Here is a 55,454-nt window from a genome sequence, read left to right on the forward strand (position 1 = left end):
TATCCAGTGAGGGATTCCGCACGGTTTTACTATGCGGACCTTACTTTTCTGATCAAATTTCGATGATTCGAGTCGCTCAAAATGATCAGTAAGTGATTTGAAGGGTACCCGCGATAAATCGGCAAAAAAAATGACCGGGAAGGGCTTGATCGGAGCAGTTTTCATTGAATGGTCTAATAAAAAAACTACTCAAATCAAGTCGGTTCCGCTCAGTTTTTTTGCTGATTTCTCTCAGTTATCCTTAAAATCACGTTCTGCACATTTTGAGCGGCTCAGATCATTGAAATTTGCTCGAAAAATGAGAGGTTCGCACGGTAAAACCTTAAGGGATCCATCACTGGATAATTTGTGATTTTATATATATATTACAAGTTCATTGCTGTTATAAATATGTAAAGAAAAAAGAAAAATTACTTAAAAGACTCTGTAAAATTTCGAGGGAGGTACTACAAATATTTAAGCGATTCTAGACTTCTCTCTCTTCACCCACAAGTCATGTCTAGCTCCTAATTTAAGATGAAGTATGCATATATGGCTAACATTCACAACAATCTCCAATTAATTAAAAGGCATTTCTCTCTTGTAAAAATAAAACTTATAAATCTTCAACCTTGTTCGAAGTATTCGCACGCCAGAGATAAGCTTTGTCCGACTTAATTTTTTTGAAAACTTTTTGCAAATTTTAGCTGCAAGAGAAAGGAATTCATTGCCGATGAAAAAAACAGAGGAAGGAATTCAGATCTTCTGTACCCATATTTCTTTTTACCTCTACTCCTGGATATTTCCGGCTAATAGATCGATCAAGTTAACTAGAACTTTTCTATTGCTTTTAATTTTTATGTGATTTAACGACAAAAAACACACTGGAACATGGGTATACTGAAGGTTTGAGGGGAGGAGGAAGAGGAGTTTGAGGCTAATGGAATTCAATTATTCAAATCAATGGTAGTGGTCCAGAGTAGGTGGATCACCCAATTATGGATGGGTGATAGGTGAGGTCGATTGTGATTGGTTGAAGCAGCCTTACCACACACCGTGCAATTCACAGCAAGAATGACCAAAACTATAATTCTGTGGTACCTTGGATCTGTAGTTGAGGGGTTTAATTGTTGCTTCTTTTAGATTCATTTCTTCCCTTTAGTGGCAATGTAATCATATGTGAGAGTGAGAAACCAAAAAAGGGTTCAAAAAGCAGTGCCTCTTGATTTGCTTGGTTGGCACTACTACTTAATTTTCTTTTCATAACTCATATGTCCGGACTAGATTATGTGACTAATTTTAGGGTTCAATTCCACCGCCCATTAATAGGTAAATCAATTAAATTCGGAGCAAATGTCCCGTATAAATTGACCCGAAAGAAGTTGATAGAATGCAAAAAGTTTCGATTTATTTTAACCAGGGACACTATACTATTTAACTTTCAAATAGATGCTTCCTCTATGTGAAGGGGGAAAATATGGAGTAGATGCTTCTTTTCTTGCTTTTCAATATTGATTTGACTCATTATATGATGCATGTAAGATGTCACATGAACAAGATTTACATAATCACTGTCTGTGGGTGAAGTAAAATGTTTTGTCATGATTGTTTTCGTATGTGCTCACATTTTTACCATAGGAAGAAAATTCTGAATTGGGAAAATTTTGGATCACTTCGAACTTTGAATTACGACTCAAATTGCGTATTGAGTTATGAGTTAGCGCGTAATATTTATACACCTGTCTTTGGGTAGTGATTTTTCACATTCTCCGTTTTCATAACCACACTTCATTTTTTTGTCTTTTTGTGATGTGAATTTATAATTTTGTCCTTTCAAGGTGAAGGAGTATGCAAATGAAAAGATAAAATTTTAAATTCACATCAGAAGAGGACAAAAAATAAGTGCGATTATAAAAAAAGGAGAAGGTAAAAATCAATTACTCCACTTTATATATATATATATATACTAACAGATTTCATTTTGTTCAATTGAACGAGCGTGTTCTTGTTGTGACTCAATCAGCATCTAATTGCACTTGATGTGCACTTTTTAAAGGTCTGCATCACATATTGACCCCTTAAGAATTGTCATCATCATGAGGTGACCCTATTTAATTTTTTATTAATTACAATCAGAATCCAGATTATATGGTCTGAAAAATCAGTGGAGTACCTTTGAAATGATTTATTAGGAGCAGTATGGTACTTAATTTTTGAGTGAATTCCCCAATTAAGGAAATCAAATTTTGAATTGGGTCGATGTGACTGCTGAACAAGAACAAGGGTTAAATCTCAGTGAGATTATCTCACCATACAGCTAGAATGCTAGATTATAAACGATCCAAAAAGTCTACTAAACAAAACTTTAAAACATGATTTCGGATCTAATTGCGTACAAAGCCGTTCGATGCATGTAGACCTATATGCATCGAACGATTCCGAACGCAGTTGTATCTAAAATTGTGTTAGCAGCATTGTTTGGTTAAGTTAATACTCCATATGGGATAGTTTATGGTCAATAAGTACTTTTAAAGAGAGCTAATCACCGATCCCGGTAATTAAGTTTGAGGTTATGTTTTCTTCAAGAGATAAAAGGCCTTGTTCGTTTTCATACTTTACTTTGTTTTATTTTTATTTTCTAATCATTATCCTATATCTTTCTTCAATTATTATCTTATTTTTTTAATTATTAATTTCATTTCTCTCTCTATCTTTCTCCACTCATTACCTCTCTCTCCAATCATTACCACCTCTCTTTCCAACCATTACCCTATTTCTCTTTCCACCCACTATCAAAATTAAAATACTCAAAGTTACCAAACAAACAAGGCCTTTGAGATTTTCATTTAAGTTTTGGACTAATGACATGCTTTTTGACAATTTTTTGGGTCAAATTTCACATGCCATGCTTAAGAATGAAGTTAGTCATTATTACAAGAACATTACTCATGCTTCACTTCGATACTTTACATGCACATAGCCCAGGAATATTTCATGATAGTGTCTCTCATTCTTTCTTTCTTTCTTTTTTTTCTCTCTTTTTGACTTGACTGTCAAGGTGTTAGGGTCAATTTACGTGTATTTTGACTAATTTCCTTTCTAGTCTGATCAAATACAGACCTTCCACGCCTGGACTAGGGGTTTCGCACAAAATTCCTTTTTGTGGTCTGACCTTCAGAATCGAAATCTGATCAATTGTATTGGGAGCATACCCACCACCTAACTAGACTAACCCTTGGGTTGTCTCTCGTTCCAATGCCCAGTGATGAGGCACAAACAATAAGCAAATTAAAGATTTCCGAAAATCCTATGGGAACCGGCGAGAAGTTCACAAATGGTGCACAATTGGTGCGTGGGGTCCATTTTCACGTCCGACATAAATAATCCGAACTGTTTATTACTCCAATTTTAAAGTATTTTTTCGAGTGGCCCAGTAAAAAATCAATCCAATTGAATAACTACAAGTGCTTCTTGTATTCTGAATAAAAAAAAATTGGTGTATTCTGAATGAAAAATTAGTATTGGTACATTAGATTAAGCACTTGTAATTATCCAACTAGGCTAATTTTTCTTAGGACCGTTCAAATTTTTTTAAAAAAATTAATGAACAATTTGGATCATTTGTGTGTGACGCAAAAATGGGCCACGTGCGCCAATCTATGTGCCATCGGTTCATTTTAGTCGGTACCCGTATCTATGTTGAGAGAATATTTTTGTTTGTTTCTAAAATTCCCTTAAATTTGCATAATAGATAATAATTTCTTTATTTTTCTTGTGGATGTGAATATTAATTCATCAAAATTTGACGCAAAATTTATAAAAGTTATAATAAAAGAACAAAATGAATAGGTTATATGCCAAACCCTGTCAAACTAGTAGGATCATTTTATCTCACACTTGACCTCTCAGAGGTAGTATACCTCTTGCACAGTCATGACCTTATTTAGTAATTGATTTTGACACTTTCTTTTATGACAAATGCACTCTTTCTTTCTTTCCTGTCTACAAGGGTGAAAGACCATACAAAAGAAAAGTTAATTTTGTGAACAAACTTATTTTTCAAATAATTAAGCACTTAAGAAATAAGAACTTTGATAGAACGGGACCTTATAAAAGGGAAAAAAAAGAAAAGAAAAAGATAGTGTGATTATAAAAAAAGGGAAGTGTGAAAATCGTTGCCTTTATCCATTTTTAATTTCATTTTGTTGCCCCCCACACAAATAGAAATCCAGATTGATAGCTAGAACAACTTCTTTCTTATTAATTTAGCACTCGTTGGTCCATTTATTGACCAGGTAGGACTTTATTTTTCTACTCATTTTGGCCAACAACAAAATTGTCAACTTTCATTTGCCCTCCGTATCCTCACAGCCCATACCATTGGTATATTGTTTCTTTTTAGTATGTTAGATCATCTCGAATCCACGACATCATCCTCATGAATCAAACCCAACGAAAAAGCCAAGTACTACTACGTTGACTATTGGAGGTTCAATTACTATATATTAATATGTGAAACGTTTCGCAACCAATTTAAGTGGACGGTTGGGTTGCTGGAATAATCATCATGTGCGTAAGCTGATCTGAAAGTTATAAAAAAAAATCTGCACTCTTATAATAACACATGAGCAGATTGTCAAAAAAGAAATAAAATGGTTCTGGTATGAAGACCACACTGTAATCCCTGCGAAAGAAAACGCTTCACAAACCCTTTGTCAGATTTGTTGGTGTTTAGGCAATAAATTCTAGCAACAGTTCAATAAATTCCAGTTTTTATGTCCAGTCTACTGTCTAGTTTTGGGATTTTGTGGGCCCATTCCGGGCCCACAACAATGATCGAAATCGTTCATTTTGTAGAGCTTGTTGTTCATGTTAAAAATTAACTTGATTGAATATCGATGAGTACATGATCGAAACAGATTTTGCACAAGAAAAGTAGGATAAAAAAATAATTCGAAACCTAGAATTTATATTTTTTTCCTTGTGCAAAAATCTGTTTTGATCATGTACTGATCAATGTTCAATCAAGCTAATTTTTAACAAGAACGACAAACTCGACGAGTTCTACAAAATGAACGATTTCGATCATTGTTGTGGGCCTGAGATATCAAATTGGACAATAGACTGGACCAAAAAAAAACTGGAAGGGAGCTAGTGTCCGTAATAAACGGGTAGCTCCTCTTTGGTACTGAACATGGACGGGAGAATTCAGTTTTACTCATTTGTGGCCATTTTTGCACTTTAATGATCGGAATCGTCCAAGTTTTAGACTCATTCGTCCAAGTTTTAGACTCATTGAGGCCGCCAACCATTTTAGAATTCATGCTGATTAAAATCAAATAACGCGTGAAGGTTATGGATATACTCCTATCTTGATATAAGTGATTTTAATCCAACGTGATAAATAGTCTCTTTCAAGAAAGATGTGACCTGTATTTATATTTATCGATATTCGTGCAATATGATATTTTGATACAAGTGAGCATTTCTTTGATATTTTAAATATATGAATAATCCCGGTCATCAAAGTGGACCTGATAATGATCCACAATGACAAACCGGTCATTCCAATTGTTTTTTTGGGCAAGAGATCTAGGCCTAGGGTCTCTTTCTCCTTCATCAAAACATTATACATTTATAATACATTTTCTAAATCTCAAGCCATTATACATTTCCCTCGGTCTTATTACTAATTTTTTGTTCTTTTCTAAAAGTGATGCTAATTGATGCTTAAAAAAAAAAAGTGATGCTAATTTTTAGATTAAAAACAAAATATTTTCATCTTTTTCAATCTTTTCCCACTACTTTGCATTACTAATCAAGATCGTTAAACATTGAAAATATTTAAACAATAAAAAACTAATTTTATTTTTGGAGAAAATAAGGCAACTTTAAAATAAAAAAACGAAAAAATTACAGAACCAACTATGTACTCCATTACTTCTTGCTCTTCGAGATTGGTTCTTCAGTGATTGAATTACAGACAATACAAATATAAAGAGAAAATATGCATTTTTAACAATTTCCAATACACTTACACATTTTTTGTACACTTTTTACATATTTTAACACACTTTTTAAATATTAATGACAGTCCACCGGACTATTTTTAGCATTTTCTAATTATAAGAAAATAGAAGAAGTTCTAAAAAATCTCTATTGTTCCGATCAATGAATTCTTTCTCCAACCCAACCCAAACCCCACCGCCAACCACTACATTAAAAAACCGGACCACCGTAGCACATTCGTCCCATATTCTCTATTCTATTAATACTCGTCCAAATCTTCTTCTTAAAAAACAGGGACTATTGCACCCCACCCGTTCGACTCAATTGCCCACCCAGCCACCAAATACTTCTTCCGTGCTTCAGGAGCACACCTCCGAATTCTCTCTCTCTCTCTCTCTCTCTCTCTCTCTCTCTCTCATTAGCCATGTCTTCATGTCTCTCTGCTTCTTCTCTTCTGCCGGCCTAAAGCTTCCTCATACATACATTTTTTAATAGACATGTCTGAATGAGTTGTAGTGGTGGTTTTGTGTTGATCGCTCCTAGACTACTGTAAAGCCGGTCATGGGTTTGTCGTGATCTGCGCGTTTCCTTTTCCTTCTGCCGTTATTGTTGTTGGGTTTGGTCTAAGTGGCATCAAATTCGACTTTTATTTTATCTCGGGCACTTTTAGCTGTAAAGATCCTCCCTCTCTTTCTCTGCCAATTAAACTAACCCGTACCATATGACCTGAGATTGAATAAGTGAACTGGGTTCACAAAAAAAAAAGTACTGGGTATCCAAGGGTGGTTCGGTTCGTTGGCATGACTTCTTCCCTTATTCTTTTAGCGTTTTTAGAGTCTGGGTAGTTGATGTTTTCGACTGAATTGGACTCTGTTAAATAGAGAGGAGGGGGGTTTCTGTTCTTGGTTCAGTCATGGCTCCTGCTGGGAGGATGTCTGTTTTCTTCCGTGAGGGTAACGACTGGTACTCTCTCTCTCTCTCTCTCTCTCTCTCTCTCTCTCTCTCGATTTTTATCATAGGTTCACGTTTTGGTCATGTTCCCTGTTAGCTAAACTCTCACAATAAATGTTTGGAGTTAAATTGCAATAAAATCTGTTTTGAATCGTACTTTAACATTTAAGGACTCAGCAACATAAAAGAAGAGAATTGTGTTAATTGACTCGGCTAAATTGCATTTCCAGTATCCTCTTGTCCAATCAGCAAAGGTTCCAGTGAAATTCAATCCCCACAAGTTTCGTATGGAACCCACCTGAAATCTTGGCTATGGATTGGACTGGAATCTGTTTGAAATGGCAAGGAACCTTTTTGAAAGAAATATGATTTTTATTGGGGGTGATCAATTTGGCGGAGCAATTGCTTCGATTCAATAATGAATTATTGATGTGAATCTCTTATGGGTATTGGGTATGACAGGTTCTGCAATGCAGGTTTGCCAAGCGACATCACGGTAATTGTAGACGGAGTGAACTTCCATCTGCACAAGGTAATGCCTGCCTATTCTCTTCTAAAATTTGGAATGGGTATTAAGGGTCCCTTTGATTAGGAAGAGAAATGGGATTGAAAAAGAAAATGATAAGTGACTTAAGTGAAAGAAAGGCAAATGATTTTCTTGTTTGTAGAATTTGACAAAGAAGAAATATCTGTTGCATTAAATTATTTTCTTGTTTGTAGCATTTGACAAAGAATAAGTTTTTGCATGATAAGTGTTGAAGAATGTTCATGAAAATCACAGAAGGTATAGGTATTTGACTAAGGTAACCTATGTTTTCAGGCTAAACAACTTGTTCGTGAAGAGGATAAATTTACGATTCAAATTGTAGATATGTTCACGAGAAAGTCTGAACTCTTGTGTTTTTTTTAGTGGGAAAGAGGAAGACAATTACAGAACTTTGCATGCATAAGTATGTTGTATAGGAATTTTTAATTTCTTGCACTTCTATCATTTTCTTTCTAATCAAACGACTACACATATGAGTATTTTTAGGCTTTCTATCACTTTTGACCATTTTCTTGCTAATGAAACCCTAAGGAAGTATCTATCTTATGCGTTAGCGCTTAGCTCTTCTTTGATGCTTTTCTGCTTTTGTCACCAGCTATAGCTTCATGCTGTTATATCTTCTTTGTGCGGGTTGTCTCGAGTTCAACCCGAATTATGATTATAACCTGATCATGAACTGTAACACATGATTAAGTAGAGTTCCAATCTGGTTAATTACATTTGATGTATCTGTACGGTTCGATATGCTGCATTTTCCTTTATATAATGTGTTTTCTAGGGTTTTTGTGTGTGTGTGTGTGTGTGTGTGAGAGAGAGAGAGAGAGAGAGAGAGAGAGAGAGAGAGAGAGAGAGTTATAGATATCACTGGCTTGTTGAATTCTCCTCGTCCATAGTGACATTATTCTTCTGATTGGTGCTGGGGACAGTAGGCTTTAAAAAGAACAATGTTAATGAATTTGTGTTCTTGTGTGATTCATCACCAATTTTCTCAAAAGACAGACAAACGCAGGATTTCAAGAACTGATGTTGAACTCATTGTCCATAGGTACCATGCCTGCAAGGTCGTTATTGCTAATGCATTTGGCAGTCTTTCCATATCATGCTAAATCATTAGAAGTTGACTTGTTTCTGCTGAAACCTGATAATGACTGATAGATGGAATGTTGTTTGGTTCTGGTAAATGACAAGGCTGTCGTGCATAAGTTGTGCTTGTAATGCAGTGAATGCAGACCAGTGGAACCAGTGGTCATTTGGTCCTCATTGGAAAAAGGGTAAACTGTACTGAGAGGTTATCTCCACCATCTTCAAAATGTACAGATATTAAGATTATGGTTTGTCTCTGACGTATGGAGCTTCGAGGGTTTGCGTGAGCTATCCATGTGCTCAACTTTTACGAAACGCAAACTGGTGTTTGTTTACTAGTGGTCATATAATAAGTTTTGTGTTCAAAATTTAGAACCTCTCTTCAATCCTGTTCTTTGTTACTTTTAGAAATATGTTACTGTATATTGCTTCGCTTGCTAGGCCCGGCCTTGAGTGTTTCGAGGCCCTAGGCGGTATTTTAAAAGGGGGCCTCTAATATGTTAGTATATTAATTTGTTGGTCAATAAAAGTAGTAAAAGTGCTGTGGTTCAATGGCATGTAATTGTGCGTTGCCACTTTGGTACCTTTAGATGCTGAGTTCGAGACTCTGAGCTGTCATTTTGAAACAATATTTTTCGAAGACTTCACTTGCCAAAGCCACTGGTGTTAAAAAAAGTTGTTCACGCCGAGAATATTTTGAAACAATATTTTTCGTAGACTTCACTTACCAAAGCCACTAGTGTTAAAAAAAGTTGTTCACGCCGAGAATCGAACTGGCGACCTTATGCTCACTGTGCACGCCTAACCACTGTGCCATAATAGCCTACTTCTAATTTTTTTCACGTACATTATATTTAATACATTCTACGATTTCGGGCCCAAAACGGGAGGCCCTAGGCGGTCGCCTGGTGGGCCTATGCCTAGGGCAGGCCCTGTCGCTTGCTGAAATTTTCTGTGGTTGGCAGTGATAATAGCTCTATTGTTGCTATCCATTTCATTATTACATATACTTCTTTTCCTTCTCTGTGCTGTCACTAGTAACTCTGTCTTTCAAAGATTAAAAAAAAAGAATATAATTCTCTGTCGTTGCTTTATCTTTTGAGTAAAATTATTCGGGGGAGTTATATAGACTTTTAGTTGATATTATTCATGTAGTTGTTGCAAAATTTTTAGATCTTCATGTTTTGCATGCTATGATTCTTATTTGTTTTTTGGGATCGGGTAAGGCCGATGCACTTTTTCTCACCAGACTCTAATCAGATATACACTAATGCATGTCTCTCCAGTTTCCTCTTATATCAAAATGCGGGAAGATAGCGAAAATAGTGGAGGAATCTCAAAGTGTCCAGGAGGGGACTTTCACAACAACACTAGAAGGATTCCTTGGTGGTCCTGACACTTTCTTGCTTGCTGCTAAATTCTGCTACGGCGTCAAGGTGGAATTTACAGCTAGAAACATCATAATGGTATATTGTGTAGCTGACTATCTTGAAATGACTGATGAGTATGGAGAAGATAACTTACGTTCTATGTCTGAAAGTTTCTTTCATAACAATGTGCTCCGGAGTTGGAAAGATTGTATTATGGCGCTTCAAAGTTCTGAACCAGTCGGAAAAAAAGCTGATGAGCTCCAAATCATAAGCAAATGCTTAAATTCTCTATCTATGATGGTTTGTACAGATCCTAGTCTATTTGGGTGGCCTATGATGATGTATGGTAGCTTACAGAGCCCCGGGGGTAGTATTCTGTGGAATGGAATAAACACTGGTGCCAGAATCCGAAGCTCAGAATCCAACTGGTGGTTTGAAGATGTATCCTATCTCAGTGTCTTTTTATTTGAGAGACTTATTTGGACTATGGAAAAAAGGGGTATAAGACCTGAAAATTTGGCGGGTGCTATTATGTATTATGCGAAAAAGTACCTTCCTGGTATGGGGAGATGGCAAGGCGGACAAAGTACCCATACTAGAACAGTAGCAAGTCTCAACTTGACACCTGTTGTTGTAGATCAGAGAGTACTTTTGGAAAGCATTGTAAAGCTGCTCCCAGAAAAGAAGGGGAAATCCTTTTGCCGTTTCCTACTTGGGCTTCTTCGTGTTGCGTTGATATTAGGTGTTAATGACTTATGCCAGGACTCTCTGGAGAGAAGAATAGGGGTGCAACTGGATTTCGCCTCCCTTGATTCTCTGCTGATACCTAGTTATTCGGATTCTGATACTTTGTATAATACCGACTGTGTTGAGCGGATTATTCATCATTTTACAAGTTCAGAACCAAAACCAAGTTTGTTCTCTCCATTATCATGTGATCTGGAAGATTCACCGTCATCTGGACCAATAAAGATAGTTGCGAGGTTGATAGATGGTTACATGGCTGAAGTTGCTTCTGATGTGAACTTGAAACCTGGAAAGATGCGCGCTCTTGCGGAGGCCCTTCCAGAGTCTTCTAGATCTTTGAATGATGGTCTATACAGAGCACTCGACATATATTTCAAGGTTAGAATCAATTCACTGGCTTTGAATCCTGCATAAACTAGGTTGTGTTCAGATTTTTACATTTTCTTTTTCATTTAGGCAGTTGCATTATGGTTATTGTTTGTGTCATGCATTTTGTTTTTTTACAACTTAGATTTTAGAATGTGTTGAGCCTGAAAAGAAATAAAAAATATATATTCTTCTTGTTCCGGTGGACCCTCTAATTGCTGCCCATACTTGATCTTATTTCCTTGAATTGTTTGGTATGACGGAACAGAAGATGTCAGGTTGATTGTACCGAGTTGAAGTGATTAACATATTCTGAGAAGTAGACTCACTCAGAAGATGACCGAGGTCAGTTAACTAAGCTTACCCGTGTCTGCTATAGTTGCATCACAGAGTCTCCAACAAAGTTTTATTCAATTCAACAGATTCTGAGAAGTAGACTCGCCTCAGGAGCTTGCTGAGTTCAGCTCACTAAGCTTCCTCATATGGGCTATAGTTGGTGATCAAAGAGTTTCCAAACAAATCTCTGATGAAAAAGGTCTGTGGTCCTTAAGAACCTTGACGTTGATTATGTTCCAATATGACAGCCTAAGCAGCCAGTTTTTTTCCCACGTCTTTGACTTCTGTTGGCCTCTATTTAGATGGGCACACGACACGCTTTGGACACGTGTCAGACATGCTAAATAGGGGTTCAATCCATTCCTTATATTTCGTTTAGTCGGGCAAGCTGGGGTCTCACTACGGCACGTGTGGGGACACCCTAGGGACACATTAGGAGGTCAGAATACAATCGTAAAAAGTAAGGGCAGGGTCAAACTGCCATGGTTTTTTTGTTTATGGATAAAATTCAATGGCTATTGTTTTTTCATTAAACTTGTTTAATAAAAATAATGTTTTTGTTTATCTTTGACTTGTGAAGAAATTACATGTTATTACTCCCTTAGTCCCAATTTAAATGTCCCCTATGGTTTTTTGTGCACTTTTAAACTCTAAAAAAAAAATATTTCTACATATTATTTTTTAAATTTTCTTACACCAAATTAAATTACTCATTGAGCATGTCCTTAGCCTAATTTTTTGAAAAATAACTTGTCAGTTGTACCGAATGGGTTGGTCCGTATCCCGTTTCCGTATTTGTGCTTCTTAGGTTCACCTTCACATTTTTTAGTGTCGTGCTGGTGGCCTTTTGTTGGTTTTCATGAGTCATCCTTGTTGTACCTTACACGTATTAGCATTTGAGAATGCATACATTTGTGGGACATTTTGACGAAACCTTTTAGCGACAAGTTTGTTGTTGGGTTCGATTTTTACGAGAACTACTGCCATTGTACAGGCACACCCTTGGCTCCCAGATAAAGAGAAGGAGCAACTGTGCAACATCATAGACTTCCAAAAGCTCTCTATTGACGCTTGTGCACATGCATCTCAAAATGAAAGGTTGCCACTTAGAGTCATTCTTCAAGTCCTTTTCTTTGAGCAATTGCAACTGAGAGCAGCTCTAGCAGGTTGCCTTCACGTTTTAGACCCTGAGAGCGCTCCTGCGGGTCTCACAAACATCCCAACTGACATACCAGGTCAGATCATACAAAGAGACGGATGGGTGTCTGTGGTGCGCCAGAACCGTGTTTTGAAGGTGGACCTGGAGACAATGAAGTCTAGAGTTGGAGAACTTGAAGAAGATTTAAGTAAAATGAAGCAAGAGATGAGACGGGTGACTAAGTCACATAGTTCCCTAAGTTCTCCCCGTTTTGTTGGTCGGAGGACAGGATGCAAGCTCGTTCCACGATCATCTGATGCTCAGGAAGACATCGTTGAAATCATGCCGCCTACCCCAAGAGTGTCAGTTGAGCCAGCACGGACTTCCGGTGCTTCTAGACATCGGAAAACCTTCTCTTTGACTTGAGCTACTTACATGGACGCAGTATTGGTATGTGTATCTATTTGATTTATATGATTGCGTCCTGGTATGTGTTTCAATTGGATTTACATATGATTTTCCAGGTCGAGTTGAACATCCACCTATCAATCATATTTTGCAGTTCAAAGTTTAGCATGAGCTGTGCATAGAACTTGTATATTATGCATGAAAAACCCTAAGACACTGAGCACAGGTATAGTAGAAGATAGAAATAAATAAACTACAACATATGAAATATTTCGGCGCATCACAGTGTCCTTGAGAGGAATCAGAGATTACTTAGACACGTACAACATCTGACACCAGTACGTAAGTTCATGCAGTGTACCTTTTATTTCTAGGCTGAAATCAGTAGAGCATTTCGTGCTTAATACTGTATGAGGTTTTATGTATAGCTCTATGGTAAAGTCAATTACAAAGTAAGATTGCTAGGTGATCGTCCGACTAAACAAATATTCAAATTTCATACCTTTACCTCAGTATCGAGTGTCCGAAGCATGTGCTTATACATTTAAAGTACTCCATGCAACATAAGGTTGGATTGCTGTGACAAAAAATAAGAAACTAAAATTTTGCTTCGATGTATCAGGACTAGAATCGCTTCATAAAGGCTGGCATCGAAAGGAGTCTCTCCCACCTGATTATTTTTTTGGTTGACATTTCTGGAGATCCCCCAATACGAAAGTGGAAAGGAAAATGATGCGCCGTTCAACGTTTTGAGAAGCACAGAATGGTGGGGGTAATGCTATCCCGCCGGAGGGGAGCAAGGAAGGATACAGGTCTGTGCAGCTATGCTTAGAGCCTTGACAGAGTAAATGCAATTGTACAAGGACCTTCAATTTTACAAAAGAAAACTCATTGTTTTTTTGTGATGTATTTATCTTTTGGGGGGTTATTATACATGTACAGCACTTTGAAACAACTGGTTAGGTTGTTGAAAAGTGGTAAGATATAGAGGTCATTGGTTGCAGCATGAGACTTTTGTTGTACAATATATATTTTTGAATGCTATTGTCACTCAAAGATGCTTCTCTGCATTATTTGCAAGTTGAAAGCATATAAAACCCCGGGTCGAGTCGGAACACGACAATAAGTAAAGGACTTTTAGGGCTTGTTTGATAACCTAAATTCAACACTTAATATTGAATCAATTAAGTAATAAGTGATTCAGTAGGTTTGATAACCACATTTTACATTACTTAACAAATTAAATACCACTTAAACTATAGGGTAAAAAGTTGAAAAAAATTAAGTAGCTTTGAGCTACTTAATTCTGGCTGAATTTTTGTGTACTTACATTCAATCATCATACTACCACCACAACCACTCCCACCAACACCACTAGCTCCATCACTCCACCACCACCTCCACCATTACACCACCACCACCACTCCTCCATCACCACCAGCTCCACCACCAACTCCACCACTACACCACCACCACAACTCCTCCACCACCACATCACCACCACCAGCTCCACCTCTCCACCACCACCACCACTCCACCACCACCACATCACCACCACCAACTCCACAACTCTACCACCACCACCACCACCACTTCCACCACCACCGCTCCTACCACCACGTCACCACCTCCACCACTCTACCACCATCACCACCACCGCCACTCCACCACCACTACCATCACTACACCACCACCACCACTCCCGTGTACCATTCCACCACACCACTCCACCACATCCACTACCAGCACTACACCACCACTCTACCACCTCCACCACTCCACCGCCGCTTCACCACCACCAGTCCACCACCTCCACCACTCCTCCACCTCCACCTCCACCACTCCACCACCACTTCACCACCACCATTCCACCACCTCCACCACTCCTCCACCATTACCATAAGTATACTGTGACTGCTAGTAAATTAAGAGATAATTTGAACAAAATTAATTCAACATTTTTTTAATTCAGTGTTTAATATATTTGTCAAACAGCTTTTCAGCTTAAAAATTTCAGCATTTAGCTTTCAATACTTAATTTTTCAGCTTTCAGTTTTAGTTTTCAGTTTTATCAAACAGCTTACTCTTCGACTCTCATTTGAAGTTTCAGACGTCCAAAAGGGACAAAAGAATAGGGACGGAGGGAGTAGTTGATATCGGACTTAAAGCTCTTGCAATGCAGAGTCATTTTAACATCCTAAATAACACCTGTGAAATTATAACCAACTCCTGGGTAAGCGAATCAAAATTGATTCAAAAATATAAAAAAGTTCGTTGGTGCAATTTGAATAAACTTCAGTGGCGGGTTAATCTGGGCAGTCTCAAGTGTGCACCACCCGGATTCGGGGATACTGCTGAGCAAATGCAGAGCAATTAATCCGGCCGTTTATCTCAGCACGGACGGCTTGGATCGAATTTGAACAAATACAGATCTGAATTGTTCATTGTCCGATTAAGATCCGAGCTATTGTTTGTCGAGATAAGTGACCGAGGGTGTTGCTTAGCAACATCCCATTGAGCACCACCTCCAAACATGCATCCAAAGAGCCCAGGAATGCAATTTCATTTGTGAATGTTTTAGAGCAAATAGCAACAAAAATATATAAAACTAGGGTTTTCACTATTTTATTCGAGATTTATGATTAACAAATTGTCCTTGATTTATTGGCCAAACTTAGGAAACTTTATTATGGGCTAATCTTATTTTCGAAAACGGGTATTTTTTTCTATTAGGGCCGATAAACTAATCAAGTTACTCCAGTTGTTTGAGCTTTATTCCTTAAAAACTGGGTCAAAATCGGTTTGCTACATATAACAAATCAAGCTTGAACAATTTTTGAAGCTTGTTAAGTTTTTAAATCAAGTTCGAACAAGTTACTCTTGAAGGCTCATTCTCCTTACAATGCATCAAAACTTTAAACTACTCGAGATTGACTCATGTTCGACTCGATTAAAATTCATTCGATATTGGCTAGTCTCATTAACAAACAAAGCTCAAATGCACTACAATTTTTAAGTGGGGCGGCTGTGACTGGTGTGACCGCGCTAGTTTTCCCAAGGTTTGGATTGCGCAGACGGATGCAATTGTGGCTCGGCTGTAGGGCTGTTCCTCGGTTATAAAAAAAAAAAAATTAAACCTTGAACCTTGTGTAACGTACTGGGGTTTTTTTTTTGCCTTTAAAAAAAAAAAACTTCCATTTTTTACCTGGTCCTAAGATCCATTAAACATATAACCCGGTATGTCCGTTGATGAAACTTTGACCCGCTCCGAAATTCCTAGTCCAGTCGCCTCAGACTATTATCCCAGTCAGTCTCCTCAGGCTATTATCCCAGTCAGTCTCGCTTGACAGTTTCAGACAAAAAAACCCTAGATTATACTCCGAAATGCAAGAGAAGAAGGGAGGAGACATGGCCACCACCAAATCTCCCAAAAAAACAAACCTCTTAGATCACAGCTCCATCAAACACATCCTCGACGAATCTGTCACTGAGGTATTCCTCTCTCTCTCTCTCTCTCTCTCTCTCTCTCTCTCTCATGATTCGTAGATTTATATGCCATCGTGGTAAGATTGATCTGTGGATTTTGGTTGCTAGATCGTGAAGAGCCGTGGATTCATCGAAGACGTGAGGTTGAGTAACGTTAGGTTGTTTGTGGGAACGATCATCATAGCTATTGCCCTCGTCGCTCAGTTTTACCGCAAGAAGTTTCCGGAGAACCGCAATTTTCTCATCGGCTGTATCATCTTATATCCTTTTTCAATGACCTTTGTTTTGCTTTCATCTTCGTTTTTTTAACTTTTTGTGTCGATCCCTTTTTTGGCTGTTGAGATCTAAGTCAGGTAATTGGCATGCGCGTGCGTGCGTCTTTTAAAAACATTCTAAGCTACAAAAATAAGCGAGAGAGGATTGAGAGCGCAAGCGGAAGGCACCACTGAAGGATTATGTGGCCAAGTAGATGGTGCGAATGAAAAAATGAAACGTTTGATTCTTCAATTTCTCTCCTGTTTCATGTAAATTTTCTTTTTGCTACAAATTACAATGCCGGCTTGAGTTATTGTTTTATTGAGATTTTGTGCCCATAATCTCTTTCCTTTTCCGTAGTTCTAAATCCAAGAAAATTTTTAACCTCAAATGATGGAAACCACAGAAAATGTTGTTTTTAACCTCAAATGAGCGGTCTTGTATTTTTTTGATGGAATACAATTAAAATGGTGCATTTTAATATTGGATTCTGCTTGTATATGAGATGTTCTGTATGACAAGGGTAATTTGGTTTTCACAATGTGTTTAATCCTTGACGCCAGCACGTATATTGTATTCAATGGAATATTGCAGCTGATCATTCACACAAAGGAAAAGAATGCGATTATGTTTACGCATCCTCCCGCTGTAAGTTGTACTTGGATTTTGGTTGAGATTTTCTTTGGACTTGTATGAAGGCTTTGCTGTATGAAATTGCTTGTTCCTCTTTGTATTTGAGGGCTTGTTCAAGATTCTAGGTGTCACTCCTGTCAATGTCTTTTAGTCTCTTACTTGTGTATCCCTTCAGTTTTTTGTGGTCTCAAGGATATGCGCTTGCTCCTGTTCTCACAGTTCCTCTTTTGCGGAACTTAAATTCCATGCTACGATTTTTTTAGGTAAGTAAAAGTCCATGCTACGTTATATCAATGCTAGTGGTGGACCTGTAAAACGTCTAACTCAAGGGCGCCCAGACTTGACAAAAGATACCATATTCTGTATATTTAATCTGTTTTGTGGATGTATTTTTTTTTGTTTCTAGCAATTATGCAACGATATCAATTTATAGGTGTGATGGCAATCATAGATGTACAAACCTCCAGGTGTGTCTTTCATGGGTACTTGATATTCCAATCGCGAGTATCTTTGTAAAAGAAGTGTTGATAAGAAGTATCATACACCTATCACGCACCCTTGTCCAGGTGGAACTAAGTGTCTTACACAAGTTCTTGATATTCCAAGATTGCCTGAGAATATCAAGCCTTGTCTCTAGTTGCATCCGTCAACGAATGAACACTAACGAGTCTTCTGAAATGAGGGAAACAAAGAGATGTCTGACTGAAATAAATGTCATCTACTTTCACCTCCTGCTTTGAAGTTTTGGATGTTGTTAATAAACTGTTTTAGCTCTAGACCAAACCTCCTCCTCCTCCTTTAGACCATAGGCTCTTGTTTGTGAAGATATGAATTTGTATGAAAAGTGGTTCGTTCATGTCTGTTTCCAGGGATCCTTCACCACCACAGGGCTGGTTGTCTCTTCCAAGTTGCCTAGGTTCTCAGATATGTACACCCTTACCATAGCAAGTGCAGATCCCAAATCAGTTTCTGCAAAGCCACCTGTGGAGTTTACCAAGAGTGTCACTCAGTGGTCTCTCTCTCTCTCTCTCTCTCTCTCTCTCTCTCTCTCTCTCTCTCTCTCTCTCTCTCAATGGCTCTTCTTGTCTGAGTTCCCTAGTGCATTGATATCTTTCCTGCAGTGTTCTGACATACACATTTTTGCAGGTTCACAAAGGAGGGAGTTTTGGTGGAGGGCCTCTTCTGGAAAGATGTAGAAGGACTTATCAAGGATTATGATAAAGAAGCTAAAAAGAGCAAGTGAATTTGTGCTTCATAGCTCCTTTGATAAGATCCTAGTCTCAGGAAAAGAGCTCCAGTATTGATTTTAGGATCATAGATTGTGTTCACTGAACTTGTTATGGTTTCTTGCTGTGTTTTATTTTGAACTTAATCTATGGAATCATCAAATTCACAATTAAATAGAAAATTTACCCCCTGGTTATGGTTTCATGAAAATTTGTAGCTGCTAATTCTATTTTGGAAGTAGAAGGTGACCAATTGTTTGAATGGAAATCAAAGGCACTGTCACGGTTTTGCCGGCCACATGACTCGCTTCAATAATCCAAACTGTTCGTAAACCTCTCCATTTAGGACAGTTATCTAAGGTTTCTATTTGATCAGGATGATTGGAGTCGCATGAATTGGTAAGTGTCCAAACCTTGTTAAGTGTAACTGTGTTTGAGCATATACACGCAAAGATCATGCTATTCGGTTGCACTGATTCGGAATTTCGTAATACCAATGTCCAATTTTGGTTTGTAGTTGTAAGAATTCTCCTAATTTTTGATGTCATGCTTACCAAAATTAGATACCCTCTAATTTTTGATGTCATGCTTATCAAAAAGTTTTGGATGTTGTAAGAATTCTACTTTCACCTCTTGCATCTGAACCGTTTATGTATACTTTAAGGGTATTTTCTTTGTCCATTTTCTTTGTACCTAGTATTTTTCAAAATAATTTGGTGCATTGCCAGGTCTCCTTGAGTGCAATTTTGTTCACTCTCCTTAAAAGAGGGTGAACTTTACCATCTTTCCTATTAGTTGAAATGGTGTGGATCTCACCGTAAAGTGATATCATGCTTACTATACAATACACTTTTTGATAAGCATGACATCACTTTATGGTGGGATTCATATCATTTCAACCAATAGGGAGGAGAGTAATGTTCACCCTCTTAAGTGGAGGGTGAACAAAACTCAACTCGGTCTCCGTCTCCTTTACCACGACACATTGAATGGAACCCAATACTAAGTGTAGGTACTTCACATGAATGTGGTGACGAAGGAGCCAAAAGAACCACGTGATGGTGCCACCGGATAATCTCTCATCTCGAAGGCACCCAAATTAGATCGGAATTGAGATCGTGTCATTTGCTAATCCTGGTGTGATTTTCTATATGATACAAAATGAGTTCTACAATTGACCAATTTATACACACCCGTACTCACAATAGAGGTGGGGCCCACACACATTGGATGTGTAGTGTGTGTGGACTCCACCTCTATTATGAGTGTGGGTGTGTAAGTGGGTGTAGAACTAGAATGATTGTTTGACATTCCGAACAGTTGATTTTGTAGGCATTTGTGGTAATCGCCCATGAACTTAGTCGAATATGATCTCTCATCTCAGATGCACCCAAATAAAATCGAATGGAGATCATGTTTCATTTGGTAATCCTGATGTGATTTTCTATATGATGTACAAAATGAGATCTACAATTGACCAATTTGACATCCCGAACAGTTGATTTTGTAGGCGTTTGTGGTAATGCAATTTGAATGAACTTCGGTGCAGGGAAATCTGGGCAATCTCGAGTGTGCACCACCTCGTCAGCCTGCACGTCACCATTTCCAAACACACAAACAAAGACGAGGGAAAAAGAGCAGCCCAGGAATGCAATTTCATTTGTGAATGTTTTAGAGCACGTAGCAACAAAAAAATAAAATATAAAACTAGGGTTTTTCCCTATTTTATTCGAGATTTATGATTAACAAATTGTCCTTGATTTATATGCCAAACTTAGGAAACTTTATTATGGTCTAATCTTATTTTCGAAAACAGGTATTTTCAATTATGGCCAATAAACGAACCAAGTTACTTGAGTTGTTGTAGCTTGTGTTTATTCGTTACAAACTTGCTCAAGATCGGTTTGGTACATGTAACAAATCAAGCTTGAAACTTATTAAGTTTTTAAATCAAGCTCGAGCAAGTTACTTTTGAAGGCTTGTTTTGCTTACTATGGGTAAAAAATTCAAGCTACTCGAGACTGACTCATGTTCGGATCAATTAAAATTCGTTCAAGATCGCTTGTCTCGTAAACAAACTAAGTTCAAACATATATTAAAACTCGTTAAGTTTTCAAACTAAGTTTAGACAACTAGCTTCTTGACTCATTCTGCTCGTTTATCGCTTCTAGTTGCAATAATATTCGATATTTAAAAAAAAAATTTGATATGGTACATGAAACTCATTCATGTTGAAAATGTTGAGGAGAGGGAAAAATTATACTATGCCCTTGGAGCATGGCCATGTGGTGCCCTAGGGGCTCTCTGCACCACACAAATATGTTACAGAGAGCCCCTGAGGCACCACATGACCATGCCTCAGAGGTATGGAATAATCTCTCGAGGAGAGGAGAATGGATAGTTCAAATTCACGATTCGCACCTGAACATTTTGCATTAATGGGTTTCATAAACCCTAACATTTTTGTTTTTTTTTAATATTAAATGTGTGACCGAGGGTGTTCCGGTTTTGTAAAAAAAGAACTTTTTGAAAAAGAAGGTAATTTTAAGCTCAAAAATTATGTATTTACACAAATAATTTTTCTATCAATATGGATTTTGTTTGATAGATCTCATTAAAATCTTTTAAACGGTGCAAAAAAAATTAAAAAAATATTTTTCATTTTCATTATATTTAAATTTAAAATTACCTCCGTTTAAAAAAAAATTAATTTTTTTAAAAAAAAATTAACTTTTTAAAAAGTGGAACACCTCCTTAATAAACAGACAAACGTCGCCCCCCGCGCTTTCTCTTTCATCACCCCCGTTCCACCCACAGCCTTCATTTCCACAGACGGCAATTATTATTACCAAAAAAAAATATATATATCCGGCCGCCGTAACACAGCATTAGGGTTTAGCCTCATTGATCTCAAAACCCTTCCATTTTCCCACTCCAACAACCTCTTTGTAAATCCAGAGTAATGGAAATAGCTATTCGCTCATCAATTTCGCGATTGCCAAACGCTCACACTTCACTTCCCGTCGAAGTTAGGGTTCCGGCGCGTCTCAGGACCACAAACTGGGAACACACCGAGGCTTTGCAGCACTCAACTAGGAACGACGGCGCTTCCAGGATCAAATGCGTCGACTCATCAGATTTTGCAGCAAAGACTATGGAAGTGGAAATGGACAATGGAAGTGCTGACGGCGGAGGAAGTGGGGGAGACGGGAGGTTTTCGTCGGGTGGCGGAGGCGGAGGAGGAGATGATAGTGAAGAGAGTGATTACGAGGAAGAGGAGTTTGGACCGGTGATGAGGTTTGAAGAAGTGATGAGAGAGACGGAGAAGCGAGGGACGAGTCTTCCATCGGATATGATCGAGGCTGCGAAGACTATTGGGCTTCGTAGTTTGGTTCTTAGTCGATACTTGGATTTGCAGGTTGATGTGTATTTTGCTTTTGTGTTGTAGAAATTATTCATGATTTCATTACTGATTGATGGGAAATGATTTTTGCTCCCCTTTCTCACTCAAAAGCTTGTCTTTTAGCACCTACATTACTCATTTAGGCACAACACAATTTTCAAAGCACACTAAAAAGGAAAATTTTGGAGTACATATTTATTAAATAGTGGAGTGCGAAAATCGATTTTCCATAATTGATCTATGTTACTATAATGGTATTTGGTGGATGGCTATTGATGCATTTTTGGGACTTTGGCATTGCAGGGATCAGCTTGGCCATTAGGCTTTTTGATGAGGCATTTTGGGATGCTTCGAAACAGAATGCTTGCTGATCCATCTTTTCTTTTTAAAGTTGGAACAGAGGTTCATTGTTGCGTTTCTGCTCTGTGTAATCTTGTCTGGATTAACCGATGGTGTTGGAATGTTCATATACTCTCATGTTGGTATTCGTATTAATGAATCTAGCATAGTTTGAAATTTTCTTTTGGTATACTCAAATTTGTTGAAGAAAAAGTGAAGAAGCTACAAACAAACTGGGGCATACCCCAGGTTGAGAAGCAAACAAAGGTTCTTGCTGCTGAATGAAAACCCCATAAAGCAACACCAAATCAATAGAAACACCGTGAGAATATCTGTCAACAGGACTGGAAAAAAAACAGAGAACCACACAGAGCTCCACTCGACAAGTCTTAAGTATATCATATTAGCTTGAGATGAATAAGGTTAAGGAATATGAGGATAAATTATGTATCGTAATCTTGTCAGAGATGTGGTTATATTCCACTTTTAGTTCTCAGAATGGTTTGTATCCGTAGGTTTGTTTGGATTGTGAATTTCATTCCATCGCTTCATTCACTTCTTGTCCTTTTTCTTGACCCTATCTCATTATTGTAAGTTTGCTATAAATCCATGTCTCAAGAACAGCTCCAGTGCTTTATGCTTTGAATTTAATGAAACTCAGGTAGTCATTGATTCTTGTTGTGCAACATTTGCGGAAGTGCAAAAAAGAGGAAAGGATTTCTGGGCAGAATTCGAGTTGTACGCGGCAGATCTTTTGGTTGGTGTGGTTGTTGATATTGCTTTGGTTGGCATGCTAGCTCCATACACTCGTTTTGGGAAGCCATCTACCTCAAGCGGCTTATTTGGACAAATTAACCGTGCTTGTGGAGCTCTTCCAAGCAGGTAACTATTGCAAAGTGTAATGTTGAAAAATGCAGCTTAGTGATTGTTACTTTGTCAATCTTTGGAGTTGCAACTAATAGAAAAAAAATTCTCCCTTATCTTTCAGTACCTCTTATACGAGTAGTGTGGTGAAAAGAATATGGCCATCTAGTGTAGTAAGGAAGGGTTGAGTCTTACAAATGCATTTTGGATAAATAGCATTGAAAGTCCAGTTAGTACACATATGCTAACCACGAGCCATTCTGTAGTCCCATAGGCTACCTGTGATCAATTGACCAGTTGGACCTCTCTCTTCTCTCTCTCTCTCTCTTAATTCTTGATATGCTATGTTGTTATCGCATGCTCTTGCTGAACTACTCATGCGATGTGCCAGCTGCCTCAAGCTAGCTCCCTCGTAATTTTGTTTCAGTGGCTTTGATGATACAGTACCTAGAACATTTTGTGCTCATCAGCCTTGTGCCGAGCTATAAGGCTGCAAGAGAATCGGACTTGCTTGGACTTCTATCTTCTTTAAACATACCAGGAGGGTGAAGGAAAATATCCCAGGTCGGGTGGAAAATCCTGCCCCCAAAGACAAAGGTGAATTAGGTAGAGGAGCTCAACAAATGGTGTAACTCTTCGCCAATGGGTGGGCATCTGACTGTCATGATGTTTCCTCTAGCCATCAGTGTGAAGGCTTTTTCAATAATTTGTGAGGGTTTAATTTGTAGATTTGAGTCCAATGCCCTTCAACTGGGGGAGGGGGGCAGATCTAAAGATATGGTGTTGTTGGAGACGGTGAATATTTCATACACATATTTCTGAGATGGAGAATAGAGGCCGGTGGGTGGAAGTGGTGAAGTGTTCGAGGATCAGCTGTGAGAGGAAGCCTGATTCAGATTTGGCAAAGATATCTCGTTGGACACAGGCTTTCTGTCAAGTGTTGAACCCGTTGGTAGACGGTGAATCTTAATTTGAACCTTCCTCTTGTCTTGAAGTGGTTAATTTTGTTAAAAGGTCCCTGATGTTACTCTTGTATCATCCTACTCACCCGTTGGCATAGACAAAGGAGATTAGGCTTTGGCTATCAGGAGTTGTGGGCTTTTCACTGCTGTGAAGGTCAAAGATCTGATTGGGGTCTTTATTGGATGCTGAGACTAGCAGACTTAGGAGGGAGAAATGAAATTTGAGATCATTAAGTGATGGCTGACTAGTGGGCTCCAACTTGATTTTGTTAGAAGCCGGCTGCAAGACCCAAGGAGGTGTTGAAGTATTTTCCCATGTTTACTCCTTTGTGGAATAACCGTGTGTGGGCTCATTAGGAAGATGCTTGGTGATTTCGTCAGAGTGGATAAAACCACCAAAAATCTCCCCCTCCCTTTTTTCTACCTTTTTTTAAACTAGTTTCCTTGTACTGTTGGGTAGCACTTTATTATAGGACCAAGGGGTATCCTGAGGTGACCTCATAAGTTCTGTTGATAATTCCTGTATAGTTTGACTTGCTACGTGCCTAAAGATGCAAAAAATACTTGCATGCACATCTGGAAAATCATTTATTGTATCTTGCATGCAGTGTTTTTGAAGCTGAAAGGCCAGGATGTAAATTTTCAGCGAAGCAGCGGATTGTTACATACTTTTACAAGGTACAGCAAGTTGACGGGAGTATTAAGTGACTGTTGTGCTACTTTGTGACCTCATCGCATATCCTTTTGACCGTTGCCTTATGGATCAATTTTTTTGGATTCAGGGCATAATGTATGGATCAGTCGGATTTGGGTGTGGTCTTATTGGCCAAGGCATTGCAAATTTGATCATGACAGCTAAACGGTAAGCTTCTCTAGATGTATCTTGTATTAGCTGTATCTCCAAGTTTGATTGAGTTGTATGACTAGGTGACGTGTTTGGGACATGCTTGCTCTGTCCCTAAATAGCCCCCACCCACACGACCTACAACAAAAATGGAAAAACACCCAAAGCTGATCATGTACATGTACTGTAATATGGGTAACTCATTATTCATTACATAGAAGTTGAATTTGGCGTATGAACTGTTGAATTGTTGCATTTTTCTAATTTACTTGTGATATATGGTCAGTGTTAATGGGAAATAACAAGGTAAATGCTGAACCGAAATGTTAATGTTTTTGCTCTTGTATGGGATTCAAGTCCAATGATTTATATCAAGTTGGGGGATAGCTTCTCTTTCACTCACATACAAATTATGTGGAGTAAATTTTTATGCACTCTGTTTTGTTGGATATTTTGGTCCTTCCAACATCTCCAGAGTTCTTAGAATGTTGTTAGATTTATTGGAGGGTTCCAACCTAAAACCAATTGGCAATAGGTGAAGTAGCCTCTAGAATATATTAACCAAGTTTGTTGCCTTAGATGAGCGATGTGGTATAAAGTCTATCGAATATCATCCTGACTAAGATTCCCTGTTGAGGTGAATTGTCATTGATACTCGAAGGAACTGGACAAGAATATAGAACAGCCATGATATCCACGTACATTTCTATTCTTTCATCATTGTATGGGAGTCTATGACCCTAAATCCTTGGGTTTTTAGTCTCATTTTGACTGCTTTTCTGAGTGTACAATTATTAGGACTTCTTACTGGTTGAACGGTTAGCAGTTGCCAGGTTATTCTTCTGATACCAAACCTTATATTGAGAAATTTACATTAGTAATAGGGGCTTTATTTTGCTATTTGCATGAAAACTTTCTTAACCTTCGCTTTCGATTCATTTCCTAAACTTTGTACTACTTTGTATTTTTGTCATTTCATTCAGGGTAGTCAGTGTTTTAGCTTAGATCTTCAATTGTGAAAGCTATTTACTGTTCTGGCTTTACCTTGAAGGTGATGATAGCTCCCTTTTTCCTTTGCCTTTAATATGACCAGAAACATAAAGAAATCAGAAGAGGACATCCCTGTGCCACCTTTGCTGAAAAGTGCTGCTCTCTGGGGTATGCCCAATTCTTTAGCTTGAATCCTTTTTTTTTTTGCTGCTTATAATGTTCTAATATGCTCTTTATGTAATGGACATTAGGGACTTGTGTTTTGCTTACATATCAGTTTGCAATTAATAAATCATTCCTTGAACATTTGCAATTGATCATTTTTTTGCAATCTTAAATCCTGTAAGAAATTTTTATTCCCCTTATCCACTTTATCGTTGTCAAATACAGTCTTCCTGTGAAGTTGTAGGTTTCTTTCTGAAATTCAAAGGGACTTTGTTGCTCTTTTTTGTTCATCGATTGGTTTTCCAGTATGGTGTATGACTCATGTCAGGAACATTTTCACTGGCTGAAACTCATGATTTCTGCCACAGTTGTCAATCTTTTGGGTCACGTTGCAATGTTAGCTTTTACTACTTGCAAGTCCTTTCCGGTAAAGTTCGAGAAAACACGAATAGGGTTGGTGAAAAAGATATTTACTACTTTGTTAATTATGTCAATTAACTTCAATAAAACTATTTCCATAAAAAAAAAAACTCACACTCAATTGGTTGACGGTGCAAGTAGTTTCCACATGGCAAACTTACTAGTCCTTTCCGGCTTTCACGAGCTACTTCCACTGTCCATCTCTCATCAGTAAGTATTGCGGTTGGATCTTTTATCAGGCTTCTAAGTTATTTGATGGACGTATCACATAGTTGGTCATCTTTATGACCGATAGTGGTTTTGTTAGAGAATTTTCTGTGATTGTTGCCTGTGTCTATGTGCTGTGTACTGCTTACATAGTCTATGATCCGTTTATAAATTTCTACCTCCATTCTGTGTACAGATTTTGTTTTGTCTGCTGCTTCTGTTTTAGTTTTGTCTGTTGTTTCCACTCTTCTCCAGGTGTTTTTCTGGCAGTGTCTTCCAACACTCGCTATCAAATCATAAATGGGCTGGAAAGCCTCGTCGAAGCGTCTCCTCTTGCGAAGCAGGTCCCACCTGTTGCAATGGCGTTTACAGTTGGAGTGCGATTTGCCAATAATATCTACGGTGGAATGCAATTTATAGATTGGGCTAAATGGAGTGGCGTGCAATAGCAACATCTTCTCTGATAAGAGTTTTGCTTCTTCGACTTTTAGACCGAAGGTTAGTTGCATTTTTGTTTGGGGGATTGTTATATGTTGATGGATTTGCTTGTTCTTTTCCTGTTATTTTTATTAAATCTTGGTATCTGTTAGTAGAACTAGAAACTAGTTTATTCTGATATATATGCAAATCCTCTGCCGTATATGGTAAGTGTGATATTTGTGATATCTTCTCAGGATTGCACGTTTCTTGGCTGTGGAGGCAGATGAAGGGAAAACACAAGTGGTGCCAAAGTCAGAGACAAAGCGCGTAATAAATTATTTCCTGGTGAAAGTGAGACGTTTCAGGATCTTTCACGAAATCTTATGTTGTCTCGGTAATTATCAGGAGTAGAATAATCACCAGCTCAGCAGCATCCGATGAACCAATTTTTGCAGGGATAGTTTAGCTAAATATCTTCCTTGTATTTAGGTAGTGGTTTGAATAGAGGATTTGAGGTTCTTTTAAACCAACGCCGTGTTTGTTTGCAATTGTGGATGCGGATATGCTTACATGGGCATCGTCATGACTGAGCCAAAAGTTGCGTCTGGCGAAGCAGAGTTTGTCCAGACCGGACGATTAATCACTCAAAATGAGGGAAAACCCTAATACAAGTCACCCCATGAGATTATCTAATCTAGAACGTTCAAAAAGCAAGTGGAAATAAGGCTCTCAGTCCTATAGTGTGCATTATGGCATCAGGATACAAAAACTATTCATTTTATTTTAATAACCAGTACTAGCTCTAGTAATTTCATGGTTGAATAATTTCGTAGTATTAAAATTCAACAAACAGCACAGCTAAGCTATTCCATTTTGTGGGACCCAACTATGCTGTGACGGGCTGGGCTGTGGTTCCCCTCCAAAATCATTCAAGTTGGTTGTACAATGGTAGTTGCATCAGCATTTCAGAAGTGGATTTTGACCTTTGAGTAGTCTACCACTGGCATAATGAATGTGCTATCCCATTCCCAACCCATGTCGAGCGAGGCAGGAATTTTTTGTGCCCAAAACTCAATTGCCTTTGTGCCGAAGGGTTTTCGGGAAAGAGGAAAGAGGAACCCATGTCCAGCACGGCCAGCACTTGTGTCATGTACAAATACAGACCTACTACCTTGAGTACGTTTGATTTGGTTTTCTTTCACGTTATGTTACCGTTTTCCAAAAAAAATCGAAAAGAAAAACATGAAATTTTGAAAAATAAAAAGCTTTTACAAATACGTGATCAGTCAAAGTTCCACATAACCAACTTCAAGTGACATTTGCGCTCAAGGAGATTTAATGAATCTTTTACCTCTAAGTTTGTACAAGTTATCGGCGTATGGTTGAATGTCAATCTTTATTCTTTACCTCATAATCCTTCAAAATGGCTTATGCTCGCTCTCTATACCCTCGCACTTACGAATTTAGTTGTTTTGGAGGCTTTTAAGAGATTTTTTCACGCTCGTGCTCCTGCACTTGCCCCTGCTTATACTTTATGTGATCTAGTTCTTTACCAACAAAGTTAGCACAAGTCAATAGCGCACGGTAGAATGTCAAACCGTATTTACAGAATTTGTCTTACTCAAACCAAATCAATCGTCAAGACCAAGCCTAGGCATGTACCAAGCTTTAAAATTCAATACATACAAAAAGTATAATCGGAATTGCTCACATTTCTCATAGGTAGTCAAAAGCATATTGAAGCGACTAGCTGAGTGAATGGGAGAAACGGAGACACTTGCAGTAAGGCATATACCACTTTGATAGTAATTGTGTTACGACACTTCATTGTGAGTAACATGCACTCAGGGCAGAGGCGGAGTTAAATTTTTTATTTATTTTTATACTTGATTCTGAATAATATGGACAATTATTCATGTATAGATACTTATAATCTTATTAATTTTGGTTTGATTTGATAAAAAACTGATTATTTTACCTTCTCATTCGTTAATTTCTTTTATAAATAAATAATAAACACCCGACTGCCGAAGTAGCCTAAAGAAAAAAATAAAATGATTAGTATACTTTAATTGCATTAGGCTAGAATCATTTCAATGTACAAATTTAATGTATTGAAAAATAAAAAAACTTTATGATACAATAAGTATACGTTCCGATAAAGACTATATGTCTATTAAGCCGGCTCTTATTGGATCAAAATCCGGACTCCGACACTGCGGTATGATGCAAAGTGTGGAATGTTAAAGAAGTGAGCTACGACTCCATATCCCCCTCTTATTCAGAAAATCTAAGGTTCCCGACGGAGGGGTCCGACCGGATTTCCGACGGCGCGTCGGGCCCACTCCGGCCATCGGACGGCTGATTTGAGGCGTCCAAAAATTCTAAAACAAAATCGAGTGGGCCCTCTAGGGAATCAACAGCATCCGACGTGTGTAGGTGGCCGATCTAAACACTCCATTTTTGTGTGTATATATTTATAGAATTTTTGGATGGTTCGGATCAGCCGTCTGGTGACCGAAGTGGACCCAGCGGGCCGTCAGGAATCCGGTCGGATCCCTCCCGTGGGGAACTGTAGCACCTCTCCCTCTTATTACGGCCAAATGACTGGAAAACATAGGAGTATATACTCATTAGAATAGTGCAAGGGAAGAAAGTTCACATTAAAAAACAAAGATTTTAGTCTGAGTCGTTGGTAAGATGGCCCACCGTTACGCTGACTGGACAGAAAATTCCACATTATATTCAACCATCTCCAATTATTAAACCCAAACAAAAGAAAAAATAGGAGCAAAAATCCAAATCATGATTTGAAATAATACTGTACTAATTAAACTCGAATTCACAAACGCAAATGGTAAGAAAGGCCGTCGTCTTCTCAACTGGCCCGTCGGCTTTTCCAAAATCTCCCACCCGCACGTCTTTCTCTCTCTAAAATCTCTCTCCTACCGAATCACACTCTATTCGCTCTTTCCCCCTCCGTCAACTCGACACCAGTTTCTCCTTACGATTTCGCTTCTCGTCCCCGTTTGATTGAGAACCGAGGGAGGGAGTGGCTCCGCCACGGAGGCCGTCCTCTCGGCGGGATCTGAGCGGAGATGGCGTTGTCCGGAATGAGAGGCCTCTCCGTCTTCATAAGCGACGTTCGGAATTGCCAGAACAAAGAACAAGAACGCCTTCGTGTCGATAAAGAGCTCGGCAATATCCGTACCCGTTTCAAAAACGAAAAGGTTCGAGTTTTCTAGTGTACGGATCTATCTATTAATATAAGAATTGCTACTTACGCAGGGATAAAAACAATTTGATCTACCATCACTTGTGTAGCTGTAGAAAAGTGAAATGTTTGAATTGTTTCCACTTTATTCTGATGCTTACTGATATAACAGCCCTACAAACAGCCACTACAGACCTCACATTCACACACCAGATACACCCACTCCCTGACCCTTCAACTTAGCTTTGATACCGGCCTCGAGGTGAGCCTCGACTTAGCCTTTAAAATCGTTACTCTAGCCAATGCAGGATTTAGTCTATCCTCAACTAAGCCTTTCAAAACATTAGTCCAACCAATTTAGGATTTAGTCTGCAAGTCAGTTTCTTTGATGTTTAACAGTATAGACCAGGGTTTTGAATCCCATACTGTACCCACCACTCCCGGCCTGTTCGTACAGTTTTTTTTATCAAATCCGGTACCCTAGAGCTGCAATTCCGTTCCCCCTAGAGCTATTTTTAATTAAATTTTCTTTTCTTGTTAAATAAGTGGGTGTAATCAGCTAAATTCCTTAACAGGAAAAATAACACTCATAGCGATAAATCTGAAACGTAGCCCAATGTCTCACCGGTACAGGTAGTACCAGTAAAAAAACCCGGTGCTCTTGCCAGTACAGTAGTGAGAACCTTGGTCTAGACTCTAGTGGTCTAGCCAATGTAGGATTAACTCTCAGTGAGGTGGATGTCCATTCTCTCAGGATGTATAGCAGTCTAGCCCGCTTGGATTTTTTTGGCTAAAGTAGGAATTAAACTAACAAGGAGGTTCATGTCCATTGTTTCATCTATGGTACAAAGCACAAAATAGGGTATGATGGTGCGGTATGGAATTGGAAACAAAATTCATCTCATGTCAACTAAAGTTCATTTTTAAGCATTTGTAATCTACTTGAAGCCATCAAAATCGTAGCAGCTAAGCTCATCCGAGCAGTGTATTTGAATCAGATCCTTCAATTCCATTCATCCAGCACAATTCAAGAGTTCACCTGGGTACTGACGTATTTGTTGGGCAGTTCTGATAGCGTTGCATGTATACCGCTTGTTGTTTTTTTGTGCTTTGTTAACCTTCTTCTGATCTTGTCCTCCCTTGATTCATCCAATTAGCCAGCAGTGAATTTGTCCTACGACCCACAGTCAGAGAGGAAGAGGGGGACGCATCAAGTGTATCTATTGTCATGATTCACATGAGATTCCTAAAACCAGCTTCTCGTAGAATGGAAATTTCTGGCCACCTTTTTATCTTTCACTGATATCTTAAGGAATCCCTAATAGTTGTTGCCTTTTGGATGAAGCCTGTTTTCCATGTCTGAGTGAAAATTTGGTTTCACAAACTAAACATCTTTTATGTCAACTGAGCAGATCTCCAGACTCTCTATTGTAGACACACGTGTAGGCATATACCAATCTTTAGGCAGGAAATGAATATTTCCACTTTCCATTTGTGGTTCTGCTTCTAATATTGTTACAGAGGGGCAGAGTGCTTGTGGCCCTAGGCATGGCTATTAATGCATTTACAAGTACATATGCATCTGAAGCATCATTCTTTGAGATTAGGTATCATTAACCTTACCCAGGCCCTAATCTCTTTGTGTCACTTACATTTCCCCATTCTGGTGCTTTGCTTTAACAAGAGATATGCCTTGGATTAGTATTCTTTCCTGAGCTTGTTATAGCTGTTGTTTATAATGGCGTAATACCATTTCAAGTGGTCTGTAGCCTTTAACAGGTTTCTTGTTTCTTCTTCTTCCCTCTCTCTCTCTCTCTCTCTCTCTCTCTCAGAGCCTATCACTTCTTTCTGTTTTTCCATGCCTTTTGGTTTTTTAGCTATCTGTTCTTAGACTTCATCAGTCCTTACTTCTCACCATGATCATCCCTTGTTCCAAAGCAAAGTCGTTCCGAAGGGGACTAGACCATGTACCTTGTTCCGAAAATACTGTTCGGCTGTCCCTCATCTTCCTTTCTTTAATTCTCATTATCTTTCCAGAGCAACTGCTGTCATGCTTTGATACTCTTTTGTTGGTCATAGGTACCTGTGGATGATCTTTTCATCTCTATTATTTCAGTTGTTTGCAAGTGATTGGGGGAAGTGGTGTTTCCCACTGTAGTACAAATATCCTTTTTTTGATCAGCAATAGTACAAATATCCTTGCAAGTTTAGTCAATATTTGAATGCATTTGCGATTCCTTGCCTTTATTTGGGATATCAGATTTTTTGTTTCTCTTGTTATCTTTTTCTCATAGGATCTTGATTTTTGGATAGCATTTGCCATTATCTTGCAGCGTGTCAATTGATGATTTATTTCTGAGTTCTTTACTTCTTTAGATCTTTAGCAAAGTTCAAAGACTCGCTATGGTAGAGTGGTTGAATATTAAGAATGTGAAATGCTGTTATATATGCCGAGGAGTCAATGCCGTGGTTGGATTGGGGTGTTTGGTGCCCCTACCCGTGCTTTGGTTTGCTCTTGTTCTCTTTCCTTCTCTTTGACGAGTATTTTTCTCTTTTGTTCAACACTGATTCTCTCCGGCTCCCATCTATTGCAATAAAAGACGTGTTACTGTATTTTTATGTTATTTATATATCTATCATTTGGGTTTACTTCACTTTATATCGACATTTGTAACCTGATTCCGATTTATTGGCCATGTGGACCATGTCTCCTCTTTTAGATACTTTGTGTATATTTAGATGATTCCATTGTGACTTGGCCCTTTATTATTATTATTTTTGGTTTTGTTCCTTTGACAGGGTTTGACGCCTTACGAAAAGAAGAAATATGTCTGGAAAATGCTGTACATATATATGCTTGGATATGATGTAGACTTTGGTCACATGGAAGCTGTTTCTTTAATATCTGCACCAAAGTATCCAGAAAAGCAGGTGCTTTGTACACCTTAAATGACCCTCTAGTGCCATTGACAATATGCTTCTCAATCTTATAATAGAACATGAATAACCAGTTCCTGCAATATGTTGACTCATCACGTGCTGAGTTTATTTTATTTTTGGTACTTAGGAATATAAGTGCCGAGTTTATGTCATATCTACAGTCATGGTGCCGTTATAACATAAACAACTGGTTTCTGCATTATGTTAACTCATTGGGAGCCGAGTTTATGTCATTTGCACAGAGTTTTGGTGCTTATAATTGTCCTTGAGTGAACGGTTTATCTGAGTAGAGGACGTGTCGATGACTCCCCAAAGAAGATGGTCATTCAAAGAAAGAGAAACTGAACCCAAAAAAGAAGAGTTATGTTGCTAGCCTAGGCATTCTCAAATTATTACATTGGTGATATTTTTAGGATTATATCCGAGTATAGTGACATTTGTCACTTGTTGTTTCATAACTGCAAGGTTTTGGATTGCAAAAACAGCAATTTGGTAATAAAACTCTTACTAGAAAAATACACGATACAAATAAGTTCTGTTCAGGGACAGTTTCGATTACTATTGAAACATGATAGAAATAAGTTATATGATGTTTAGAAACTTTGACCTATTGATAGCTTGTAGCCTGGGTTTTGCTATGTGCCATGCATTTTGTTTTTGTAGGGCAAGTGTGAGGGGAACTCTCTTGTCTGTTCTAAGTAGAAACCTAAGAAGCACGGGCCCTTCTCCGGATAAGGCGTGGTGTGTCGGATACCAAAACGTGTCTTTAGGCCCTTGCTAGGCCATTTTAGACCAACTTAGCTGCCACCTGTGGTCTTGTGTCAGTTCTAGCCTACTAACTTCCCAGAAGGCTCCACCAATAGCAGATTCACTACCAACCAACCACTATTCCGTGTATATGTTTTCAAATGTTATTATGCTTGCTGTGGCGCCTCTAGTCTCATATAGGTTATTTTATATCTCGTCTCTACAGGTACACTACCTTTTTCCAGACCTTGCTTGAGTTCTAAGCACTGAACTTCTGTACTGCAGCTCAATGAGTTCTAAGATTTTGGCAGCAAAAACATTAGTTTTTGACTCTTTTTTCCTCAGCTGTTTCAATTATCTCCAGGAAATATGTTTTGTGCATACTTGCTATGTTAGGACAGTAGATGATAATTGTTAAATCAAGCAAGATATGATAGAATGCAAATCTGGAAGTTGAAATCTGGTAAGTTGTCAATAGCGCATTGGAAGTTATTTAAAACTAAAATGTATCTGCCAGAGTCTTATCGTGCTGGTGCTCATGTGTTCTATTACATTTTCCTGCTTTATTGTTTGGGAAGGGTTTGTGACTCTCTATTAGACTATTAGTGAACTTTACTTCTATCTTGCTGCCGATCGTGCAGGTTGGATACATAGTGACATCAAGTTTGCTCAATGAGAATCATGATTTTTTGAGATTAGCAATAAATACCGTCCGCAATGACATTATTGGTCGAAATGAGACTTTTCAGTGCCTTGCATTGACTATGGTATGGCTAAGCATTACCTGTATAGAGCTTGTTTTGTACAAATTATATCATGTACTTGTCCTTGCATAAACATATTTAATTCTTAATCAGGCTTGTCCTCTTAACATTTCTGCATGGTAGAACAGATTCCAAGCAGTGATCGGGGATGGGTAGGGGGTTCGGGGATCGGGAACTTGAACTTATTGTTGGAGTGTGTCCACATCTGTTAATTATCTCCTCCAAAACTAGTATATGAGCCTGGGCGGCCTCTCCACTCATTGCCAATTGGTTTTGAGTTGGATGCTTTAACATGATATCAAAGCTGGGGTTTCGGAGAATTTGTTCCCCTTGTTTGTGCCAAAAGTGCACTGTGTTTGTTGTGATCCATGTGTTATGGATCGTTCGTTTACCTCTCCACGTGCGAGTCGGGGGTCGCACGTGCGGGAGAGTGTTGGAATTTGTCCCACCTCGGTTAATTATCTCCTCCAAAACTAGTATATGAACCCGGTGGCCTCTCCACTTATTGCCAACTGGTTTTGAGTTGGATGCTTTAACACTAATATCCCGAGGTCTCCTCTGACGTAGTCGGTGTCCTGTTAAATGTGATGCTAATCAGCATTGTTTCTTTGAATGAGACACCAATTAGTACTGCAACACAAATTCATTCTAGGTTATGTCAAAGGCTAGAATAACGTTTGACATGGGTTGACTGTTCAAACCTCCTTCTTCTTGGAATGTGCTGCCTAACTAGGGAAAACGATCAGACCTGTGGATCATGATACATAGACATCGTTACTATGTATCATGCTACATATGGATCCAAAAAATTTATATTCTTTGCTGTCTTACGGATTTCCATTTTCTATAAACATGTTTGCAGGTTGGGAATATTGGTGGAAGAGAGTTTGCTGAATCATTGTCACCTGATGTTCAGAAGTTACTTGTAAGGGGGAAATTTTTGTGTGATTGAATTGAGCACAGTTAAATGAAATGATGGTAACTGTTTTCTTCCCTTCAGATTTCCAGTAGTTGCAGACCGCTGGTGAGGAAGAAGGCTGCTTTGTGTCTCCTTCGGCTGTTCAGAAAAAATCCGGACGTTGTCAATGTAGATGGCTGGTAAGCATGACTATGGATTCGTTGAAGCCTGAATGTAACTCTTGTTTTCATGATTCGAGTCTTTTTCACCTCATTTGCAGGTCAGATCGGATGGCACAGCTGTTAGATGAGCGTGATGTCGGTGTTTTGACATCTTCTATGAGCCTTCTTGTTGCTTTAGTGGCAAATAATCATGATGCCTATTGGAGTTGTCTTCCAAAGTGTGTAAAAGTATTGGAAAGGATGGCTAGGAACCAGGATATTCCACAAGAATACACTTACTATGGCATCCCATCTCCCTGGCTTCAGGTTTGTATCTGTTTTCTTCTGAACATCTTCTCTTATATAATGCGCACCAAAAGTCAATCAAGTTAGGATGTCCGCTTCAAAAGTCCATGCAAGTTAGCCCCCTTTTTAGCAGGACAATACCATACACAATTATTAATTTTAAGAGCTCTGCTTAGGGGAGTAACAACTCGAATGCTTCTATTAAGGAAATTCAGAACATTGCAAGTTCCTATTTGCAGCTTTGTATGGAAAGCTGTTGGCTTAGGAATTATTTATTAGCAGTCAACAGAATCTGCAGTGCAAGCACTCTCTTCCCCGTTCCGCTCTTCAGAGGAAGAAAAAACATAGAGAAGCAGCACATTAAATGATGTTAGCTTTAACAAGTATACCTCTGTACTGTTTCCTGCGATGGTGTCTTAGAATCTATGTAATTTCAGTTTACCTGTATACTGTTTTGGCATAGTGTTGTCACATAGTTTTTGCATATTTTATTGTCCTTGCCGATTTCATGCCTCGGACTAAAGGCGAGCAAAGTTTGGATTCTTTGTTTCCTCAACTAGCAGCTTTTGGAAAAGTGACTGACACAGAGTTGATATTTAGTTGACAAACTTACTCTTTAACTTTCTAGTATTTGGCCAGTGCAGGTGAAGACAATGAGGGTTCTTCAATATTTTCCAACAATTGAAGATCCATCCACTAGAAGATCATTGTTTGAGGTTCGTTTTTCCAAAGGTAATTAAATTGCCATTAGATTTCGTAGCTCTGAAGAAAAATCTTTTGTTGTTTCTAGGTTTTACAGCGGATACTAATGGGGACTGATGTTGTGAAAAATGTGAACAAAAACAATGCGTCACATGCTGTTCTCTTCGAAGCTCTAGCTCTCGTAAGTTTGCATCCATTTGCAGGTGATTAGAATGCAAATGCTGCAGTTTAACTTGTAAATTCTGGGAATTGGTGTATAGATTCCATCATCTTAAGTTTAAGTTAGCTGAAGGTGTAGTTTATGGTTTCTTTATTCACTATTATTAACAGCAATGTACTCCTGAAAATTAATACAGTATAGTATGTATGTGCATGCTCATTTTCATGCTTAATATTAACGCATTCGAATCTACAAACAAGGACTTGCTATTTTGGAGACAGTGGGAAATAGGAGTTCTATATTTCTTTCGATATGTGCCAGAAGTCTCTCTCTCTCTCTCTCTCTCTCTCTCTCTCTCTCTCTCTCAGACATACACTCGCGCGCGTGCGGTGCATACACACACAACCTGAGGGTTATTGTTGTTAATATTATATATCAATTCTGGTGGACGGCCTTAAAATTTTTACATTGCTATTTGCAAATATTTGTTCTAATCACCTCAACGCAGGTCATGCATCTTGATGCTGAAAAAGAAATGATGTCTCAATGTGTTGCCTTGCTTGGAAAGTTTATTGCAGTTCGTGAGCCAAATATTCGATATCTTGGTTTGGTAAGTTGTGAGGGCACTAGCTGGTTGTTATCTCTTTTGCTGTTTTTATCTTATTGTTGAAGGCTTGAAGCTGATGTCCAGGAAATAAAATGATTGATGATCTGTGGATTCCTCTTATGCAGGAGAATATGACCCGGATGTTGATGGTTACCGATGTTCAGGACATTATCAAAAGACATCAAGCCCAGATCATCACCTCATTGAAGGATCCAGACATCAGGTTATATTATGTGCAATGTGGTTTTTGATATACTTTTTGCTTCTTAATTACTAGGCACAATGGTTGGTTACGGGTTATGGAATAGGAACATTATCCTTATCTCCCCATCCCGTACACATGCTATGTAACCTGAATGGATGTTGATCGATCGGATACTTATCTTGAATGTGTATAATCAGTGACTTGCATGGTAGGTGCTGAAATGTTTACCTTTTGCCTGGATCTGTTTTCCCGTATTCTAGCTTTATCTATATGGCTCCAACAGTCTGAAATTCTCACTTCAGAAAACAGTGATTCATCAAGCCGGCATTCATGCTACTTTCCATATTGCTTATTACTAGGGATATCTGAAATAATTCTCAAAAAAAGAAAAAGGGATATCTGAACTAGTTCTTTTTTCTTTGTATAGATGTACTGTTTGGTGACAGTCATAACTACGCTGGCCTATTATGCTTAGTGGTTACCCGGTTGAACTCCCATTCTTTATCCACCCCAAATTCCTCTTGATATCCACTAGCAAAGAACGTATTATATGAATAGAAGGTGATCTAAAGGTGTACTCATTTGATGTTCTTGTGAACTTCTTACCCTATATTCTATAGATGTGTAATTCAAGTCAGTTTCAAAATTCATTGTCCTTTATTGACGATTGTATAACCCCCAGCATTCGGAGACGTGCCCTTGATCTGCTATATGGAATGTGTGATGTTTCAAATGCGAAAGACATAGTTGAAGAATTATTGCAGGTATGATTTTGCTGTAAAAAATATTAATTTCTTAGTTTCAGTCAATAATCTTTCCTATCCTATCGAGAGTTGGCCACTAGTGATGGACTTATTATGTTCTACCAAAACACCACCAGTGTGGCACTGACATTAATTTGTTTGCAGTATCTCAGCTCAGCAGACTTTGCAATGCGTGAGGAATTGTCGCTAAAAGCTGCTATTCTGGCAGAGAAGTTCGCCCCTGACTTATCATGGCAAGTGCTGCATTTAAATCATTAATCTGTACTGGGTATCGGCTTAAAATTAGCTGCTTATTTTTCTGGATATAGTTTGTCAGAGATGCAGGTGAAACCAAGACAACGTCTCGCGTTATGTAAAAGCAATCACCCAAAAGTTATGTAGACAACAACTCATGATTTATTCCTGACATTGCATGACATCAACAAGCTGTAGACAAATTTCAGACTTAGATTTCATTTTTTTATACCTTTGAATTGTAAAATAGGATTTTTTTTTTTAAAAAAAAAAAATCTTGTTCCTTCGTAGGAAAAAAAAAATGATGCTAACAGGTCCTACAATTGTACTATCCTGCAAATCGTCAATCTTCCTAATATCGAAATAAATTTAATTGTGTGAAGAAAGAACTACGTGTCTGCGCCTCAGTTACAGTTTTTAGGGCCTCTGAAGGATTACTTAGTTTTTGCTTCAGCCCACTTGGTTCTGAGTATCAATAGCTGAAAGCAACCTGTCTTCCAAGTTCCAACCCTTATAAGAGACTGTTGAACTGGTAAGGTTGCTAGGTTGAATCGCATTTGATGCATACGAAGAGTTTTAATGTTGGATGGTTTAACTGTGTAAATAACAGGTTGATACTTCAGTTTTATACAAAAGGAAATTTGATCTTCCGTGCTTAGGATGTGAAAGTAGGGAAATAAGAAACAACCTTATGGAATCCCAAAGTCTTTGTTGTTATGGATGGAGACTGGAATTAGCTTCTAAATTTGATTCCGTCTAGATGTGATGATGTCTGAGTTAGAAACTTAAGTTGAACGTTATTGTGTCAAGTCAAACTTGTCGAGCTGGGGTTTGAGCTGGCAGTTGCACAATGTGTCTTTTTGACAATCTATGTCATGCATTTGGGTATAAACTTGACAAAATTTTTGAATACTAAAGTTTGTTCTGCAATTTTGTGGATATATTGGTCCTTCCACAGCATTTTTGGGCATTCACTATCGATTAGTTTCAGTTTCTAAATTTGAAGTTATTGCCGTATGGAAAAAATGGCTCCTTTAAAGAAGGAATTGTATGTCTTCTTATTCTTGCATTTTTTTTTTTCTGAGCCACTGTGCAGGTATGTGGATGTGATTCTTCAGTTGATCGACAAAGCTGGAGATTTTGTCAGTGATGACATTTGGTTTCGTGTTGTGCAGTTTGTTACAAACAATGAGGATTTACAGGTTACTACAGCTTATTCTTTCATGTGTTTCATTGTTTGTCTCCGCTTCTTGAAATTTACTCAATTTCTAATCCCTTGCACATGCTATATATGTTTTATCAGCCTTATGCAGCAGTAAAAGCGAGGGAGTATATTGATAAGCCTGCTATACATGAGACGATGGTCAAGGTGTGTACATTCTTCCTATGACTTACTTACATGCTCTATTTTAATGGAGGAAATACATGTGAAAGCCTTATTGATGCGTTTTAGTTCACATATTGAGCTAGTATTTGGTATGTGCTTTTGATGCTAAGCCAACTCTGAGTTGTTTTGTGTACACTCAATTGAGTTGGCCTAGTATGTGTATTTATTTTGTTTTTGTGTACACTTGATTGAGTTGACCTCGTATGTGCATTTTATTTACATTGCATTCTATTGACGGGATGATCAAGATCTTATACAAGGCACCAATGCCATTTAAGACACAGATGCTTTGCCTGTGGGTTAAGTAAGATTCTGTTCTTGTCAAGAAAAGTGCTGAGCGAAGGTGGACCTGGATCTTGAGCTTTAGTAGCTAGTAGGCTAATACAAAGGCAGATGTTTTGCATATTTTGGTAGTCCAGTTACCAAGTTCTTAGTTAGTTTACAAGTTATTTACCCAAGGCATGCTCAATCATATCAGTTATTAGGAAACTTCTTTTGGAAAAAGTAAATTGCGAGGTATTAAGTGTATTTGGGCATTGGCATCTTTGGAAGCAGGTCAGTGCCTATATTCTCGGAGAATACAGCCACCTTCTGGCCAGACGGCCTGGGTGTAGTCCAAAGGAAATCTTTAGCATCATTCATGAGAAGCTGCCTACTGTTTCGTAAGGGAACTTGAACTTCTGTTTTTCTTATCTTTTCATGGTTATATATGCTGCTTATCACTTAACTATGCTAATGGAGATACATGCCACCAGGACTTCAACGATTCCCATTCTTCTTTCTACATATGCTAAGATCTTAATGCACACTCAACCCTCAGATCCAGAATTGCAGAATCAGATTTGGACAATTTTCCACAAGTGAGATTCAGCTAGTCAGAATTGTAACTTTTCATTTTCATGTACTTTGAGCTCATACTTCATGCTTTATCGACAATACCTGAGAATTCTTTTCAAAGGTCATGCTCTTTTTTTTCCCAGATATGAGAATTGTATTGACGCTGAGATACAGCAAAGAGCTGTTGAATATTTTGCATTGAGTAGGAAAGGTGCAGCCTTAATGGATATAATGGCTGAAATGCCTAAATTCCCCGAGCGCCAGGTACACGTTTACAGCATTTGCATGCAGTCAGATTCAGTTTATTCTGTTGGATAAGCTCTTCAATATATTTTGGAAAGACCTCATATCTATTGTCGAAGTGATGGCCATGCTGAAAGAACAGTTCTTCTTTACTTGTGTAGAGACATGCTTGCATAAAGTCTATGACACTAATGGTAGTATATGCTCTGGGTCTTTTAGTCTGCATTGATTAAGAAGGCCGAAGATACCGAAGCTGATACTGCAGAGCAAAGTGCTACTAAGTTTCGGGCCCAGCAGCAGAACTCTAATGCTTTGGTAGTAACTGACCAACGTCCTACCAACGGAACGCCACCTGTAAGCCAGCTTGGTCTGGTAAAGGTGCCTAGCATGAGCAATGTGGTGAGATGTCTATCCAGGGGGATTTTATGAATCATAGATTAGACGTTTAAGATTTATGGATAGTTTTGTAGGTTCGGTTAGACGTTGATCCATGGTTGAGTATTTTGACAGGATCATAGTTCGGGTGATCAAGGGGCAACTCAGGCCAATGGGATTCTCACTGTAGTGGATCCTCAACCTCCTGAACCTTCAGCTGATCTCCTTGGTGATCTCTTAAGTCCACTGGCTATTGAAGGACCTCCAGGTGCTACTGCACAAGCTGATTACAATTTGGCACCTGGAGCAGAAGGTGTTTCAAATGCAGAAGAAGCTCTAGCCATTGCACCCGTTGGAGAGCAGACAAATACTGTCCAGGTTTCCATTGCTCTATTACATACCTTGTTGATTTGATTATCAATAACTGTTTATCATTGATTTCTTCAAGACTCAAATACCTAATTACTCTTTAGCCAAAATTGAGTTTGTAACTGCTACTTGTGAATTGTTAAATATTGCTTGATGTGACTATTCAATTTATAGTGGTTGGTTTTCTTTAAACCGTTGAATTTTGGATCTACAGTTCTCTTTGAATGACTAATACCTTAAATAGTAACATACTTTTCTCGCTGCTCAACATCCACTTGCTTATGAATAGTGAATATACTTGGACAACATCCACATACTTCGATTTTCCATGAAGTGGCGGCATATGCTAAAACCTGCCTTTCTTCTTAGGTGGATGGTCGATTAGGCCACAGATGCACCTAATAGGTGATGCCTAGATGCTTAGGCATCACCTGCATATCATGTTTGGTTAAATTAGAAGTAAGTTAGTTTCTTGTTGCCTTTCCTTAGTAATATGACTACCATAGAAGTCACTGACTCTTTACTTGTAACAATGATGTTTGTATGATGTTTCTTCATATGCTTATCAATCCAAGTTGTTCTGGTGGACTAACTTTTGGAAACCTACTTGATTTCCAATTCCAAAATCTTTCGATAGTTCCAATATTATGTGGTTGGCTGTTTCTAGGCCTGCTCAACCTGACAATGTTCTGGACTACCAACGCCCAATTCTTTGCCTGTGATGGGGCGTAATGTTGCTACCATGTTGGGTGACAACTTTAATTCCGTGGTCATTGGATGCATATTGCTTCCCATGTCACTTTAGCTAATTCCCGTACTAAATTTCAGATAAGCTCTGGTGCTAGGCATTGTCAATAAAGGCCAATAGTTATGTGTTCTATTATGCTTGTTTTTGATTGACTGATTTCATGATGCATGTTACCAGCCAATAGGTGATATTGCAGAAAGATTTAATGCTTTATGCCTAAAGGATAGTGGTGTGTTGTACGAGGACCCTTATATTCAGGTATACTGCCGTTGTGATCGCCTTGACTTTTCTAAAAATGGAACGTAATAGTCCATTGAAAATTTTCTCTCTGAGGACTGATTATATCAGATTATATAGTTGCCGAGGCTACTAGTGAATTTCTTACAAATTACTGTCCCAGATTGGCATTAAAGCAGAGTGGAGAGCCCATCATGGTCGACTGGTTCTTTTCTTGGGTAATAAGAATACCGCTCCACTAGTTTCTGTTCAAGCTCTGATATTATCTCCCTCACATCTGAAGATGGAGCTCTCATTAGTCCCTGAAACTATTCCTCCACGGGCGCAGGTCGGATCATGCTTTTTGCTTGATAACTGGTTGTTATCTGCTCTAATTTTGTATCTTTTATCTCATCGTTTTTATTCTTGTGACTTTTTTTGGGTTACGTAGGTACAATGCCCACTTGAAGTCATAAACCTCCGCCCTAGCAGGGATGCAGCTGTTCTTGACTTCTTCTACAAGTTTGGAACTCATATGGTATCACCTAGCAATGAAATATTTGTGATATTACCAAGGTGATTGTAGAGACTGAATGCATCTTATCTTTGTGCAGGTCGATGTCAAACTTCGCCTTCCTGCTGTTCTGAATAAATTTTTTCAAGCTATAACAGTTTCTGCTGAAGAGTTCTTCCCCCAGTGGAGATCACTTTCTGGACCTCCATTGAAACTTCAAGAAGTGGTAAGTGTGCTCAGGCTTCGTTTTGTCCAACGTTGAACATGTCTGTGTGTTGCATTTTATCCTATCTCCTTCCTCTTTGTATTTGTTTTCGGCTTTTTCTAGTGGCACTGTTGCGTTTGTAAGACAATATGCTAGTCAATTGACTAAAATTTACCAAAAAAAACCTGTGCCGTCTTTTGCTATTCATGCATAATTGGTATAGTTTTTTTTGCTTTATTTGGAACTGAGAAAATGCACAAAAGGCAATTACCCTTTTTCTTTTTTCTGGAAGTGGTGCTGCCTGAATGGTACTTCATCATTGTCTCATTGTATGCAAATGCAATGAGCTATTGCGCTTGGAAGCTAGCACCAAAGACTTTCACCTTTTTGTTCAATCAGTAAATAAACTTAAGGGACGTCTTTGGAGAGAGTAGTATTTGATAGAAAACAGAGAAACAGAGACGGAAAATACTGATATTATTTCTGAATGAATTACAATGAGGTGAGTACATCTTTAAATAGAGTAAAGCTATGCCTAAGAAAGGAAGATTACAAGATTTGATTACGATATGATTACCCTATGATTACGATATGATTACCCTATGATTACGCTATGATATGATTACGATATGATTACCCTATGATTATGCTATGATTTGATTACGATACATGTCCTAAAATAGCATATTACAAGAAGATACAGAATATATATTCTAGATACAGAATATATATTCACACCCCCCCTCAAACTCAAGGTGCGAGGGCAGAGAGCATCGAGAGTTTGTCAAGGAGAAAGCGGAAACGAGCAGCGGTATGGGTCTTCGTGAAGAAATCAGCCAGCTGCAATGTGGAGGAGACGAAGGGTAAAGCAATGGTGCCAGACTGAAGATGCTGACGTATGAAATGACAATCAATCTCAATGTGCTTCGTGCGCTCATGGAAGACCGAGTTGTGGGCAAGCTGAATAGCACTCTTATTGTCGCAGTAAAGAGGCGTAGGAGTAGTAACAGAGACCCCCATATCGGAAATAAGCCAGCGAAGCCAGACGATTTCAGAGGTAGCATGGGCCATGGCACGATATTCGGCTTCCGCGGTGGAGCGAGCAACAACAGATTGCTTTTTTGCTTTTCCAAGAGATAAGAGAATCGCCTAGAAAAACACAGAGGCCAGAGGTAGATTTGCGGTCATTGACATCACCTGCCCAGTCAGCATCAGCATAAGCATGGAGGGTTAAGCTTGATGTAGAAGAAATCAGAAAGCACTGATGAAGGGTACCACGAAGATAACGGAGAATACGTAAGAGGGCAGCCCAATGCGTAGTCCGGGGGGCAGAGACAAACTGACTAACAATGTGAACTGCATAAGAAATATCTGGCCGAGTAACAGTAAGATAAACTAAGCAGCCCACCAATTCGCGATATTCCGTAGGATCCTCAAGGGGGACACCATCAGAGGCAGAGAACTTGGCATGGAGTTCAAGGGGAGTATCAACAGTCTTCGTATCCGTGAGACGAGCACGGTGAAGAATATCAGTAACATACTTGGACTGTCCCAAAAGATACCCCTGAGGAGAGGAAGCAACTTCAATACCAAGGAAATAACGTAGCGGGCCTAAGTCTTTCATTTCGAACTCACGGAAGAGATGACTTTTGACTTCAGCAATAGCAGTAGAATCAGAACCAGTGATGATCATGTCATCAACATAAAGTAAGAGAAGTACCAGGCCATGAGAGGTGCGACGGAGAAATAGAGCAGAGTCATGCATGCTGGGCGTGAAGCCAATCTGAAGAACAACATCCTGGAAGCGTGAATACCAAGCGCGAGGGGACTGTTTCAAGCCATAGAGAGCACGACGCAAGCGACAAACCATACCGGAAGGATGAGAGAAGCCAGGAGGAGGCCGCATATAAACCTCTTCAGAGAGATTGCCATTGAGAAAAGCATTCTTTACATCCAACTGAGAAAGAGGCCACTGGTGCACTGCGGCCACTGAGATCAAGGTGCGAACAGTGGTCATTTTGGCAACGAGGGCAAAAGTTTCCTCATAATCAATCCCATACTCCTGAGAAAACCCTTTAGCAACTAAGCGGGCTTTATACCGTTCTAAAGAACCATCAGAATGAGTCTTAACCTTGTAGACCCATTTGCAACCGATTAGATTCTTACCATCCGGAAGTGAAACCAACTCCCAAGTTTGATTGTGAGCAAGAGCAGTAAGTTCAGCTTGCATGGCATCCATCCAATTGGGATCATTGCAAGCTTCTTTATAGGACCTAGGCTCAAAATAAGTGTGAATGCGGGAAAGGAATGATTGATAAGAGGATGAGAAACAAGTATTAGTAAAGCAATATTTTACCGGTGGTTGACGATTGTCGCGGACGGGATACCGGCGGGCAGGCGGATCAGGATCCGCAGATGCAGATTGGGGAGCAGCTGTAGAAGTTGGACGACGGGTGTAGACCTGGGTGATCGGAGCACGACGAGGTGATGCTGAGGGGGCTGTAGAAATATCAGATACCTGAAGAGTGGAGGTGTACTCTTCGGGAGGCACATCCAGATCCATAGGAAATGGGTCAATATGGATCAAGTCTTCTTTGGCTACTGGAGCAGTGCGAGGTGGAAGAGTAAAATAGGGAAGACGCTCTAAGAAGACAACGTGCCTTGAAACATAAAGCTTTTTGGTCACAGGATCATAACACCGATACCCTTTTTGATTAATGCCATACCCTAAAAAAACACCTAAGACACAGCGGGTGCTGAGCTTAGTGCGGTTTTTCTTGGGGAGGAGAACAAAACAGGTAGAACCAAACACTCGAAGAAGAGAGTAATTAGGAACCTGACCATAAAGCCGCTCATAAGGAGAGCTACCAGAAAGAAGAGGGGTGGGCATCCGATTCAGGAGATAGGCTGCAGTGAGAACAGTTTCTCCCCAGTAACAGGACGGGACGGAGGAAGATAGGAGTAGAGACCGAGCAGTATTAAGAAGGTGACGATGTTTTCTTTCAGCTCTACCATTTTGGGCAGGAGTGTCAGTGCAAGACGATTGGTGGATAGTCCCAAGCGAATCTATGAATTTATGAAACTCTGAAAGTGAATATTCCCCACCCAAGTCAGACCGAAGAATTTTAACCGATGTAGAAAACTGATTTTGAACCATGGCGTGGAAATTCTTATAAATCGTAAAGAACTCAGATTTGTGTGTCATTAAGTAAACCCAAGTATACCGACTAAAATCATCCACAAAAGAGACATAATAGACAAAACCACCTTTAGTAGCAACCGGAGAAGGGCCCCATAAATCAGTGTGAACAAGCTGAAAAGGCGAAGTAGAAATAGAGGTACTTTTATTAAAAGGTAAAGCTGACATTTTTGCAAACTTACAACCACTGCATTCTGAAATATTACTGACTGAAATATGACCCAAATGACCTGACTTAACTAAAAGTTTTAGACGTTCACTAGACAGATGTCCTAATCTAGAATGCCAAAGATAAAATGGAGATGACTTATGATCTAAACAAAAAGATGACGCAGCAGTGGAAGAAGGTTTTATTGGGAGATGCAAGTGCTCCAAAAGATAGAGATCACCAACTCTACGGCCTGCCCCAATCTGCTTCTTGGAATCCCGATCCTGCACAACACAACCAGAGGAAGAGAAAACAACATCAAAACCAGTGTCGGATAATTGGCTGATTGAAAGTAGGCTCAAAGACAACTGAGGAACATAAAAGACATTAGGAATAGATAGTGAAGGTGCAGTAGAAGATAGAATGGAGCCAATAGAAGCAACATGCATGGGAGAACCATTGGCTGTGGCAATACTAATAGGAAAAGCAGGTGGCACACATTTACTAAGAAGAGACATATCAGGAGTCATATGATGAGAAGAGCCAGAATCAAAGATCCAAGTGGTGGGTTGGATACCTGAGGTGGGAGAACCACGCAAACCTGAGTGAGTGGTAGTCATGGCAGAAGCTTGGGGGGAACCCCCTCGAATGGCTTCCATGTAAGCCTGAAACTGTTGAAATTGCTCATAATCAAACTCTGGAGGTGCACTACTGGAGGCCGGTGCTGCCAAGGCTGCAGGTGGGCGAGAATGCTGTTGTGGTGCCCGAGACTGATGCGGGGCATGAGGACCAATTGACTGAGTAACATTTCGTCCCTTTGGCTTGGGACGGTTAGGGCATTGATGCTTCCAATGACCCTTCTGATGGCAATAGTTACACTCATCTTCAGGAATTTGAGGCCTTGGCTTGGCCGCAAATTGGACAGGATGAGATGCTGGAGTGGGCGAGTGATGTGTCGGATATTGGCCAGATGGAGCAAATGGAGCAGCAAAGACAGACTGTAAGGGAGGTGCAAGATTAGCCACTTTGAACCGCGTTTCCTCAGCGATAAGCTCATGAACAGCACCATCTACTGAGGGCAATGGAGACCGATGCAAGATAGCCCCACGAAGAGGCTCAAACTGAGGCCGAAGGGCCATGAGAAACTGAACAAGTCGTAGTTCCTCACGAAATCTGACATAACTATCAAGTAGCTGCAAATCTGAAGGTTCCATGAGAGCTAACTGATCCCAATAAGTAGTCATTTCGTTATAAAATTCTTGAATCGATTTATTGTTTTGGGTGGTGTTTCGGATGGACATTTCAAGCTCATATCGTTTAGCAAAATTTGATTCAAGATACAGAGCTTGTACATAATCCCAAACTTTCTTTGCTGTGTTATATTTCGAAAAATTCATGCCAATACTTGGTTCTACGGAGTTGTGAAACCAAGTCAAAATCTGTGCATTCCCTGTGTTCCATTTTCCCAAGGCAGTGGCATACCCTGGGTCTTTTGGATCAAAAGGAGGTAGTGTAGAACCGTCTACATATCCCCACATTTCTTTACCAACAACAAAATTTTTCATCACATGAGCCCAATAGGAGTAGTTGTTACCGGTCAAACGAACACTAATAGCCTGATTTTTATCGCCAGACATGATGCTAACAGAGAAACGCAGTCACAAAAAAAAAACAGAATACCAGAGTACCAATCTGCCTTAGACTGGTTCGTCGGAGTTGTAACAGAGGTTGCCGGAGCTACTGCAGTGCCTGCAAGTGCTGCTGGAGGTTGTCGGAGTGTGGGTAGGTCACCGGCGGTTGGGGAGGGATGGGTGTCGGCTGCTGTGGGTATTTCTTGTGATTTGAGTTGCTGAAAAACAGAGAGATAGGGAACGATAGTAGCTGACAGAGGGAAAGAGATTTGAGGATAGAAGACTGATTGGAAAACAGGTTAGGGTTTCGGAATCGGCTCTGATACCATGATAGAAAACAGAGAAACAGAGACGGAAAATACTGATATTATTTCTGAATGAATTACAATGAGGTGAGTACATCTTTAAATAGAGTAAAGCTATGCCTAAGAAAGGAAGATTACCCTATGATTACGATATGATTACCCTATGATTACGATATGATTACCCTATGATTACGCTATGATATGATTACGATATGATTACCCTATGATTATGCTATGATTTGATTACGATACATGTCCTAAAATAGCATATTACAAGAAGATACAGAATATATATTCTAGATACAGAATATATATTCACAGTATTAGGCACGAAGACATGCACATATTTGTTAACAGTTAACACTACTTGAGGAGACATTATACTTGGCTTCATTCATAATATGTCCTTGAGCTTTGTTTTGTCTCTAGTCAAAATATATTTGAATTGCCAATTAGCAGATAGGTAGTATTAAGGATTCTGATTGTGTTGACAAAGCCATTCTAAAGAAGCTTTATAAGTTTGTATGTCATCTGCATCAGTTTATGACTTTAAAGCTTGATTCATCTTTGCACCCTGAAAGGAAATGTTGTATGTCAGTAGACTCGGTATTCTTAGCAATTTGATTCTCAAACTTCATCCACGTTTAAAAAGCATCTCCTAGTAACATACCTGCACTTCTTACCACTAGCAAATACTTTGGTTGTGTTGTGTTTTCAACATTGACAAACATTGAAAGGAGAATACCCATCTCAATTCTTGTTAAACAGGGGTGTTAACTGTTAAGACTTGAGAGGAATAAATTAAGGAACAGGCTTGCCTTTGGCTTTATTTGCACCAGGTGGTTGCTTTTTCAAACTCGAACATGTGTTTTTGTGCTTCGTAGCCCAAGTTTTTCCAATTTCACCAACATTTGACAAATATTTGTCTTACATGAGATTTTATGAAATTTTGGGCAGGTTAGAGGGGTGAGACCGATTTCTCTCATGGAAATGGCAAACTTATTTAACAGTTTCCGGTTGATAGTTTGTCCAGGGCTCGTAAGTTATTGATCTATCTTCCTGGGCCTAACTCAATCACGTACATGAAATCTCCTTACCATTTTATTTCTCTTTTTCAGGATCCAAATGCCAATAATTTGGTTGCAAGCACTACATTTTACTCTGAGAGTACGCGCGCCATGTTGTGCTTGGTAAGATGTGGCCTTAATAGCTTGGTTGTGCTGTTGAGGTTGTTATTGCCAGTGATAAATAGGTGTATCCTATGCTGTATTTGAATCACGGATTTGGATAAAGAATGGAAAGGTTGAAGGATCCGACTGTTTTGAGCTTTTAGATACTTCAGATTCTCTATTTACTTACCCAAATCCTAGTTCAAAATACAGCCCTAGTGAACTTATGGTGGGATAGATGAGGCAAAAATGCATCGTCTCAAACTTCTGGCTGTTTTTGATTGGTTGAACTCTGCCTTGGCCATTCAATAAAAGTATTTAAGATGAAAAATCATTGCTGATTAATGCATATTGCTGAATTACAAAAATGTGCTCCTTAGCGCTTTGTTTAGAGCTGTGCCCACTATTGCTCCTTGTCAAAACTATGTAGGCAAATAACAAATGCCTTTGCAAGGTTCCATGTCATTCTGGCTTCATTTTTTGCCTTTTGTCCTTGGGTGATATGCAGATAAGAGTTGAAACAGATCCAGCAGACAGAACACAGCTACGTATGACAGTAGCCTCAGGGGATCCTACTCTTACATACGAGTATGTCTTTCAATTTTGGCGTTCAATCTCCATACCATTTAACTTCATTGCAACTTGATACTGTTTTTACTTGCGACAATTTGTGCAGGTTCAAGGAGTTTGTGAAGGAACAATTGGTTAGCATTCCTACGATTTCCAGGGCACCTTCTCCAGCACCTCCACAAACTCAACCAACTATTGCTCCCACATCATTATCAGATCCTGGGGCTATGCTCGCTGGTTTGCTTCATTAGAGTGGATGCCGTCAGTTGAAGGTTTTTTTTTTTAACACACTTGTAAAACTGATTACACTGTCTTCCCACGGATCATTCCCCCCGCCGGTCAAGACTTGAGTACAAGACAAATGCAATACGGTGCTGGCAGAGATGGGTCCGGAATTCAAGATTCTTTCTTCACGATCGTATTGTGCCACCTTGCAAGTTCTCCTCCTTTAGCATGAGTTTTTTTTTTTGGTTTTTTTTTCCCAGTTGTTCCCAGTCTTCCTCCTTTTTATGTAGTGAGGGTTTAGTTGTGGTTTCTGTAATATGAATTAGCATGTGATCTGTTAAGTAGGGCAAGTTGTAACAAATTCATTTGTTTGAGGGTACATATTTTTAATATTAATAATAGAAGTTAATTAGATGGAAGAAGTAATAATAGAAGTTCATTTGTTTGGGGATAATGCAAATTTGCTGAAAGGACGTGCAGTGAAAAAGGTGAAATGGGCCCCAAGCCCTTCTATTGGAAGTACAAAACAAGAGTCACAACTGATTGAGGTCCGTTCCAGAAATCTTTTTAAAATATATACAATTTATTTTATATTTTCAAATTCAAAAATAATGTAAATAAAAAATAATTTTTCAATTTTTTTTGCATCGTTCAAACAAGATTCATAGTGCATATTTTTAAATTTCAATAAACTCCTTATTTTTTAGCTTGAGATTGTCTTCTTAAAAAATAAGGGTTTTTTTTTTAGTTCCGGTAATCATAGTGTACAATGTTCTTGTGCTAAAAAACAATTCAAAACAAAAGAGGAGAAAACAAACAAGTTGAATATGGAATTAATTATTATAACCCAGAAAATAATAGTGTACTATAATTACATCAATAAACAATTGTACAACTACATCCCAACCTGCTTAATAGCCGGAAAGATTAGTGAAAAACTAATGGTATATATAGGCAAATTAAACACCCAGATGAAACTAAACCAAGAAAACCTAACCAGAAAAGAATGGATTAATTACATCTCAAAAACTGAACAGTTGTAGAACTAAACTACTATATCCCAGCCTGAAAACCATGAGTCCCACCCTATGTTAATAGCCGGAAAACATCGACGTAAGTGATTCTGTATCTGACCATCTTCGATTTTCCAAGTCCCCTGTTTATCTACTTGCAAGTTGGTGCCGGGGAAAATAACCAGCCCTCATCCTCGCGGTTCTCCTGTTACGCGATTGCCCACTCACTCCGGAACTATTAGACGCAGCCTGACGTGAAGAATCAGATGGAACAGACATCTCAAAGAAAACGGACGACAGGATTACGTCACTGTTCGCGTGCCAAGAGCTGCCCGATTCTTCCACTACAATTGGTTCAAAATCTCCATCTAAATCAATCACGCGGATGTCCTGCAAGTCTCTTTCGCTCTCCAACGCCAGCAAACGCTGTCCGCGAACGGTGTCTGCCACTGACCGCGCCTGTACTGACGGATGTTCGGTGCTGGCATGCTTCTCCAGTTCTGCATAAGTCCCGCTGACTTCGCAAGCCTCGACGGAACAATTCCTGGGTATGGAATTCATCAACTCACGAGGCGCAGGCTCTACGTCGATCCACTCAGTACTGATTCGGCCTCGGCACAGGGGGCACAAAGGCATTGGATTCGAGGCACGAAACTGGTCAAGGCAGTTGGAGTGGAGGTTACTGGTGTTGCACATGTAAGGGCGGCATCCTTTCTTGCTGTTGGAGCATAGTAAGAGGACGGCATTGTGAGGGGCCTCCATGCAAATCGGGCATCTAGTTTCTTCCCAATTGCTTTCCTCCCCAACTGATTTCACATGGTTTTTCGATACGTTTTGGTTGTCGGTCTTTGGGCTGCCATGGTACGGAGATGCAGCGACCCGATCGGAAGAGAGTGAAGGGGCTCTTTTCTCCTTTGGCATTCTGGGAAAAAATTCAGGATGACACACTACTAGTACTGCAATTTAAAAAGGACAACCTCCTCTGTTTAATTCACAAACTCTAGAACAATTGATGCATATTTGTTACTACTAATTCCCTAAAAAAACAGAAGATGATACGGCGGCTGCATTCAAAAGACAACAAACCCTAAGCTACTGTTTTGTTATACGAAACTCAATGACCAGAGAGAGAGAGAGAGAGAGAGGAGTCTTATTTATACCCGATTACTATCGGCGCCGACGTATGAGAAGTACTGTAGTTGTTTGGTGATCAAGGCATCGTACAAACGTTCACACTTTGCCATGTGTTGTTTTGTTTCCAAATAAAAAAACCCACGGGTCCTACGTTTTTAACCAATCACACAACAGGACGACACCATATGGCAATGTGGTGGCAAACGCACCGGGTATTTTCCGCGACGACTTCAAGTCATACGCTCAGCTTATTTTTACGTAGTTTTAGCCTACTCCACAATTCTTAGGATACCTCACTTTGACCTATTAGGTAGGAGGTGAGATTTTATTTTTATTTTTTTTTAGCGGCGAAGCAAAAATTTTATTGATAAAAAAAAAGGACTATAAAACAAGCTCTTGTTGACAACCAGCCAACAAAGAGAACACCAAATGGACCTAGCCCAGAACACCTAAAGGGTCTAAACATGTATAAATATATAATGATAAAGCCCACAGTAAGTCCGTAACCCAAAGACAACAAGAAGTCCAAGGTGCCGAAATCCTAGCCCAAAAACTAAAAGGCACAGTCCATAGACAATATAGGCCAAGACGGAGACCAACCTATAGACAATATAGAAAAACCTAACCCTTGGGACAGAGCCCACACCTAATGGGCCGAAGCCCGGACCCTATGGGCCTCAAAGCCCAGATAAAAAACAATAACAGCACAAGAAAACCCTAAGGCTCAGTTTGGCTGACATGAATCTTGAAGAGGAATGGGAATGTGACACCATAGTTCCATGATTTCGACATTTGGAAGGAACAAGAATAGGAATGTGATGCCACACTCTCAGGATTCTCATGTTTGGGAGAGACAGGAATATGATTGTGATTCATGACGACACATTCGACCAGGAATCACATTACTAGATAGAGTGGGAATCTGATTCCTCATTTACCCTATGAGAATCTTAGATTTCTGGCCCAATCAATAAAAAAAGGAAATATTGACTTTGATAATTTCCAAAAAAGTTGATTCCTACATAAGATTAATGAATTAATCCAAACACTGGAATGAAATTACTTCAGGTATTGTATTCCTAGGAATTTCATTCCTAGTAATCATATTCCTATTCCCACTCAATAAAATTCCTAGGAATTTGATTCCCAGTAATCACATTCCTATTACTACTGAAGATTTCGGTCATCCAAACTAAGCCTAAAGGGTAAACTCGTGTTAATAAGTAATTTTATTATTTATATTTTCAATACGCCCCATTATGTGTAGTCAGACTTTTCTCCATAAGCGGGTTAAACTCGTGTTAATTTTAATCATTAGCTAGGAGGAGAGATTCGAACACAGAATCTATCCCTTACGTGTAATCGAACTCTCCTCCATAAGCGGACTAAACACGTGTTAATTTCAATCTAGGAGGAGAGATTCGAACGCAGGATCATTAGGTAGGAGATGAGATTCGAACGCAGGATCTATCCCTTACGTGTAGTCAGACTCTTCTCCATAAGCGGGCTAAACATGTGTAAGTCTTAATCATTAGGTAGGAGGTGAGATTCGAACACGGGCTCTATCGTCTGCTCTACCATATGAAATTGTTAACCATCAACTAATCTAAAAACTTAAGCTATTAAAGAGAATGGCAATTTTATTATTGATATTCTGAAATAAACAGAGTTGTGCCCTTTTTTTTAGAAACAGGCATTTCATTAATTTCATTGCAAAATCTGAAATAGACAGAGTACAATGAGAGCTAAAAGTTTTGCGTTCCCCTCCCTGTTTAGGGCTTTTATGTGTTTGATCACACAATATCCCTATACGTTTAGTAGTGTCTTTGTGTTTTATTGATTTATTCATTTGATCTAGAATTTTGATATTGATGAGCACAAAATATTGTTACTTAGAGGCCCCAATATCACATCTTGTTAGCCCTTAATTGCTCGTAGTTTACTAGATTATTATCTTTCTTGTTACCTACATTGAATTATTAATTTTGCAGGAAAAGATGATAACTTTACCTATTTCAGCCGTGGAAAGGAAAGAATTGAAGGAGACACTACAATTGTTACCATGCACAATAAGGAATTGAATAAGAAGAGAAGGATTCTCTGTTTCTTAAAATTAAGGAATTAGAGTTTGACAAAGGCTGCTGATTTTGTAACTTACTTTTTTATTAACGCTACTCTCCTGCAAGTGTATTTTTGGTGCAAAAATACACTTGCAGAGGAGTGCCATTAACAAAAAAGGGAGTGGCAAAATCATTTCCCTTTGACAAAAGTTTTCCTTCTAAATATATATTTCGGCTAAGGCAGTAGAGGAAGTGT

At 39.0% G+C, this 55,454-nt stretch overlaps 5 protein-coding genes across 10 annotated transcripts; 4 read left to right on the forward strand and 1 right to left on the reverse strand.

Moving 5' to 3' along the window:
* The first annotated feature begins 6,240 nt into the window (after window positions 1-6,240).
* On the forward strand, window positions 6,241-14,004 carry LOC131313635 (BTB/POZ domain-containing protein At3g44820). 3 transcript variants are annotated; one of them, XM_058342052.1, is made up of 6 exons: window positions 6,242-6,951; window positions 7,416-7,471; window positions 7,760-7,889; window positions 9,856-11,064; window positions 12,383-12,976; window positions 13,557-14,004. In XM_058342052.1, exons 4-5 carry the CDS (start codon window positions 10,033-10,035, stop codon window positions 12,950-12,952), a joined length of 1,602 nt encoding a protein of 533 aa, XP_058198035.1. In that variant the 5' UTR covers window positions 6,242-6,951; window positions 7,416-7,471; window positions 7,760-7,889; window positions 9,856-10,032; the 3' UTR covers window positions 12,953-12,976; window positions 13,557-14,004. The 3 variants fall into 3 exon arrangements, with proteins under 3 accessions (XP_058198034.1, XP_058198035.1, XP_058198036.1); XM_058342053.1 differs by having other exon boundaries at window positions 6,900-6,951; window positions 7,402-7,471; XM_058342051.1 differs by lacking the exon at window positions 7,760-7,889 and having other exon boundaries at window positions 6,241-6,951; window positions 7,402-7,471.
* Window positions 14,005-16,248: 2,244 nt separating this feature from the next.
* On the forward strand, window positions 16,249-18,745 carry LOC131312610 (signal peptidase complex subunit 2-like). 2 transcript variants are annotated; one of them, XM_058340491.1, is made up of 5 exons: window positions 16,249-16,426; window positions 16,529-16,680; window positions 17,242-17,323; window positions 18,178-18,320; window positions 18,455-18,745. In XM_058340491.1, exons 1-5 carry the CDS (start codon window positions 16,319-16,321, stop codon window positions 18,549-18,551), a joined length of 582 nt encoding a protein of 193 aa, XP_058196474.1. In that variant the 5' UTR covers window positions 16,249-16,318; the 3' UTR covers window positions 18,552-18,745. The 2 variants fall into 2 exon arrangements, with proteins under 2 accessions (XP_058196474.1, XP_058196473.1); XM_058340490.1 differs by having other exon boundaries at window positions 18,178-18,745.
* A 2,568-nt stretch (window positions 18,746-21,313) lies between these two features.
* LOC131312609 (protein RETICULATA-RELATED 1, chloroplastic) lies at window positions 21,314-27,696 on the forward strand. Of its 2 annotated transcripts, XM_058340488.1 has the most exons (8): window positions 21,316-21,952; window positions 22,241-22,339; window positions 22,938-23,158; window positions 24,711-24,780; window positions 24,885-24,964; window positions 26,040-26,104; window positions 26,984-27,226; window positions 27,403-27,696. In XM_058340488.1, the coding sequence occupies exons 1-7, from the start codon at window positions 21,497-21,499 to the stop codon at window positions 27,175-27,177; spliced, it is 1,185 nt and encodes a 394-aa protein (XP_058196471.1). In that variant the 5' UTR covers window positions 21,316-21,496; the 3' UTR covers window positions 27,178-27,226; window positions 27,403-27,696. The 2 variants fall into 2 exon arrangements, with proteins under 2 accessions (XP_058196472.1, XP_058196471.1); XM_058340489.1 differs by lacking the exons at window positions 26,984-27,226; window positions 27,403-27,696 and having other exon boundaries at window positions 21,314-21,952; window positions 25,998-26,062.
* A 2,288-nt stretch (window positions 27,697-29,984) lies between these two features.
* On the forward strand, window positions 29,985-51,410 carry LOC131312840 (AP-2 complex subunit alpha-1-like). Of its 2 annotated transcripts, XM_058340835.1 has the most exons (27): window positions 29,985-30,378; window positions 33,162-33,293; window positions 34,691-34,816; window positions 35,676-35,738; window positions 35,814-35,911; window positions 35,992-36,199; window positions 36,823-36,894; window positions 36,969-37,061; window positions 37,549-37,650; window positions 37,773-37,870; window positions 38,535-38,616; window positions 38,761-38,849; window positions 39,947-40,052; window positions 40,154-40,219; window positions 40,793-40,899; window positions 40,993-41,097; window positions 41,218-41,338; window positions 41,537-41,716; window positions 41,828-42,070; window positions 42,987-43,067; window positions 43,210-43,374; window positions 43,477-43,563; window positions 43,640-43,765; window positions 49,985-50,065; window positions 50,146-50,217; window positions 50,705-50,784; window positions 50,873-51,410. In XM_058340835.1, the coding sequence occupies exons 1-27, from the start codon at window positions 30,247-30,249 to the stop codon at window positions 51,015-51,017; spliced, it is 3,060 nt and encodes a 1,019-aa protein (XP_058196818.1). In that variant the 5' UTR covers window positions 29,985-30,246; the 3' UTR covers window positions 51,018-51,410. The 2 variants fall into 2 exon arrangements, with proteins under 2 accessions (XP_058196818.1, XP_058196820.1); XM_058340837.1 differs by lacking the exon at window positions 33,162-33,293.
* Window positions 51,255-53,132, reverse strand: LOC131312841 (uncharacterized). Its single transcript, XM_058340838.1, has one exon. The coding sequence runs from the start codon at window positions 52,923-52,925 to the stop codon at window positions 52,152-52,154; it is 774 nt and encodes a 257-aa protein (XP_058196821.1). The 5' UTR covers window positions 52,926-53,132; the 3' UTR covers window positions 51,255-52,151.
* Window positions 53,133-55,454: the final 2,322 nt, after the last annotated feature.

Source organism: Rhododendron vialii, chromosome 13a, assembly GCF_030253575.1.
Source record: "Rhododendron vialii isolate Sample 1 chromosome 13a, ASM3025357v1".
NCBI lineage: Eukaryota > Viridiplantae > Streptophyta > Magnoliopsida > Ericales > Ericaceae > Rhododendron > Rhododendron vialii.

What these genes read in the sequence shown, in the direction of transcription:
- LOC131312840 (XM_058340835.1), top strand. Translation starts at nt 30,247, where the DNA reads ATGGCGTTGTCCGGAATGAGAGGCCTCTCCGTCTTCATAAGCGACGTT. An exon ending in CAAAGTATCCAGAAAAGCAG is followed by an intron (nt 33,294 to 34,690) that starts GTGCTTTGTACA and finishes CCGATCGTGCAG; the next exon opens with GTTGGATACATAGTGACATC. An exon ending in ACGAGGACCCTTATATTCAG is followed by an intron (nt 43,068 to 43,209) that starts GTATACTGCCGT and finishes TTACTGTCCCAG; the next exon opens with ATTGGCATTAAAGCAGAGTG.
- LOC131313635 (XM_058342051.1), top strand. Translation starts at nt 6,902, where the DNA reads ATGGCTCCTGCTGGGAGGATGTCTGTTTTCTTCCGTGAGGGTAACGAC. An exon ending in TGAACTTCCATCTGCACAAG is followed by an intron (nt 7,472 to 9,855) that starts GTAATGCCTGCC and finishes ATGTCTCTCCAG; the next exon opens with TTTCCTCTTATATCAAAATG. An exon ending in CACTCGACATATATTTCAAG is followed by an intron (nt 11,065 to 12,382) that starts GTTAGAATCAAT and finishes GCCATTGTACAG; the next exon opens with GCACACCCTTGGCTCCCAGA.
- LOC131312610 (XM_058340490.1), top strand. Translation starts at nt 16,319, where the DNA reads ATGCAAGAGAAGAAGGGAGGAGACATGGCCACCACCAAATCTCCCAAA. An exon ending in TCGACGAATCTGTCACTGAG is followed by an intron (nt 16,427 to 16,528) that starts GTATTCCTCTCT and finishes TTTGGTTGCTAG; the next exon opens with ATCGTGAAGAGCCGTGGATT. An exon ending in CTCATCGGCTGTATCATCTT is followed by an intron (nt 16,681 to 17,241) that starts ATATCCTTTTTC and finishes TGACGCCAGCAC; the next exon opens with GTATATTGTATTCAATGGAA.
- LOC131312609 (XM_058340488.1), top strand. Translation starts at nt 21,497, where the DNA reads ATGGAAATAGCTATTCGCTCATCAATTTCGCGATTGCCAAACGCTCAC. An exon ending in TTGTTACATACTTTTACAAG is followed by an intron (nt 24,781 to 24,884) that starts GTACAGCAAGTT and finishes TTTTGGATTCAG; the next exon opens with GGCATAATGTATGGATCAGT. An exon ending in TTGATCATGACAGCTAAACG is followed by an intron (nt 24,965 to 26,039) that starts GTAAGCTTCTCT and finishes TAATATGACCAG; the next exon opens with AAACATAAAGAAATCAGAAG.
- LOC131312841 (XM_058340838.1), bottom strand. Translation starts at nt 52,925, where the DNA reads ATGCCAAAGGAGAAAAGAGCCCCTTCACTCTCTTCCGATCGGGTCGCT.